This window comes from Lolium perenne, chromosome 2 (assembly GCF_019359855.2).
Source record: "Lolium perenne isolate Kyuss_39 chromosome 2, Kyuss_2.0, whole genome shotgun sequence".
Taxonomy (NCBI): domain Eukaryota; kingdom Viridiplantae; phylum Streptophyta; class Magnoliopsida; order Poales; family Poaceae; genus Lolium; species Lolium perenne.
The window spans coordinates 84,304,604-84,376,144 of NC_067245.2; the positions used below are offsets into that span (position 1 = coordinate 84,304,604).

The 71,541-nt window shown below is 43.6% G+C and overlaps 5 protein-coding genes across 27 annotated transcripts; 1 reads left to right on the forward strand and 4 right to left on the reverse strand.

Moving 5' to 3' along the window:
• Positions 1–272: 272 nt before the first annotated feature.
• On the reverse strand, positions 273–4,243 carry LOC127333139 (mitochondrial pyruvate carrier 4). Its single transcript, XM_051359448.2, has 6 exons — positions 4,090–4,243; positions 2,802–2,925; positions 1,536–1,634; positions 1,243–1,295; positions 655–728; positions 273–563 (listed from the first exon to the last, which is right to left on the reverse strand). The coding sequence occupies exons 2-6, from the start codon at positions 2,854–2,856 to the stop codon at positions 512–514; spliced, it is 333 nt and encodes a 110-aa protein (XP_051215408.1). The 5' UTR covers positions 2,857–2,925; positions 4,090–4,243; the 3' UTR covers positions 273–511.
• Positions 4,244–7,622: 3,379 nt separating this feature from the next.
• LOC127333140 (G-type lectin S-receptor-like serine/threonine-protein kinase At2g19130) lies at positions 7,623–10,406 on the forward strand. Its single transcript, XM_051359449.2, has one exon. It carries the CDS (start codon positions 7,760–7,762, stop codon positions 10,214–10,216), a length of 2,457 nt encoding a protein of 818 aa, XP_051215409.1. The 5' UTR covers positions 7,623–7,759; the 3' UTR covers positions 10,217–10,406.
• Positions 10,407–13,350: 2,944 nt separating this feature from the next.
• On the reverse strand, positions 13,351–14,751 carry LOC127333141 (uncharacterized). Its single transcript, XM_051359450.2, has one exon. The coding sequence runs from the start codon at positions 14,688–14,690 to the stop codon at positions 13,602–13,604; it is 1,089 nt and encodes a 362-aa protein (XP_051215410.1). The 5' UTR covers positions 14,691–14,751; the 3' UTR covers positions 13,351–13,601.
• Positions 14,752–16,778: 2,027 nt separating this feature from the next.
• On the reverse strand, positions 16,779–22,248 carry LOC127333142 (probable mixed-linked glucan synthase 8). Of its 2 annotated transcripts, none has more exons than XM_051359451.2 (3): positions 21,781–22,248; positions 18,726–19,458; positions 16,779–18,603 (listed from the first exon to the last, which is right to left on the reverse strand). In XM_051359451.2, the coding sequence occupies exons 1-3, from the start codon at positions 22,107–22,109 to the stop codon at positions 16,960–16,962; spliced, it is 2,706 nt and encodes a 901-aa protein (XP_051215411.1). In that variant the 5' UTR covers positions 22,110–22,248; the 3' UTR covers positions 16,779–16,959. The 2 variants fall into 2 exon arrangements, with proteins under 2 accessions (XP_051215411.1, XP_051215412.1); XM_051359452.1 differs by lacking the exon at positions 21,781–22,248 and adding an exon at positions 20,132–20,262.
• Positions 22,249–44,581: 22,333 nt separating this feature from the next.
• On the reverse strand, positions 44,582–49,594 carry LOC127333143 (histone deacetylase HDT2). 22 transcript variants are annotated; one of them, XM_051359465.2, is made up of 7 exons: positions 49,130–49,594; positions 48,506–48,576; positions 48,083–48,329; positions 47,954–47,998; positions 47,393–47,852; positions 45,914–45,954; positions 44,582–44,824 (listed from the first exon to the last, which is right to left on the reverse strand). In XM_051359465.2, exons 1-5 carry the CDS (start codon positions 49,140–49,142, stop codon positions 47,710–47,712), a joined length of 519 nt encoding a protein of 172 aa, XP_051215425.1. In that variant the 5' UTR covers positions 49,143–49,594; the 3' UTR covers positions 44,582–44,824; positions 45,914–45,954; positions 47,393–47,709. The 22 variants fall into 22 exon arrangements, with proteins under 22 accessions (XP_051215425.1, XP_051215416.1, XP_051215422.1 ...); XM_051359456.2 differs by having other exon boundaries at positions 45,865–45,954; XM_051359462.2 differs by having other exon boundaries at positions 47,383–47,852.
• Between the last annotated feature and the right edge of the window lie 21,947 nt (positions 49,595–71,541).

Sequence of the window (71,541 nt, forward strand, 5' to 3'; positions counted from 1 at the left end):
CATCTTAAAAAATTGCAGTTGCTGCTGTCTTCCTTTTTAACATATATATTCCCTCTAGAACGCAAAGCATTTATAGATTCAAAATCTTACTCCTTGGTATTGATTGGGCCCTTAATTTCCAGGACCACATTGTGACTTTTCAATGATCATAACAAAATGAAGTAGGTTTAACTTGAAATTATAGAGTAACTAGACTGATTCAACAAAACACTGATCTATAAGAGTTACGCAAGATCCCCAGATATGAGCTGACTGAACAAAACAGCAAGACATAACAGAAGGGATCGGTTGATGTATTTGCACAGCAATGCATAAAGGATTATTTGCATGTCTGTGTAAGAAATTCACATTGCGCTGCTCATGGTTGCAATTGGGCAAAACAAAGAAAGTCTGACATGGAAAGAAACAATTTGTTCCTGTCTCTGATAAAACGACATATCTCTGCAGCACAGACTGAACCTGAGGCCAACTCCAATGCAGCAGGGTTTCCAATCGATTAGTCCAGTCGTCACTATCCTTCCAGTGATGGAACAGGCTCCTTCTCATCTGAAAAGTAGTCTTTCCTGCAAAGGAGATCAACGTAAAACATGTTATCTTGCACCTCTGAGAGATCAAGCAACAAATGGGAGAACATGATTTAGCTTCGTAACAAACCTTATTTTACGGGAAAGCTGATACAAGCCTGTACCGGCCATTGCAACGTTAACAGCAAAAAGGTTCAAGTTTCTCTGAAACATTTATAGAATTGGAAAGAAATGAAATGAGCAATATTAAACTGCAACACAGAATAAGATCAATGGGGTGTTCTGGGGGAGAAACCTCTTTCAACAGAAAAATAGGAGATGCAGAATTAAGATCAAATATGTCACAGTGCAGCTTATTGGCAATTCAGGAACACTCCCAGCGCAAGGTAAATAAGAAAGCAGTATGGTAGTTAATAACAAGAAACTGATTGTTCTTTTCTGAGCTCTGTAGTTCAAGGCTATTCAAAAAATGAAAGCAAAATGCTCAGGAATATTAAGCATTTATTCAAGAAGCATCTGAACATCGATAGCCACTCTGTGGAGTAGTTAAAAGGGTCTAATTTATGAAGATCAATGCAGCTAAGCCAATATCTTTGCATCACGAAGGTTATAATTTTAAAATGTACATTTCAGATAAGATATTATTCACGTCACAATATATGTTCACTGCCTAATGGTGAAACTGAGGGTATGTGCTAGACAATTATCAGTGACTTACAGGTGTAATGACCATGCTGTAGCGTGACCAGATGACTCCAGTGGCAGTAACAGCTGCACACCATACAACAGAATTAGCATGTCAGCAGTACACAAGAATGAATGGTACTCCCTCCGTCCCATCAAAGTTGTCTGAGATTTGTCTAAATTCAGAAGTATCTAAACACTAAATAGCATAAAGATACATCCAAATTTTGACAAATCTCAGACAACTTTGATGGGACGGAGGGAGTATATAAATGAGCATGTTGTCTAAAACAGAGGCACATAATTGCCTGAAGGACATGAACTTACCAACTTGTTGAGGGTACGAGATCTTTTCAGGTGGCTTGGCGAAGTCAGCAATGTTGGCAATGCTGATACCCCATTTAAAAGTTGGAGCCCAAAAGTGAACTGCAATGAAGGTACATTGTCTCAGTTTCCTAGTACGATAACTTATTAAATGCAGCATCCAATAGATAGCCATTACATTTCAGTGCAAAAGAACAAAAAAAATTGGGCCATTCAAATTGGACCATGATTCGCAATACTGACCAAGAACACATTTTTCCAGAGCTATGGAAAAAGAAGGAGGCTATCAAACTCTCCAAGGAGAAGCTTTGAGAAAACAGCAGCATTTAGCACTACACATAAGTTATTATCACGGGAACTAAGATCTTTATAAGTCTAAGATTCCATTAAAAAGTCAAGATATCCTTATGCTAAGTTTACCAGAAGAAAACTCAAATAGGAGAAAAAAAAAGGCACAATTGGCAAGAGGGGGAGATTTTCAGCTCTGTGGTATGGCTAGGGAGACCACAAACACATATCAAACTGAGGAATAAGTTCTTGGCTAACCAACCAAAGTATTGTAACTAATCTCCATGCAGCAATGTAAGTGCTACTGCAGTAAGAACCTCAGTACCTAATCAGTGACTGGGAGGTGGAACTGGCTAGTGCCAGAATCAAACGGGTCATGGAGAATTCATCCGTGAAGCACAGCTGATGTCTGTGGGAGGGGTCTGAATAATTGCCAGCTTCTTTTGATTAAAGGTTTTATATCTGTGATGTCAACAATCTGGCTGTTATTTCATATTCTCGCTGAAGATTTTTTTTCTCCTAATCTTTTCTCGGAAAGAGGGTCATCATCCCAGTGTCATATATTGAAAAGCACAAGACATAGTAACATATTGTACTTTCCGGTTTTAAAAATGTCATGAACCTGGCAATCCCAACCCAAACCAAACTGCCACACGGGCAGAAGCTAAAAGGGGAAAGAGAACAAAAAAAAATCAGAACATCCATTGGTAGGGAGAACAAACATTGGCCTTCTGTAGCAAGTAGCAACCATTTCAGAACCAAGAACTGATCAAATATAACCATTCTCAGGAGAACCGATTTCTCCAGTCTTGATGTTGGTTGTCCCAACAGGGGTTTGGGGCTGACAAAGCTTGGTTGCTAGTGTTCTGTTACTGTATATGAGACTGGGATGACAACCCTCCTATTGAAACAAATGCGACAATTGACAGCCAAAACAGAAATAACAACTGGAAATTAAAGGGAAATATGAATGTCACTAACTGGTTTTGGGGCCAGCAGGGTGGTTCAAAAAAGCTTGAATCTTTGAAGTAGCCATTGAAACCAGCACACGCTCTGCTGTTCTTTTGCACCTGTTTTCACCCACTTAATTTGCTGTGCTGTGCCCCTACAAGCAGAAAATGAAAATAAAAAATCTGTAACTCCAGCATAATCAGCGTAACAGCTAGTAAAACTCAGTTAGAATAAGCCTGCCCAGTAATTTGGATATCATCGGGATAGTATATTTACGAAGGAATCAAGTTCATGCAATACTGTACAACACCAATCCCATTTGTTAGCATATAGGAACCCAGAATAACTCCATAGCAAACACATGATAGCCAATAATCCCCATAAAAAATGGACATAGGCAATAAACTCTCTACATAGATAAATCTTATTATTGTGATTTGTGTGATAAGACTATAAGACAAAGCCAAAGTCTAGGTACGGGCCCGTTCGCCTCTCCAGCGCGTAAAAGAAATATAAGAGCCCGTTTGGGACTGCTCCCAAACTAGAGCAGCAACCAGCTCAGGAACAGATTGTTTGCGAACTTGTTCAAAATTGAGAAACAATGGAAATTATCCTTACTATCCTTTGGCATCACTGACAAATGTACTGTATAATGCAAAAATGGCTCTATCTACAAAATATGTCGATTCGTAAACCACATAATGAATGTTCAAGCCATATATATATTGAGATACATCATTCAACAGAAGGGCGCTGAACTAACACACCATCGTTATCAATTCAGAGTACACACAACCCACAACATGCATGGGTGCTTTTTAAACAGGACAAATAAGGGCTACACCCGATTCAAGAAGCACAAAACAAGAAGTCAAATTATAGGCTCCAATTCCCAATATTGACCACACTCTAAGTCTCCCATCTGTTAAAATAATCACCCTGCAATTGTGGCATATGAACATATGACACAATTATCGCCCGGTGAAGGCGGAGGGCCGAGCAGTCTTCTGGTGGCTGCAGGCTGAGGATCAAAGGGTGAACGGAACCTTGAGGTCGCCAGTGCCCAGCGGTGGCACTCCGCAGGAGTCCTCGTCGCCGTCCCGTGCCCCTCGTGCACCCACACCTCTGCTTGGATCCTACTCGACCCAGACGAATGTGTACGGGAGTAAGAGGGGAAGGGAGGAGGGGTACACGATCGTTCGTTCGGAATCTATGGTCAAACTCAATCTGTGGGTCGCATCTCCCACGCGAGAATCGTCAGACTAACCGCATCCGCCTGCGGGTTCTACGAAGCAGGAAGAGAGGGGAGATCGGTCACCTGAGACGCCCGCCGCCGGTCGCCGGAGCCGAGGAAGTCGACGAGGGAGAGCGGATGGGGAGATACGGCCACAGGTCACGTCAGACGGTAGGTGCGAGCGAGATGACAGGAGCTGCGCTGTATGGCTGCGCTCGAGTCGGGAATTGGGCCTGGGGGAGGCCTGCTCTCGAGAGGCGAATGCGACCTATCTGCACCGTTCGGATTTGGCCCATAGTGGCCTTTTTTCCATTACTGCGCACACTTTTTTCCAGCTATGTTTACATTGAGAAATTGCTCATCTCTAAAATATATATTGCAACCTAAGCAGGCATGAAAATATGAAATAAATAAGTATAAATGTTACAACGAACCCAAAGTCAAGTTTCAACAGTTTTATATGACAATCTTTAGTTCACTACCAAGCATTGACAGGTTTTGAGGAACATCTAGCAAAATACCGAGACGAACGGCTGTCATGTAGGATAAAAGCTGAGGTGGAGAAAAGAGAAAGTAAAAAAATATATATCTTCTTTTAATTAAGAGATGATCTCTTAGCATAATCTCTCTCACGACATATTTAGAATGTCTGGCTAGTATAAGATTAAAAAATAAATAATTATACATCATATTTTATTGTTATATCTAGATTTTGTGGCGGGTTAAGATAAGGTAGATATTATTAACCATTGCACATGCCCTTACTGCTAATTCGGCCAAACTAACAATAAACAACAAAAGAAAGATGCTCTTTATCCACACAAAACTGATGACAAATGTGTTGGTTCTATGGGCAGTTACTAACTGATAATTTCAACTATCAGTTAAATCTTTGAAACGCACACCACTATGCTTAATCAACAATTTCACCCTGTGCAGCGATCGGCTTCCGCGCAGATCCTAGTGTCTCCCAAGATTTTAGGTTCTGTTTTGCTAAGTCGGGGGCTAATAAATAGGCACATGCTTGTGCTGGTGCGGCTCTCTCAATTGATTCCTTAGGCTAGCCATAGTGCTAGTATCATAGCTAGAATCATGCACATTGGTCCCACAAAAATGCTGATGTGGCAGCTAATTAAGGAGGAGAGAGGAGATTAGAGTAACATAGGTAGATACTGTATCATAGCGCATGTCACGAGAAAAGTTAATGCCAAACAAATCTTGTGCACAAATTTGCATTGAGATTCTAAAAAACAATAAATATAGCATGACTATGATACTACTTCATGATACTAACAGAAACTCAATTCGGCTCCCGGGTGCGTATGATCCCTCTACCATAAAAATATATTTCCAAGTGTTAAAAAAATTTGACAAAAAAATTTACATGTACATCTCCATATTATATGTGTATTCGTCAAGTTTCACGAAAAAATGATATTTTTTGTAGTCTAAGCGAAAAAGAGAAAATTTATCTTGTGACAAGTCTTTGTTTCAGCACTGAATTTTGTCTTTTTTACACACGCCACATGACATGTCGATTTTTCATGAAACGACTTTGTGAGCGCGTAGCACATGAAGATGTACGTGCGAAATTTTTGTTTCAATTTTTTTTGACATTTTAAAATGTGTCTAACATGTATTTCAAAATAAAGGGAGCATATGATCATACACAAATATCATATGTATGATACTACTACATGATACTTACCACTATGACCAGCCTTAGGCTGCTCATAGTGGGGAGTAACTTAGACTAGTAACATATGTCATGTTACTAGTCTAGGTTACTACCTTCATAGTGGGTAGTAACTTATATGTGGTGTCATACATTGTGTCATTTATTATGTTGTAGACTCATTTTGCCTTGGGATGTGTGATGTTATGGTAACATAGCTAGTTACCACATCACTCTCTTTCTTCATTTATTCGCATGCCATGTCACCAAAATGCCTTGAGATGTGTGATGTTACTAGCTATGTTACTCCCACTATGTTACTCCCACTATGAGCAGTCTTAGACATTTTGGTGACATGACATGGCAATTAATGAAAAAAAAGAGTGAAGTGGTAACTAGCTATGTTACCATAACATCACACACCCCAAGACAAGTTGAGTCTACACCATAGTAAATGACACAATGCATCACAATGCATGACACCACATATAAGTTACTACCCACTATGGAGGTAGTAACTGAGACTAGTAACATATGTCATGTTACTAGTCTAAGTTACTCCTCACTATGACTACCCTTAGTAGAACTGATTGAGCCTATTCAATCAGATATTTTGTCATCAGTTGACCACCTCAAAAGGCAAACTCATTAGTGGGATTTGTGTCAATCACTAGAGGATTTGTGTCAATCAGACCAGAATGACATGGGATTGACATCAAACTAGTACTACTCATATCAGACTTGTATTAATCGTAACATGCAAGAGATGGACGGCAGAGCACGGAGGCTAGAGAGAGACTCCCCATTCAGTTCATGCCAGCCTCAGGTTATACAGCTGGGCATTTAAACCCCACTTGCACACAGGCCTTTCACATCTACTCCCTCCATTCCAAATTTATTGAGACATATTTATCTAGATAGTATATACATGTAGTATCTAAACACAATTTAGTGTGTAGATAAATGTAAATCTTAAAAAAATATGCAGAGGAAATACGTGTCTGCCCAAGGCGTTGTACACTGAAGTCACGAAATTGACTGGACAGGTCACTACTAAAAGGTGATGGTTTACCTGAGGAATCAGTCAGGCAATAAGAACGAGACTAGTCTCTTGGTCGTCAGACGACAAGGCCAATATCACTTTTGCCCCAAATCTGGCTTCCATATAACCAGATTACCCCTGGATATGTTGAGCGGGTCAAAACATAATCGGTTGGAAAGAAGGAAAAAACAGATCAGAGACGTATCAGTGGGGTCTGTATTTACTAGTAGTATGATTAACACGACCTTGACAGATCGCATCCACGAACTGACACAATAAATCTAACAGATGAGGAGACAATTCTAAAATTCTGGTATTCATCACGAACAGCTCTGTTTACAGCGACTCGTTCTGGAAGCTCTCACGCGAGAAAAGCAGCAGCCACGCTTCAAGGTCTGGTAATCTTCCAGGCGAGACACCATCTGGTCCAGGTTACAGATTGGAATAGTATACAATTACTTGCAAGATGACAAGTACGCCGTAGAAGATTTGCGACGGACGAACGGCCTTGGTTAAACTATTTCAAGTCAACGGCTCAACGCTGCACTTGGAGCTTCTGCCGCCGGAAAACACTTTTCTGGCTTCACACCATTCTTTTTTCCCCCGCAACAGTCATCATCGCAGCAGTCAATCGTTTCTGTTCAGTATGGATCAATGAGCATCAAACAGTAACCATAAAATAAATAAGGGAATTTGCTACCTTCGACTGCAACGTGAGTTATATCGAATAGACATAACACTAATCAATGAAGAAAAAAAAACATCACTAATCATGTGCCTCAATTTTGAACATTAAGATTTTATTTTGTTAATCCATCTGCTATGATTCAGCACCAGAAGGGCGCTGGGCATGTACCTGTCAATCAGTCTACCCGCGGTACCAGGTCAAAGAAGCCTTTTCCATTGAACTAGTCTTATTGCTGCAAGGCCAACTTAAAAGCCTCTGCATCCCACCACCGCCACCACCATGGATTTACTGCACAAATCCAGACTACCATCCTCCTTCTAGCCCTTGCTGCTCTTCCAAGCTCCCATCCATGGCTCCTCTCTTCTTCCTCCTCCTATTCGGCCAAATCCTTCTCTGTGCGGCCGTCGACACCATCAATTCCACCACACCGCTGTCTGGGACACAGAAGATCGTGTCCCCAGGCAACAAATTCATCTTGGGCTTCTACTCCCCAACTCAAAGCAACACCGCCTCTTCCGGCTCCGGCAACTACTACATAGCCATATGGTACAGCAACATACCGATACAGACCACCGTGTGGACGGCAACCACCAACGTGCCGGTGTCAGACCCGACCACAGCCTCCTTCGAAATCGCCACCGACGGCAACCTCGTCCTCCTTGATCAAGCCAAGAACCAGCAGCTATGGTCAACCAACGTAAGTGTAGCCCCCAACTCCACCATGGCCATCATCAGGGACAGCGGTAGCCTCGACCTCATCGATGCATCCAATTCATCGATCATTTACTGGCGAAGCCTCGACCATCCAACAAACACTTGGCTACCGGGGGGCAAGCTTATGCTGAACAAGACCACGGGTGTGACCCAGAGGCTTTTTCCTTGGAAGAACAACGCAGACCCATCTCCTGGGTTGTTCTCTCTGGAGCTAGACCCCAACGGCACAGCACAGTACTTCATCCAGTGGAATAAATCCATAAACTACTGGACCAGTGGCACCTGGAACGGGGTTATCTTTAGTCTCGTGCCGGAGATGACAGCCGGTTACAACTACGACTTCCAGTTCATCAACAACGCCACAGAAAACTACTTCACCTACACTATGAAGGACAATTCAATCCTCTCCCGGTTGATCATGGACACCAATGGACAGATCAAGCAGTGGACTTGGGTTCCTTCCTCACAACAGTGGATCTTGTTCTGGGCGCAGCCAAAGACGCAGTGTGAGGTGTATGCGGTCTGTGGGGTGTATGGCAGCTGCAACGCCAATACCCTGCCCTTCTGCAACTGCATCAAAGGGTACAGCCAGAAGGTTCAGAGTGATTGGGATCTTCAGGATTTCAGTGGTGGGTGCAAGAGGAACGTACCATTGCAGTGCCAGACCAACTCCAGCTCCGGACAGGCTAAGCCTGATAAGTTCTATACCATGGCAGGCGTGAGGCTACCTGATAACGCACAGAGTGCAGCTGGCACGAGCTCTAGAGAGTGTGAGGTGGCTTGTCTGAGCAACTGTTTATGCAATGCTTACACTTACAATTCGAGTGGCTGCTTTGTCTGGCCTGCGGACCTGGTGAACCTCCAAGAAGGATATAGTGGAAATGGAGTAGGCACACTCTTCCTCAGGCTTGCAGCATCCGAGCTGCCAGACCCAAAAAAGAGCAAGACTGCAATCATTGGTGGAGTTATTGGCGGAGTTGCCGCAGTTTTGATAATTCTTGCGATTGTGCTGTTCTTCCTATTTCAGAAGCGTCGCCGAGACAGGACTCTTCGGGTATCCAAGACTGCTGGGGGCGCACTCATTGCCTTCAGGTACAGTGATCTCCAGCATGTCACCAACAACTTCGCAGAGAAGCTCGGGGGAGGTGCCTTCGGCTCAGTGTTCAAAGGGAAGCTCCCGGATTCAACTGCCATTGCTGTGAAGAGGCTCGATGGGTTCCATCAAGGGGAGAAGCAATTCCGTGCCGAGGTAAGCACGATTGGGACAACCCAGCATGTCAATTTGGTCCGCCTTCTTGGGTTCTGTTCCGAAGGATCAAGGAAGCTGCTTGTGTATGAGTTCATGCCAAAGGGATCCCTGGAAGTGCAACTGTTCCCTGGTGAGACAACCACATTGAGCTGGGCCATTAGGTACCAAATTGCACTTGGAACAGCAAGAGGCCTAAACTACCTGCATGAAAAATGTAGGGATTGCATCATACACTGTGATGTCAAGCCAGATAACATACTCTTGGATGAGTCCTTTGTACCAAAAGTGTCAGATTTTGGTTTAGCAAAGCTCTTAGGCCGGGACTTCAGCCGTGTTTTGACGACGATGAGGGGAACAAGGGGTTACCTTGCACCCGAATGGATCAGCGGCGTGCCTATAACAGCCAAGGCAGATGTATTCAGTTATGGCATGATGCTCTTGGAAATCATATCAGGCAGGAGGAATGCTGATCATGGAGATGACGCTTTCTTCCCAACCCTGGCTGCAAGCATGCTACATGAAGGGGATGTGCAGACCTTGTTGGACCCCAGGCTCAAAGGAGATGCAGATCATGATGAGCTCACGAGGGCTTGTAAGGTTGCTTGTTGGTGCATCCAAGATGATGAAAGCACTAGACCCACCACAGGTCAGATCGCCCAAATCCTAGAGGGGTTACTTGATGTGAACATGCCTCCCGTTCCAAGATCATTGGCGGTTCTTGGTGAAAGCCCCAATGCCATAAACTTCTTCTCAGATCTGTCTTCAAGCCAGACTACACAGACGCAAAACAGCACGACATCTTCCCAGACACATAGTGCTACTTCAGGCAGTTCACAGCCTTAAACTTTTAACAAGAGAACCCTGCAGTTTATAAGGGGCAAGGTATTTACATGTTTAAATAGTGCTATGAGTAACCAGAAGTTGTACTCTGTAGAAACTAGCTTTTATGTTGTTCTATGTATCTATTTAAACATTGCAGGCTCACAGCAGAGTTGAATAACCAATATGACAGCAAGACTACTGTTACATTTAATATTCCGAATTTCACCAATTTCTTACTCAAGGCATAGTAAAAAGACTGAGGTCTACCACACACACTAGAATCTGCATCCCATACATTAGAATATGCATGATTTACGTGCTCCAGTTATGTCCAACAGCTACAGCTGCACTGATTTTGTCCCATTAATAGCACAAGATAGCTACGATAATACCAGAGGGCCCTGTGTAGCCTCATGGGTTTGCGCTCTGCCTTCCCGAGTTCCCCCCTTTTACATGCTCATCTCTTAAGAATAGGCTGACTGATATTAATATAGTAGGTCCTTGAACTACTGTTCTTTTAGCTTCTTGGAGACTAACGATGTTGTAACATAAAGAGAAGACACTACTATCTGGGAAGATATGATGGGACCTACTTTATGAAATGAAGCTATATGATGCTAAGAGGAACAAATTATTCAATAGTATTACAAGAATAGCCGTAGAACAGACTTTACCAAGTGCACTTATCATTTTCTACCAACTAGGAGAAGATCTAGGAGTCGAGGGAAAGAATTACTTTGACCAAAATTAGTTAAGTGTTTTTTCATGGGGAGTGTCTGCTTTTTCTTGAGCACAAGTCTGGAAAAAAGGTGACCATGGCATAATTTCGCTTGTGCTATTTGCCAGAAGCACATCCATCGCTTTACAAAGGAAAGTCCAGTCAAATAGCAACAGAGACAACCATTATCTGGGAAGTGTCTTCTTTTTCTCGAGCACGAGTCTAGAAAAAGGCGACCATGCCATAATTTTGCTTGTGCTATTTGGCAGAAGCACATACATCGCTTCACAAAGGAAAGCCCAGTCAGATAGCAGCAGAGACAACCCTTATCTAGGAAGACAAGTCCAGTCAAATGACAAAACTGGCAATGTGGACAAACGATATCTGTGGACGCTTTGTCACTCCATGGGATAATTTTTGAACGAGATCTCTCCAGGAGGTAAATCCCTTGTATATAGACTTACAGAATACTACGCATCTAGCAGTTGCTTGCCAAAAGATGGCTTTCTCAGGAATATATGTTCATCCTTTTCTGCTTACATATTACTTATTTCCACTTGCACAATTGAACTGATGTGACTCATACAATCTCCAGAATCCAAACACTTTCTGAACTGTTACATCACATGGCAGAACTCCTAGCTGGGTTTCTTCTATCCAGATAATAGTGGAAATCTGTAACCAGGTGTTTGGTTCAGAAGCACTTTAAAGAATGATACTGTGTGTGTTAAAAAAAGAATACTTTCGTCTGGGTGGCCAACCAAGGCAATCCTGTCCTAAGTGCCTTACTTCCACAGGTGAAATATCTGAGGATGGGAGTCTGCTCCTCCTTGCGGATATGCTCAGTGCGCATTTGTGTGTGCATGTGGTGGCATGAGCGGGATGTGCATATGTACTGAGTGTCCATGTACTTGAAACAGTTATAACATGCATGGCAAATTACATAGTACTTGTGGACAGCTTAAATTAGGTGAATATATACTAAAGTAATCCTCAGCAAATAGCAAAATGTTGTTCATCTACAGATATATAATTCACTGCTATTAATTCTGTTAGCTGAACTCGCAATTTGTTTGTAATAGTAGAGCAGTAGATACATTCCTAGAAGCAATAACACAACTGCAGTAAAGAAAGAGGCACCCCTCTTCCGAGCAATAACATTACCTGTGCAAAAGAAACCAATACATCAACAAGAATAAAATTCACGTAAAAATCTTAAAACAAAAAGCAAGTAGCAGTTTTCTAAAGAAATAGCAAGATGAATAAAAATTCTGTAATATAATGTTTGATTAGCATGGTACGGGAACCAGAAGATCAAAACTTCGATAGTATTATTAGGAGTCACAACAAACCTCATCCAACTCTTCCAGCTTTGCTTTCTAAGGCAGTGCAAGAAGACTAACAATATTTGCATATTTGTCTGTCACTCTTGCTGTTCCATTTGCCTCTCCTTCTGAGCAATCAAAGCCATAAGGCTGTCTAGCTCTATAACATTCTTTAGTACTCCCTCCATTCACTAATGTAAGACCTTTTACCTCTTTTCGTAAATGCATGTACCTAGACGTGTTTTAGTGTGCTCAATCATTTTGGTCTGTATATAGTCCACTTTGAAATATCTACGAGGTCTTACATTAGTAAACAGAGGAAGCAACTTATTTGTGTGTCTAAAAAAGAGCATCAACAAGGAGTTTAAGAATTACAACGGGTATGTTGATAAGGGAAAATAGAGTGTTAGCTAATGCAAAAGCCAGAAAATAAATGGAAATACCAAGTATGTTTGCTCAGAACAGTGCATATAGCCATTAGCCATATACTCTAATGAGCATTAACTAAAGAAGCTCATATCTTCAACTATTACAAGTGCAAGCAGCACATGTGGAGTGACTAACCTGTTGCACTGACATGTCGATATTTGATCAATCGGAGAAGCTGTTTGCTAGGCTGACATTTTCTTCAAGACCTATGTTATAAGTACAAAAACGAAAATGTGTGGTTCTTCTCTGTAATGTTAGTTTCAGGTAACCAATAACGAATAGAAATAGCGTGATTAACTGCTTGAATGTCTACCATGAGAATCATAGTCATAATTAGGGTAGATAGCAATCAGAACAAACACAAAAGTAATGCACACTTATACTATTTCAAAAACATGATACCTGAAATGTTTAATGTACCACACAAGTAGAATAAATATAACTATCTGAACATGGTTGTATCAAATATTTGCAGATGTACCACGAAGCATAGGAAAAACACGCATCAGAAGCACTTGATCTATTGACATTATAAACATTCCCTATTATCAGGAAACATGTTATTTTGCCATAGAGCGTGATACTAAACGCACCATCAAATTAATGGAGAAATGTGTGGTTGTTTCAACTAACAGTCAGAGTGTAATGCTTGATCACGCTAAACTGGCCATGATTTGCACTCATTAGAGAAAAAACATTCTTATACCACCAAAATTGCCACAATGTGCACTTGGAGCATGCTCTCATCACACAAATTACATTCTTACACCATCAAGATGCCAGACTATGAATGTCTAGCATATGCTGCTCTTATCGACACAAAATATTCTTATACTGCGAGATGACACAATTTGCAGTTCCAGCATTCTGCCGTTCAGCGCCGATTTCAGGTGATAATCCATACTGATCAGGTAACATCATCCCAACAATCCCATCAGTCGACCAGCTCCGTAATCGCCTTGCTCACCTCCTTGGTCAGATCGGTGCGGCGCAGCTCCACCTTCATCTGCGCCACTCTCTGCTTCTTGATCTTCTCGTCCATTGCACGTGCCTTGCCATCGTCCATCTTCCCGAACACCCTCTTGAACATGCCCGGGTGTGCCGCCTCCAGCTTCTTCACCTCCTCCGCTAGGTACGGGTACAGCTCACACATCTCATCAAAGCCCTTCACTTCACGGCCACTCGCTGCTTCCGCAGCAGCAGCAGGGGCAGCCTTGTCACCGCCCCAGACCATTTTGGAGAGGTCCAAGAGTCGGCGGTCGTGCTCTTTGCTCGGGAGCTCGCCCCTGCTGCTGAGAACGACGTACCGTTTCTTCAGGGTTTGGAGCTTGGACTGGAGCTCCTTGCTGCCGTAGGCGCGGTTGTCGAGCTTTCCAGCGAGGGCGCCGATGAGAGCGTCGGGCTGCGGCAGCGCGCCGTGCTGCCTTTGGTGCGCGGCGAGGGCCTCGAGGATCCGGACCTCGTCGTCGGTGGACCAGATGCGGTGGAAGGCCAGGCGCGCCTTCTTGGCCGACGGCGGCTTGATGGCATCCGCCTGTCGCTTCGGAGCCTGCTTCGGCGGCGGCGGCGCCTCCTCGTCGGACTCGGACGACTCGCCGTCTTCGTCGGAGGCGTCCGATTCCTTGCTCTGCTGCGGCGGCGGAGGTTGGTTCTTGGGAGCGGAGGGGGCGGCTAGGTGGGCGGGCTCCTCCTCCTCTTCATCATCCCCCTCTTCCTCGTCGTCAGAGCTCTCGGACTCCTCGCCCTTTTGCGGCGGTGCAGGAGGATTGTTGGGGGCCTCCTCCTCCTCTTCATCATCCCCCTCTTCATCATCGTCAGAGCTATCGGACTCATCGGCCCTTTGCGGCGGCGCAAGCGGCTTGCTTGGGGTGGGGGTGGGGGTATGGGACACGGCTTCGTCCTCCGACTCTTCGGATCGCGACCGAGAGTCTTCCTCCTCAGACGAGCCAGCCGGAGGTGGAGGTGGAGGCGGCGGCGGCGGCGGCGGCTGCGCCGACTTCTTGGTGGCACGCTTTTGGCCCATCGCCGGAGACTCTGATTGAATGTTTGGGAGAGAGGAGAAGAGGAGAGCGGCGGCGCTAGACCTCGGTAGGTTAAATTTGGGGGAAGAAAATCATCCGCGCCTACAAGACCCTTGCTGGGCCAAGTCACAGCCTTCCTCTGTCTGCTCGGTCCAGTTGGCCTATCTTTATTTTTCAACACATGGAAGGTCTCAACATGTTTTTGGGCCAGGCCCATTATTGCAGTTTGGTATCTGTGTTCAGGTTTTTCTATTCCGGTTTTCCTGTTTGTTTTTTTTTTATGGTTTTTGTTTTCCCCGTCCGGTTTTCTGCTTTTCTTCGTTTTCTTTCTTTTTCTGTTTTTTTGGTAAAAAAAAGTTCAGACAAAAAATGTTAATTTTTAAAATTGTTCAAAATATTTCATATTTCAAAAAATGAAAATTCAGAAAAATGTTCAGATTTAAGATTTTTTGTTTAAAATGTTCATAATACTTTTATGCCTTTTGAAAAACATTCATAATACTTTTTATGATTTTCATAATTCATAAAAAAAGTTCAAATTTAAAAATGTTCGGATTTAAATAGTCGGATTTTTAAAACATGTGCCATTGGTCTCCCAGTTCTGCTAGGTGCGGTACCATCACCAGAGTAAGAGGGAGCCGGTTGAAACATGTGCAACTCAACCATCTCAACGTATGACTTTATTTGTTAGATTGCCATTTAGTTGCATTTATGTTTTCTTTCTCCACCTTTCGATTTTTTTCTTGATGGCATGCTGGAGTCCGTTGATGATATCAGCCGACCAACATGTAACTCGTGCTGTAATGCATATTCTAACACGACACCCTCCAACTTTTTTCCATGAAAAGAAAGTAAAACCCGCCGCGACAATGCTCTTTCTGCTCTCAAATTTAGCAGAGTTTACTTTATCTATGGGTCAGCTGATGAAAGGGTAGCCAGAAAGGTAGGCCTGAGAAATTGACAAATCACGGGCAAGCACTATTGCAGCTAGAAGATGGAGTAGAATATTTGATGCGTTGCTGGAACATGCCAGAAATTAGCTACAAGTATTAGTATTACTCCCAGGCAATCCCAACATTATACCGGATCTGCTACAGGTATCACATCTCCTTTTCTTCCAGGCAAATGGCCAATCTACATGTTATAATCGTCCTTTGAAAAATTATTCAAGTAGCAAGAACTTTTATACTACATTGCTTCAAGGAGGGAAGAAGTTTGGCACATCACCTGAATAACCAACGAAAATAAGACTGGTGATTATAAATCATCATGCTGTAGTAACAAATAAATTCGGGACTACAACGAAATCAATTTATCATCAACAAAATGCAAAAAAAACTGTTGATTTTTGAAAGAGTTTTGCACCTCTATACTCTGTGCTTCAGTTCAAATATGATTGGCAATAAGCAAACCTTTTTGAGCAACAACAAGGACATTTTAGAACAGAAAAAAGAATAGTAAAAAATATTAAAAACTTATCATACAAAGAACCCAGTTCCCCAATAATCAGAAATCTTCATGAGCTAATTCAATGGAAATAAACACCGTAAGCTATCTACACGACCCTGCAAGTCTCTGCTGGAGTCTGCAGATCATATCAGCCGACCAGAATGTAAAAGTGTAAAACCAGCCAAGACAATGCTCGTTCTTGTCTCAAATCAAGCAGTGTTTAGCTGCAGGTCAGGTGATGAAGAGTGCCCAGAGCGTCGTCATGAGAAATTTACAAGTTCTATGCAAGCACAGGCCGTTGCAGCTAGAAGATGGAGTAGAAATTTTGGTGCCTTGCTGGAACATGCCAAATTCAGGTAAAGTATTTAGTATTAATCACAGGCAGGCATCATCAACATTATACTGAATCTGCTACAGGTGTTGCTTTGTCACATCTCCTTTTCTTCAAGCATTCTTTAGCTGCAGGTCAGCTGATGAAGAGTGCCCAGAACATCGTCATGAGAAATTTACAAGTTCTCTGCAAGCACAGGACGATATTGCAGCTAGAAGATGGAGTAGAAATCTTGGTACCTTGCTGAAACATGCCAAATTCAGGTAAAGTATTTAGTATTACTCACAGGCAGGCATCATCAACATTATACTGAATCTGCTACAGGTGTTGCTTTGTCACATCTCCTTTTCTTCCAGGCAAATGGCCAATTTACATTGTTTTTCCACAACCTTGTACAACCTATATGATTCACACCCAAATCCCCAGAGAGAAAGAAAAAAACCCAACAACGGGAGGAAATGACAGCACTAAACAATGGAGTCGACATGGCCTTACAAGCCCCAGCTTGTAGGAAAACTGGCGCCACCAGAACTTTTGAAGTGGAACCTAACAAACCCAGAGCGCATGGCCTGGATGGCAATATCCAGCATGGCAATTACAATAAAAGCAATGATAAACATTATGAACAAGACATACGGTTTCTTGCTCCACCGTCCAATCATTCCCAGCGCAAACGGATAGATCAGCACCAGAATCCACGCGTTGAACAGCAGCCCAAGTCCTGCATCTGCCATCTGCATGAGCGACCAACCTCCGACTATCGCCTTGCCTATCGATGCACCAATGGCACATACATTTACCGCTATCACCACCATTGTCGGGATCAGCAACGGAGCCCACTGCACGGCATACAGTTCAGCAAACTTATCACTGGTGCTGCTGGCTACCTGTTTTGCCGTTAGCTTGAACGAAACACCCTTGAAACCAAACAGCTTCAGCACCATGTGCAGCACGGCTGTAGGGTACACAGCCGTTGCACCAACAATGTAGAACTGCTCGTTGCGGATCCAGTCCAGCAGCGTGAGGCCAGCCCACTTGATCTCAATCACACCGATCAATTCGGTCATGACTATGACGATGACGAGGTACAAAACATAAGTGGGAAATGGCTTTTGTATGTAGAATTGTCCACGGAAGATCCATATCACTGGAAAGAGGAGATAGAACAATAGAAAGATCGATGAAACTGGGTAGGCTGTCATGTTGGCATAAGCAATTCTTTGCATAGGGTGGAGACGGCCACCGGCCAGGAGTGGGCAGTATGGTGAGAAGAACATCTCAAGGGAGCCCCCTGACCAGCGCAAGATCTGGTACAGGCGCTCAGTGAGGTTGATGGGTGCGGTGCCGGCGAACGCATCTGGCTCCATGCGGCAGTACATCGACCGCCACCCATTCCGGTGCAGCCGGAAGCCGGTCACCACATCCTCCGTTGCAATGTTGTAGACCCAGCCAACCTCCTTGCCCCATTCAGTCCCGTCCTCATATGAACAGGTCATAACATCAGCTAAATCCGCCATGACAGACTCTTCAAGTGCCGGTGGCGACATGATGGAGTGTTCTTGGTTTGCAGATGGCGGTATTGAGCTCATAAAGGACAGAGATCTGCCAAACTTTTTGGAGCTGTCCACAATCTTGACGTCATCAGATCTCCAGCGAGGTGGGTCAGTACCATAAAGTGCAAAACGGCGGAACATACAACCAGTACCCACAAAAGAGGGCCCTTGGATTCCATTGAGACCGAGCAAGGTGGCGTCGAAGAAGACACGGTTGTGATTGCAGTACCTGTCTGTGGGATCAACATCGTCAAAGCGCTGGGGAAACTGGACAAAGGCAGTGTTGTCACCTTCACGACGGTCGAGCATGAAACATATGCCAGCACGGAAGGCTTTTGAGTTGTTGACGTAGTGGTCGCAGTCGAAGTTGATGATGAAGGGTGCATTGGTCAGGAGGGCAGAGATTCGTAACTGTACATTCATGGCACCTGCCTTCTTTTGATGATCACAGCCTGGACGCTTCTCGCGGGAGATGTAAACGAGCATCGGGAGGCGTGCATCAACAGCACTGAAGTCTAGAGGATTGTTGGTGCTTGCTGGTAGACCAAGTTCTGGTTCATGGCCTGGATGTTTCAACATAACCTATTGAACAGGCGTTTGAAATAAGTAAGCACAAATTCTCAGGTTACTCATGTATGACTCTAATAAGCAATTATCTGGAAAATAAGTTCTGAAAAAAATCTAGAAATTGGTGATATTTATACCTGAACTATTCCATCATGTTGCCCTTTCTTATGGTTCTCAGCTGGCTCAATCCATGTACCTGGCCACTGTGTCCCATCAGCCATCCAAGTTGCCTTTGCACCTTCTTTGGAATCTGCGTGATTATATCCACGCTTGGGAATTACGGTAAAAAGTGCATCTAAGCGCTCCTTGAATTCATCATACTCCCTAGAAATGTGTGTGTGGTCATCGGCAAAATCTTCTGGTGCATTCCCAGTGTATGGGCGTGCCTTCACAGAGAAATAGCTCTCGGGGGCTCTTGGCTCAATGGAATGTTTTCGGCAAAAGGGAACCCATAATGCAGCAAATTTTGCAGTTTCAAGCAACCCATCAAAATGGATTATTGATCCACCATCATCTGAGAAGTAGCAAGCATGCTTGTCAACTGGATAGTCTACGGCAAGAATGGATAAGATGGAGTTCATTGTGTATATCATAGGCTCATTTATGGGATCGACGGTGTTGATGAACACATCAATAACGGGGAGGTTGGAGTTGCCGTCTGGTAGATCAAACTGCTGTTTCAAGAGGGCAAGGTCGGGGACACGCTTGACAGGGCTGAGCTTTGCAACTTGGTTTAGAAGCCAAGTGACGCCAAACCAAAGATCCCCAACCATCGATATCCACCAGAGCCACATGCCATCGGCATGTGGGTGCCGGACACGCCATACGAAAAACATGATGATAGCAACCAATCTGATCAAGCTCAGAAACCTGTTATTAACAAAAGAAGAACAGGAATTAAAAGACCAACTCACAGATATAGGTAGTTTAGCTTTATGAAAAACTACCCGATACAGAGTCTTAACAAACTTAGAATCTTTCGGCATGTAACTGTACGATTAATCAAAGTGTGAATAACGCCAAAATGAAAAGCAAAATCATGAAGAAATATCCACCTTAACAATTAACAGTCACTACAACATGTTGGTAATTAAATAAAGAGGTGTGAAACTATAGTTAAGGAATTATTTCGATGGTAAGCATGCTTTTATAGACTTTCTTGTGGTCAATCTTCCATGAGCAGTGGCTGAATTAGATCTAATATGACACTTGTGGCAGACAGCTGGTAGTAGCTGCTAGTACCTAATTGCACTGTGTCAGAGTACTTAATCTAGCAAGCACCATAACGGTGGACTTCAAACGGAAGCCCTGGATCAGTAGGCTCAGATTTACTCCGATTGCTACAAAAACCTCGTTGACCAAAGATCCCTGACAGCTGACCTTAATAAAAGTTGCTATTTTAAGTAGCCTTGCGCATTACCGTTGCATTTCACATAAACTATTCAACTCCAATAGTTAGAATCTTGGATCTACACCCTCAGATTTCGATGCCATGGTGAGCGTGGCACATTTCAATGTTAATGCAGGGTTTGTTGGCACTCACATTTTGGAGAACCTAGATGGGAGGCGCCGACAGAACAACGGGGCCCGGGAGGCGCCAAGGAGAAAGGGCGGCTGGAAGCCTGTAACTCGTTCCGACGCCATCGGGCCAGCCGTGCAGGGGTTGCCGTGCAGCTACGGGTGGAGAAGTGGCTTCGCCGACCCATGGGAGCGGCAGGGAGGCTACGTTGCCCATCGGCGCAACCGCCGCCGTCGCCGTGTCGTGTGTTTGGACGGAGAGAGTTGGGGTTCCGCCGCCGGCGACATGAACGGCTGTAGGCTTGTTCACACGGGCTTGGGCTTCCAGCTGATGTGTCAGTGTATGGGCTCCCAGACTGTTCGGGCCTTCCTGGGCCGATTGCATGCGAAAAAATATACACATGTGTGCTCCGTTTTTTTTTTTTTTTGAAACTTTCCATTCGCGTTAACAGTGTTGCATTGTATTCACGCCACTAGGGAATTTCTCGAAAAAAAAATGAAAATGGGTTTTCACCTCGCAGGCTTGTGTTAGTGGGCACTGAGCACGCGAGATAAACTGTGCAAGCAATAGGCTAGGCAATCCATGGAACGCACTTGGAAGAGAATGGCCGGCAGGTTAGCACTAGCAACAACCACGCACGATCAACTCCCAAGTGCACAATCCGTTTATGTGTGAGTCTTACTACATTTCAATTTGCTGCTGTTGCATATAGGAGTGCTCTCCGTCAGCAAGCACATCCGCCTTGCTAACAAAATGATTTAAGAAAACCAGCGAGGGAAGGTTCTTCTTTGAAATAAATAGAGCCGGACGATAGAGCGGGCTAACATGTGCTGCGTGAAGGGCTATGTTTTTCTAATTTTAAAGTTTTATACCCTCTGATCCTTTTTAATTGACTTAAATTTAGTAAAAAAAATTATACTAAATTTGAATAAATTAAAAGAGATCGGAGCAAGTACTTGATTTTGTGCATATTTTTTTATGATTTTTATAAATCGGCACAAATAGAATTCTTCTTAATCTTTCAAGGCTGAGCAGACTGCGTGTCAAGACAATACTCGCCTTTCATTGCTGCTACCACCCGCGTCACACCATCTTCCACGCAGATAATAAATTTAGTGACTACTTTCTAAGAGTTCTAGGCACTACCTTGATGCGCACTTTTGAGTTAATAAAAGTTGCCTTCCTCGATGAAAAAGCTAAGATATAGGTTGTTCTACAAACCTCCACTGCCTTGTGAATTAAGCATAGCCTGAGTGGTTAGTAACTAAAAGCATTGGTATATCCAGGGTCTACGCTACCCAAAGTTTAAAACTGAAATTTGACAGCGCGTGTGTGTCTCGACAAAATAGTGTGTTGGTGCGGAATGTGGACGTATGTGTGATTTCCGTGCTACTCTGTTTCTCACAAGAAAACAAACATAAAACGTGGATGTGGCCACAGGCCACATGTAAGTGCCACTTCAGAGTGATCGAGACTGCCCCATGAATATTTCGTATGGCACGATTGTTAATTAGCTGGCTGCCACAAGTAAATCGTGATCCATCAAACCACATTTGGGCGTTCGATCGATCAATGACCATGGTTTATATTTCTGTAAAAATGCTCAATATGCAACTGCAACATTTCAAAGAACAAACCGCACGAAACGCTGGGTGTGTAGAGATATAGCTCACCGATAGGGATGCAGGAGGATGCCCTTGACCTTGAAATTCCGGAAGAGCAGCGGCCGCCGGCCGTCCTCGCCGCCGTCCGCCGTGGCCGCCTCCATCTCTCCATCGTCGGCGGCCACCCAGTACTTGTCCATGGGGCTGACCTTCTTCTTGATCTCGCCGCCGCCGTTCGCCTGCAGGACTGGCGCCGCCCGTTCGACGACGCCCGTCTTGTGCCCGTTGCCGGCGCCGGCGCCGGCGCCGTTGATCTCCAGCGCTAGCGCATGGTCCGCGACGCCGCCTCCGTTGCTTGCATGGCCGGCAGCGCCGTTCCCTGCCGCCAGAGAACCCATGTGTGTTCCAGTTCCTGGCAATGCAGAGCTAGCTACCGGTCGTACTCGTACCTATATACTCTGATAGCTCTAATGAATTGAAGCTATGTATGATCACTAGTCTAACAGTAGATAGCAGAGCGCGCGCGCCACTGTATGGAGTGAGAGTGAGCAGCTTGTTATGTAGACGGGGCTGTCGGCTGCGATCGGCATTCAGGGGGTGATACGGTTCGGTACAGGGTGGATCGGCTGGGCTGCAGCTATCAGCTCAACGTGGGCGGGGACGATAGATTATTGGCACGCGACCCATGCCATTAAGGCACGCAGCTCTAGTTTATTAGCAGCGGCAGTAGGCGATGGGATCGGTCTTCCGCTTCAGGAGCAACGGTGCGAAATCGGCGAGCTCTCTGCGCTCTGTTGACATTCGCAGCAAAGCATAACAATGGTGGAGCTCTCCAATATTCAGTTATTCACCGCATGGCTAGACGGAACTGACGAGAAGCAACCGATCGATCGAGGTGCCCGGCCCTGAACAGTAATCAAAAGCTTAATTTCGTCGGTGAATTCGCGCGTTCAACGTGCCCCCTCCACTAGCCTTCAATGCTCCCAAGTCCCATCATACCGACATTACATAGTCAACATGCTGGGCATTGGGATCCGAGGACGCAGGGTTACTCTCCGAGACAATTTCAATAATATAGTCAACTGCTGGTTATAATAAGATGTCATGTTATTTGTAGTCGTCATATAACTAACATGTATAATAGTTGGCTATAAGAATGAAGTGTACTTTATTAACATATGGTCCACCATTCACTCTCACAAAGTGCCTAGGAGCACATGCAAGAGCTGGCTATTGCATGAGCCCACATCCCTTCTCTCTCTTCTTCTCTCTCCTCCAAATCATCTAAAATATATTCTATTGTACTTGCTCTAAGAGGCTGGTCATGTAGTAATATCATACATATGATACTGGGTAGTATCATAGTTTTAATATATTTATTGCTTTTTAGAATCTCAATGCAAATATGTGTACAAGATTTATTTAGAATTAACTTTTCTCGTGATATGCGGTATGATACAATATTTATTTTGTAGCATGCTAGAATCTCAGTGTAAATAGGAGCAACCTAGGGCGACGCTTGTAGCATTTTCCCCTCCAATCTTCGCAGTTCTTTCTCTATTTTGTGTATTCTTTGTTTCTCGACTGCCACTTTGCAACTCCATGGTATCAAGGGTATGAATAGTCAGTTTAGGTAAAGACTGTTCTTAGTGTGCTGAAACCGAGGCGACAGAGCCACAAGGTAGCTAGGGCCCACCATGGTACGACCCAGGGTGGTGGCCGCGCCATGGGCCTCACTGGCCGGCCCATGCAACTCTAGCTCTATCTTTTCTCTAATCCTCTAGTATTTTCCAAAACTGATGTGGCAATTTTTTTGGCTCCATTTGACACCCGCAATGCCCATGTAATTCAAGAATACGCAAAAATAGGATTCCCTGTTCTACAACATTAGAAACAAATATCACTGTTGTTTGGCCGAACCATTGAGCTATTGCATCCAAGCCTGGATCACTGGGAGATCCCCACACCAGCAAAAGGAACACTAACACTATAGGAATGGCTCGAAACACCGATGGGCGGAAACACTCGGCGACCACATTGGGCCGTCGGCGTAGGCTACGTCGAGGGCATCCCTCGGCATAGCTTCTCTGGAAAGATCCATCTCGGTAGAGCAACGTGTACCGTCGGTGTAGAACCGGCCTTCAGCATAGCCCGTATAGGTCGACGGTGGCCGTCGGCGTCTAGACCCTCGACGCAGGCCAAGCCGCCCCGTCCGTTAACTTCAAGTGTTTTGATTTTTTTTGAATTTTTTTAATGTCACATAAATCTTTTTAACTCTAACTACACTTAATCAAATTACACTGATGGTCAAACTTCCCACTATGGTCACCCATCTTCACACTACTCCACCCTTCCGGTTGAGCTTCCAAGTAAGAACAAAACATTGTTGATAATACTACCATATCAATCCTATTAACCCTTAGACTATGGTATCACAACTCTTTATTATTTTGAATTTAAACAATTATTTAAATAAACATAAATGGTTTAGTAATAATAATATTTATGTAGGATGAAATTATTAATTTATTTTTTTAAAACATAAAAAAAAATCTTGAAATTCTGGCAAAAGAAAAAACTAAAATCTTCCTGCTTTTATATTTCCATTTGGAAATTTGAGAATCTAAAAAAGTAAACCAAGTAAATCTAGGTGAATTCGGATGTAACTTTTTCCCACGATCATTTTGTTATATTATTAAAGATTCCCGACTTCGTATGCAACAAGAAAAGCCGTGTTTTCGAAACATGACACAATTTTGTAAAAGAAAGTCGAAATTCATTTTTGTTACATTCTCTAGCAACTAGATGACACCACACATGGACATCTCGAAGGATTTTATTTTTTAATTTTTTAAATCATTTTTTCCATTCAGTTGAAACTTAAAAGGCGACCCAAGGGGAGTGGGTATGCGTGGAGGGAAAAAAGTTCAAGGCTACCCCGAGGGTGGCCGTCAGTGTAGATAAAAAAGGGGAAAATGATATGCCAAGGGCGGCTGATACCCACAAGTATAGGGGATCGCTAAAATATTCGATGGGAAGTATTATCCAAATTTATAGTTCGACTCAAGGGAACATAAGAATACCAATAAGACTTTAGCAATTGAGTCGTCACTCTCAACCACACATGTATATAAAAAAACTCACAAAGCATGTGATCATTTTATAGCAGCTGATTCAAAACAGTAAAAGAAAACAGTAAACAAAAGCATCATATTTCCAGTTTTCACCGGAATAAGTAATGTGAAACTTGCAGTGGCTAAAAGCGTAGGCATGAGGAACCAATGGGGTGATATATGGATGATATTCATCATGTAATGTAATCCAACTAACATAGCACTCATCTCTAATTCAGTTGTGTGTAGGTGTGTGCTCCAAATATACTTACGCGTACTAACTAAGAGAATTTGCATAACATGTTTTTGTCCAGCTTGCCTATTTCATCGGGGCCAACTTGGAACTACAAGCTATTAAGGTCGAATCTTCCGAATAGACCTGAACAAAGCATTAAGATTCATGAATACACATAACCCTCGAAATTACTACATCTCACCTTTGTTTTTTCCCACTTGTCACCTAGGGATTCACAGGATCAACATAATAACAAGTGATACACCTCGCAGATAAATACCAACTTCATATATATGATAAAGCAATATAAGGTCAATACTGAAATCATGTCACTAGGGCCCTAGTAACAAGCATTAAACATGGCAAAGGTGTACCAACACTCATACAAGAATATCTTCAAGATGAACACCTAAAATCTCGACTCATACGGAGGAATACATGATCAATCTCATCCAAAACCCATCCACCTCTAAACCTACAGAGAACTACTCACTCATGGTGATGGAGAGTGACTCCCATGGTGGTTGGTGATGATATCGGTGGCGGTAATGATGAATAAGACCTTGAAATCCCTGGAGAGCAGGATCAATCTGGCCTCTGAAACTAAGATCGTGGTCTCGGCGGCACTCTGTTTCGCGAAACGTCGTGTGCTTCTAGGGGGTCAGTTTTTAGGGTATATAAGGCACCTCGCGAAGGGAGGCGAGACGACGATCGAGGGCCGAACGGGCACTGGTGGCGGGGCCAAGAAGTTGGGCCGCGCCACCTGGCCTCGTTCGGGCCTCATGGCGCCCCTCTCGTGATCCAAAGCTCGAGATGCCTCCTTTTGGTGAAAAACTACCGTGGTATTTTTCTCCGATTTTATTTCCTACGAAAACTTGATAAAAATGAGACTTTGCTAAAAATAACATCATATTTAGTAGTTTTTATCCAAATATGGTGAGATTTCGAAGTAATTCATTGAGCAAAGTGCTTTAAAAAGTAGATACATTTAGGATGTATCAGCAACTACCCTCCGTCCCGGTTTACAGGGCCTAGGCGTATCCCAATATCGTAAATTTGACCAATATAATATAAGTTTTACAATATAAAAATTATACCATTAGAAAGTATAACATCTGAACTTTCTAATGATATATATTTTTTAGTATATATATTATGTCATGTTGGTTAAATTAATGATCTAGAGATACACGCAAGATGTATAAACCGGGACGGAGGTAGTATCGGTGTAATTGTGACGCCGTGACAGCGCCGTCATGGCCTAACTTTGTTGGGCCGCATGCACGGGCCTACGCCAACGGCCCGCTATGTGCCGAGGGCAGCTGTTGGCGTAGCGTTTCCTACGCCGATGAACCTTTTGGCGGGCTGGTCTGGTCGCTCATACGCCGACGCCCCCAACTTTTGGCCGTCGGCGTATGAGCAGGCTGTCGGCACCTTTCGCCGTTCCTATAGTGTAAGAAAATGAGTATATGTACCTATCATGGAAGCGTTTCTATCACCTTGTTAATTATGATATCGATAAGGCATCTTCGAAGTCGGCAGTCACCACTCGATTATAGTGTGCAATACAGCTTGTACTTTTGGAATATACAAGTCGACCGCCGTTACGTGCGACCACCAAGGCACCAAGACGTTCTTGTGGGCTGGAAGGCACACCATGCACTATTAACATCAGCAAGCCGGTATTGTTAGTACTCATATTCGTTTCTATATTTAGGGATCACAATGGAAACTTTATCCTCTCTTGGATTGAAGGCATGGCTGACCTTCCGGCTCCGGAGTTGGCGGAGGCCCTAGCATAGCTGCTTGGCGAGCCTTGACAGTATCCAGAGAGGCAGAGACCAAGGCTTTGAGATGGTCATGCTGTTGTCAGATTGATTATCTTTGGTACTCTCTGTTCCATAAAAATTATTTTAAATTTATCTAAATTTAAATGTATTTAGATACTAAATAGTATCTAGATACATCTAAACTTTAATAAATCTCAGATAAATTTGATGAGAGAGGGAGTACTTTTCTCTTTGAAACGAGCCTATCTTGGTACAACTTATCTCTAGGGTCACTCCATTTTTGGTGCTGCTGTTGGTGTCATCAAAGCTCTAAAGATGACTTCGAGTTCGTTCGTTCAGATTTTCCAGTGCGAAGACGAATGCAGCTAGCCTATAAGCTGTCTCGTTCAGCTGAGCCTTTATCTTGTAATATTTTTTCATGACCAAGCCCACTACTACACAAGCAACTGCCCAGGAGAAAGTGCAAGACAAGGCCCGGCCCAAGAAGAACGAGGCGTGCGCGTGACGGCGTGGACAGGGAAGATAAGATCGGGAATTCCCTAGGAAGGAGAGTGAATTGATTAGAACTCTGTTCCTTGTGTCGCTCGTGTAATCCCCTTCGGGGAGGAGAAATCCTTGTATCCATGGAGTAAACTGAGAGGAACCCTAGCTGGAACCTTACATATTTCTGTTGGTGTAATCCCCAAACTTATCCGGGAAAAACTATTCATAATAGTGCTAGTTGATCAATAAAATACCACATTCTTTTAGGAGAAAATGTACAGCCCACAACAAGCGGATGGATATAGCGCGGTTGATTTCATACAACACGTGGTGTAATCAAAGTGAACCGTCTTTCTTCTTCCTATTAAGGAAGTCTGGCACATCTTACGGCCAGTCATAGTGGGGAGTAACATAGGGTAATAACATGCATAGCTTACTACTTTATGCTACTACCTTTATAGTGGGTAGTAACTTATATTCCCTTTTGTTGTGTTGTGTGATGGAGGTAAAATGTTATTTCATGCATTGTGTTATTTATTATGTTGTAGACTTATTTTATCTTGTGGTGTGTGATGTTATGGTAACAAACTAGTTATCATCTCACTCTCTTTCTTAACTTATTATCATGCCATGTCACCAAAACATGTTGAGATGTGGAATGTTACAACCTATATTACTTCACTACGAATAGTATAATGCATGTTGACCCTTGTGATTTTCGTGGTGTGGGAGACACAGAAAATATCAAGATAACTATGATTGGAATACCCGTCTTAATGGCTCATTTTGAGTCACAGGCTACTACTATTTCCTCCTGTTCATATTAGCTGACTTAACTTTGACTAGATATACATGCATCTAATCTATAAACGTCTTTAGATACATATGTATCTAGACAAAATTGAGTTAATTAATATAGATCAGAGAGAGTACTACTATTGGTGGAAACAGGGACTTGGATCCGATGAAAACATTGATTCAAATGATGTTGTGTGGACATGGTTTCATGAACTTTTTTCATGTGTTCGAACCACACATGTGAGCATGTTTATTGATCCCGGTGGGACTGGCGACTTTTGGGGACTTTGGCTTTGGTCGTGCTCCTCGAGTACTGATTCTTGCTATATCCAGGGTGAATATCTTAGGTTTTCTTTCACCGGTTACACATTGCAGTGGTAATATCCTTTTAAAATGATTTGTTTGGACTCTTGGGTGTAAACTACCTTTTTTGATTGCGACGATGGTGTTTATGCACTATTCCATCTGGGGAGGCGTCGCTTTTGGGGAACCTATTTTGTAGTCCTAGGTGTTGTATTGGTGGGTTGGGTTCGGACTGATGTGAGTGATTGATCACTCTGAGGGGTCTATTTTTTTTTGATTGTCCGCATCCTTGATATGTGACCAGTTTTTAATATTATGTTGATGCACATGCTAGGTGTAATTGATATCTTTGTAAAAAAATAGATATGCATCCTATTCCTGGATTACTAAGAGATTTCAACCAACAAATGTAACAATAAGGCTGGTCGGAATGGAGAGTAACTCAAACTAGTATGTTATGTTTTAAGTCATTTTTTCTTGGGTGTGTGATATTAAAGTAACATAGCTAGTTACCACATCACCTATCTATTTATTATCATACCATGTCGCCAAAATATCTTGAGCTATGCGATCACACATTCCAAGATATTTTGGTGACATGACATGTCAATAAATGAAAAAAGTGTGTGGTGGTAACTAGCTACTCCCTCTGATCCGGTATTCTAGGCTCATTAGAAATAACAGTGTGACCAAGGTGCAAAACTACTGGTTAAGTTGAATTCTCTTTTCCCGTACGTTTTCACCAACCAGATATCTTCGTAAAATATAGATATGCATCCTAGCCCTCTATTACTAAGAAATTCCGACCAGCAAATTGAACAATAAGGTTGGTCATAGTGGAGAGTAACTTATACTAGTATGTTATGTTTTAGAGTCATCTTGTCTTGGGTGTGTTATAGTAACATAGCTAGTTACCATATCATTTTATTTATTTATTTATTGCCATGCCATGTCACCGAAATATATTGAGATGTGTGACGTTACTCTCATAGTTAACATCACACATCCCAAAATATTTTGATGATATGGTGACATGTCAATAAATAAATAAATAAATAAAGAGGGTGTGCTGGTAACTAGCTACTCCCTCTAATTCAGTATTCTAGGCTCATAGAAATTGCAGCGTGACCAAGGTGCAAAACTACTAGCTAAGTTGGATCCTCTTTTTTCCTTTCACCAATCAACTTGCGAGAACCAACTTATGGTTGATGGTTAGAAGGGCAGTGGTACTCCCAGCCCACTGGGGTTCAAACCCTAGGTTTGACACTTTGGTGTCTCATAAAGGCGTAATATTCTTCAGTGGGAGGCGACGTTCCCGTCGACAGCGAGACGCACGTGGTAACTTCGTCAATTTCAAGACCCGCTAGATCAAGTTCATTAACTAGTCTCTCGGAGGTGCTCATAGGGGTAGGATGTGTGTGCGTGCGTTCATAGGCGTAAGTGTGTGTACGTATTTGTGAGCGGCTGCGTCTCTACTATGTTTCGAAAAAAAAAACAATCAGCTTGCCATTTTGATTTTTCCATCAAATATCTCTATTAAGGAGGGCTATATTAAGGAGGGCAAGTCAAGCGTTGTTTTGGCCCACCTCGTGATAAAAAACCGTTTCACACAACAACCTAGGAAAAAGGAGAGAGAAGCATGCGCTATGGGCAGGAGTAAATCTAGGAAGCAATTGATTCGGCAATTAAATGAAAGCAAGCCTTTCTAAGGTATTTTGGAATAAATATTTTTTCACAAGAAACCCAGAACACCTGACCGGATGTATGTTATCATAACATCATCCAAGATTATACGAGTTTATAACATAATAAATGACATAATGTATTAAACTACATATATATAAATTACTATCCACTATGAAGGTAGCAACTTAGACTAGTAACATATATCTCATGTTAGTAGTGTAAGTTTCTTCTCACTATGAACAGCCTGGAGACCGTATCCTATGAAAGGTAGAACTAATGCACCAGCCGCACATGTCGTATGTGGATCATTGGATGCGAAAGGAAGTGTCATAATCATGGAAAAAGTAGCGCGCTATTTCAACGTTATATCGTTGCTATAGCGTATTTTGAAGGTGAACGCTACACTATGCATAATTTGCTCGCTATGGCGCTAATCTCGCTATTAGCGGCGGTAAGCTTGCTATTTCTTGTGACGTTATAGCACGTTAAAAACATCATGGAACTAGCGGCATCCCACGAGCCCCATATTCCAACCTAACTCAACTCAATCCCAGGTCGGCAATCAACTATTCGCCAGTATTGACTCCCCACACGCCGCGGCGTTGGCAGCTATAGCAGCAACGCCACTCTCCTCCAGATCCGCCTGGCCACCTCTGTGTGGCATGTCCCGACCAGAATCAACAGGAGGACACATGCCTCGACCAGAAGCTCGATCTAACGTTGGTCTTCGCCGTCAGGCCACCACCTCTTGTGCAGCACGCGACAATCATATCTAGTTCCATCCTTGTATGCTCTCTTCCAACTTGACCAGTACCAGAGGTAGTTCGGTAGTGGTATCCGTAGGCCGTAGATACCATGGTTTAGCTCTATAGTTCTTAGTTCAGTTCGGCTTTGTACTTATTAGTCCAGTTCAGTTACATAATTCTTGTCTTCTACGAGAGAAAGAAAAAACGTGTTGATATAATCTAGTTAAAATTGTTTAATTATTTATGTACGTATTATTCTAGATAATCTTTTAGCTGATGAAATCCTTGATAGAAGACAAGAACTATCAATTTTCTATTTTTTTGCGAAACGCTATTTTTCAAAATAGCGTGCTATTAGCACGTTATAACTTGCATAGCGTTTAGAGAAGGACCACGCTATTTTGTTTAGCGCGCTATTTTTTTCCTTGGTCATAATGCTTCCCTTAACGTGGCTGATGGAACATTTGCAAAACAACCCCATATTGTATGTTGATTCGTGTGAATTGTCCCTCCCATACTAAATCTGGAATCCCGTCATCTCTCTCCCATGTTCTGTCCTATAAGGCAGCGCCATGGAAGCTTAGATTTGAAAAACTCTCCCCAATGGTGTCTCTCTCCCTCTCTTGTATGTGAGATTCGCGAGATGTATATGACGAGTGATGCTCCGGGTTCTAGATTCGCGAAAAACCCTGTAGACGCGAGATGTGAAAAACTCTCCCCAATTGTGTTGGCCCTAAATGAAGTTGAAGGGTTCTAGTTGTTTTTTTTTCGTGTGTTAGGTCCGCTGAAACCCATATCCAGTCCATGTATACCTGTCTATATTGATACAATATGTGTATGTCGCGTAGGAAAAAGAAAAGAGGTCACATGAGCAAGATCCTTATAGGGCCTTCCTATTTCGGCACACGCACGTGACCGTAGATATGTACAAAAATAGGTACAACACAATGCGGGCCATATGGGCCTATACAAGGTTGTACGGACGATGGACCTACACCGAAATTATAATCGTGTCCCCGTGAACAAGTATGGAAAGATCTCCACCGTTGTTGTGTTTGATACGCCCAACATTTTTCCAAGGGAGGAGCACCGGAGCAGACATATATGGAGCTCGGGTTGTACAGAAGACTAGGAGAGGGTGTCATGGCTGGTGCTGGTTGTGGACGACACCTTGTGCCATGGAGCTCGGAGGAGGTCGAAGACCATGCCATTAGGACTGAGCATGACGCCGGAGGTGGTGGCTGGTCGGAGAGGACGATGATTAGGCGAGCGATAAGTTTCTGCAGTCGCGGGTGTGACCACCGCCGATGGCGACTAGCGGCTTCCAGGGGTGGCACGGTCAAATATATGGAGAGAGATTGATCGATTCCTTGTGCTCCCAGCCAATTCAGTGACACACTGAGGTTTCTTCGGTAAATGTCCCAGCAGGCCACCCAGTACATGGATCATGCCCCTTTATTTACCATCTGACGGCTCGAGTGTCATGGTGCAGCGGGTGCACCAGTTTGGTGGGTTGATACGTTCTCGAGCAGCCTGAGTTGTTTAAAAATCACGTATAAATTAGTACCCACTAAGATGCAGTAATTTAAACTAGCAACATATCTTTCATGGTAATAGTTTAAGTTACTCTTACTAAGAGCAGCGATAGTAGTCTAAGAAACTATCACCTGCTGTCATGCAATTATTTCTGTCACCTAGTTAATTGCGATATCGATATGCTATCTTCCCAGTTCGCCACTGGATTTGTAATGTGATGTACAGTGTAAACTTTTATACAAGTTGACGGCGTGTATCCTATGCAGGAAGAAACGTGCACATGATTACCTCATTGAGTGCGCAGACCACAGCCACAACGTTCCTTGGGGTATAGTATTCGTGGTATTCAGGTCGATTCAGAAAATAGTTTTGATTAATCATTTCCTTGTTGGAGTACTAATCAGGATCGTCGGTGATTGAATGGATCCACCATTGCGACTTGAAATCCCTTGTACAAGCCACAGCCCACATCAAATGGGTCCACCGTTCGAGTTCCATGCATCACCGGTGTGCACTAAAACTAAAACCATTTTCCTTCTTCCTGTTAAAGAATGCATGGTGGCATACTGGCATGGATGCAGCGTTTTGTAGCCCGAGCTACATGTAACTAAGCTTTCTAATTTATTTTAAAAAATGACATTTTAAAGTTTCAAATAACTACCGAATTTGGTCACTCTTTCATGTCGCTAAAACAGAAGGTGTTTCAGCTTGAGATCTTCCAAAAGTTGTTAGAGTACATCATTATCAACATTTAAGATTACTTTTTTAGAATTTATTGAAACTTCAAAATGTCGTTTTCATTTATTTTTTCAAAAAGAGAGGGTACACATGTAGCTAGACCAGGGCTACATTTGCTGTTCCCTACGGTGGCACGCCTTAATGCTTGAAATAGACGGCGCATCTGCACATCATTTTTTTAAACATTATGGAGCCGCATCGCATCGATCGATCTTAGCTTGTCTTATCCTTCTTATTGTTCTCCATTATACGCTATAGCACTCCGTATGATGGCTGGCTCTTGTCCTGATTAGAGTGGCACGAGCGGATGGCACGTCACATCACACCTGGTCCTTACGTCGGAGGTTGGGTGTGCACGACGAATAGTGCGGCACTATAGCAACTGTTTTTTGTAGCACGCGAGATGAGAATGAGATAATCGCGCGTGCCGCTCGTTCTCTCTGGTGCGCCCACCTCAATGAGTTTGTTCGATCGGCCGGAATTTGGATTTATTGGTTGGTCGCGTTTGTTGGTACAGGTACAGCCAGGTGATCGCGATGACCCGTCACGACGACGTACTACGTAGCGTACCAGCCCATGTGGCATGCAGCGCGCTGATCGTGGCCTCTTGCAAATGTCGATGGCAATGGATCGTCACGTAGCGTACCCTAAGCTACCAGCGCATCGATGTCGCTCCCGGCATGGCAGGCTGGCCGCCGTCGCTTTTGCATCGCGTGCCTCCGGCGACCGGGGACGGGGGAACGGCCAGACATTGGCGGCAGGAATATGGGGCGGGCCGGGTGTCCGTGCAATAAAGTTATCCGGTTATCCGGGTCTTCCGAACCGTTTCTTGGAACAATAAGGGACACGCTAGATGTTTGACCTCCGTGGTTCCAAATCCTATTTTCTACGGTGTGTGATGCTTTGAGATCGTTCCCGCTACACAGGGGACGTTGCGGAGACGTCGGATAGAACGAAAACCAGCGTGGGTTCCTACCTGCCAGCGACAATAGCAGATACCGTTGCTTCGCGCCTTTCTTTCGCGCCGCGTGTTTTCTCCTTCGCCTCTCAGATCTCCACCACCGCTCAAATCGCCGGCCACCGCCGACGCAATACTTCGACCACGTTGGACTTCGCCGCCGGTGGTTCGCCTACTCTATCCGGAACGCGGCAACCACTCCCCCTTCTTCGCGTGCAGGCGTTCGATCGTTTGTCTAGTAGGCGCCGCTCGTCGCTGTTCATTGTCCCATTGCCGCCGCTGATTTCTAACTATTTGATTTGTCCCATAGACATGGAAAACGATGAAGAGATGATCCAACAAATGCTTCGACGCATCCCGCGACGATGATGTTCGCGAGAACTTGGCGATCATCGCTCGCCTTCAAAAAAATGCTTGATGAAGCCGAAGAGAAGAATAAGAGGCCGCCCCGTGGAGGTTCAAGGCCGTGAAGAAAAAAGTCGAAGCCCCGACAGATGTTGGAGGGTCATACTATGTTGTACAACGACTACTCTGACACTGCAACACAGATAATTTTCGGCGACACCATAGGATGGGCAAGGACTTGTTCATGTAAATCCTTCATGGCATGAGAGAATTCGACCCCCACTTCAGGCTGAAGCACGACGCTGTTGGCACAACTGGCTTATCATCGATCCAGAAATACACCGCCACCAAGAGGATGCTTGCATATGGAGCACCTGCCGATGCACAGGACAACTACGTTCGCATGAGTGAGTCCACTGACATTGGGTGCATGTACAAATTATGTCGAGCCGTGGTGGGAAAGTTTGGCTCGTACTATTTGAGAGGGCCAACTGAAGCAGAGACTCCTAGGATCATGGCATAAAATGTAGCGAGAGGATTTCCTGAAATCCTTCGAAGCATCGATTGTATGCATTGGTCATGAAAGAACCGCCCATTCACTTGGCAAGGTTTGTACAAAGGACGTCATGAATATTACATCGTGGTGCTTGAAGTTGTGGCGGATTATGACCTATGGATTTGGTATTCTTTCTTTGACATGGCGGGATCGCACAATGACATCAATGTGATGCATCGCTCTCCATTGTTTTCGAAGCTTGTGGAAGGTCTTTCTCCACCATGCAACCATGAGGTCAATGAAAACCAATATACCAAAGGATACTATCTAGCCGATGATATCTATCCAATATGAGCGACATTTGTCAAGACAATCCCCCGCGCCAACAAGTCAGAAGAATTGCCACTTTGCTGAGCGCCAGGAGAGCTGCCGAAAGGATGTCGAGCGAGCATTTCGTATGCTTCAAGCTCAATTTGCTATCGTTCAGTATCATGCTCTTTCTTGGTCTCACAACCAACTATGGGAGGTGATGGAAGTTTGTGTAATCATGCACAACATGATCATTAAGAAAGACCGCAAGACTTGCGCCAGGTATGTTGGTCCCCACGAGTGTCAGGGATCTCTTCCGAAGGTTGATCACCAGGTGCCTGCAGAGTTTGCTTATTCCATCGCCATGCATACAGAAATCCGTGACAACGATGTTCATGCTCAGCTGCAACATGATCTCGTAGATCATCTATGGAAGCTCAAAGGAGATGCATCAATTGCGCTAGCGCATTGATCTGGCCCAACTTCTATTTGTTTGCTTTGTTGTTTGTTAAATGTTTAGTTTATTTGATGGTTAAATAAAATCATAAAAAATGGGGGACACAACTAGAAGCAGACGCGCCCCAAAAGCGGCAACTAGCTGTGGTGTCCCCCAAATGCTCAATCCAAATGAGGTTTGGGGGACGTGACTGGAGGTGCTCTAAACCCAACGAAAATGGTGGGAGATGGCAAGGGACTTTTCAATACGGAAAAACACAAAGTGGTATTTTTAAATCTCTAGAGTCCCAAAACCCTATAAGGGCGTCCTCATAGGTGCCAAATCTAAAAAAAAGCCGACCTTTGTAAAATTTCGAACACTCTCCATGCACAACATGTGGCGTGCTACAACACATATGAGGAACTATTTTTCCCTGCTCTTATCTCCCAGGCGACGGGCGGCCAGATCACATATCCACCAATGTGAGCGTTGGGACCCCTATCCCTTCCGCTCCAGCTACATGAGTGGGATGGGACCTTGTTCTTCCGTTTTGTAGTTAGGGTTTGTCTTCTGTGGTGCGTTGTTGGGGTGGTGGGAGCGGCGCTTGGGCAAATAAATCTGCCTCAACTCCATTCCCACACTGGAGGCGACCTTCTTGTCGACCTTTTAGGTCGGCAGCTTGGTTTTCTCGCCGTTCTCCATTGTTTCGCGACATGTCGCTGGCGTTTGTCGTTGTCCACGACGATGCTGGCGGCCAGGGCGAGGTGGATGCTATGGATAAAGGATGCTGGTCCGGGGGTGGTGGATTTGTCGTTATTCCTCCACTTCATCGATGGGATGCGTCGAGTCATGGTCCAAGATAGCACGGGGACGTCCCCAATCGACGTGCCACAACGACACGTGTCTCGCTGCTTGCAGCGAGCCTGTTCATTGACTCACAAAACCTTGTTGGTGATGGTTCTCTTTTGGATCTGAACATGGTGGATGCTTGGTGTGCGTCCGCTGACTTCGGGGAGTGCATGAAACCATAGAGATAGTTTTGTATATTTCTATCCTTTAGGATTTTTTGCAGCAAAGTTTTCAGGACACTGTTTTTCTCCTGGTCTGTCTGGTAGGTTTCCACGTTTGTTTACTGATGTAACTTGAAATTATATTAATATAAAATATGTGGTTGCTCTAAATAAAACAGGTGACGTATTGTGGTGCCAATTTTTTTTTTCCTGATAAGTGGTTTTCTCTACTTGTTGCAAGGGAAAGTAAGGTGAGGATGAGGGATGAGAGACACCCACGGGAGAGGGGAGTTTGTCTCAGTTTTTCCCTTTTCTTTTTAAATCTATTTTTTTCTAAAATCAAACATCTAATGAACCGTTCATCAAACCTTTTGCACTTTTGAGATCCCACGCCGAGATCTTCAAACTAGATCCCATAGGTTTCAAGAAATTTTTTTCTAGCAAATTTCGGCACCGCTCCAAACAAGGCCGTACACCGGCCCGATCCATGATCCAAAGAGTCCAACTATATCGTGTCGCTCGAAAAAGAAAATGTTCTAACCCTCCTTTTCCATCTCTGTTGGGGCCTGCAGGATTAACCGGATTTTGGTAGTTGTCTTCATTAGATTATGTTAGGATTTTGGTAGGATTTTGCTATCTCCATTGTTTTCATTAGATTATGTTAGGATTTTGGTAGTTGTCTTCTTGTTGGTTTCGCCTCAATGGAGATAGCATCGCCTACAATAAGTGATCTTCGGCCTTTTGTTCGATGACGAGATCTTCTTCCCGGTGTCAATGGTGGTGTTGAACGATCACAATTTTCTAGGTATGGGCCTTCAGATCTTGCTTCGCCAGATCGATTTTGGATCTTTTGTCGTTGTTGCCGCGAGGAGGATTACCCTCGCAGTTTTTGTCTCGGCTGCTACGTCCTCGACAATGGTGATTCGTACTATCGGCTCTCCATCGACGACGACAAAGCTAGTCGGTTATTATTCCCTGATATACTTGTGTTGGTACTCTTGCCGATGTTGTATGACTGCTTTAATGGTTGCGTGCGTGCACGCAGCCTTGACATTGCGGCTCAGAAAATTATGGGAGTACTTTCGTCGGTATTTACAGGTCTATGGTTCGTTATCTATCTTTGGCTGCCTTCAGAAGAGTACAAGATTATGTTGTGGAAGTAGAAAGAAATTGAAGACCTCGAAGATTTGTTACTATCTTTTAGACTTTATTTTGTAATCGTTGGAGTCAGTTCATGTATCTCTACCATGTACTATCTATCTATACCTAATAATAAAGAAAATAAGGCTTCTTGTTCGTCCAACACTTTTTTGGACTGATTTACCCTTTCACCAAAATACAAGTACAAAAACAGTTGTTAATAATAAAGAAAAAATAACGGTTCGATACAGGGAGGTGTCCGTCCAGCTCTAGGCTTCCGCGCGCGATCGCCGCTTGCCGCTCCGATACAAACTCTGGTCGGATACCGCGCTCCCCTGGGATTTCCGCTTTGTCTGATCGGCGAGCCTATAAAAATTCCGATGTCCCACAGCCAAAGCCACCTAATCAATAGCAAGTTCTGACATCCCACGACCAAAGCCACCTAATAAATAGCAAGTGCGCCGGAACTAAATCCGCCAAGCCGGAACTCTGTCCACGCGTCCTCCACTCAAGGTACTAGATGTATCTGTGCTTCTTTTTTCGAATTCCTGATCGTTGAACCAGATTGTAAACAATGCCCTATCACTACTGTACTGTCAGCAACCTGGTAACCCAAGGGGGCAGCCACACCGTTGCTGGGCCTCCAGATGACAAGGAGAAAACCAAGACCAGGCCCACGAGGACGCGCAAACTACCAGGGTGGCTGCTTGGGCCGCAGTGGGCCAAGTGAGCATGTAACGTGTGTGTGAGTGGAGTCTCCTGTACTTAAGGCCTGAGCGCCGGCGGCTGTACTCGGCTTGGATCTTACGAAAACGATGAACACGACTCAGTGAGTCCGTGCGGTAGAAGGAGAGAATAGGCTGGATCTTAGATCGGCTTGATTCAAACCTCTTCCTGTATCTGTGGATCGAGAGATGAAATAGAAACTTCCCTAGTACCTTACATCTGGTATCAGAGACCAATTCGATCCCCACCCTGGAGATTCCCACCCACAACCACCCCACGAGGTTCGCTGTTCGTCGCCGCGCCGCGGCCATGGAGAGCTTGTCGCCGGAGTCGCGGGCTCTCTACGATCTGCTCAAGACGGAGTCCGCGGAGGTCTACGAGTCCAAGTTCATCGCCTACAAAAAGGAGATCCTAGATGCGGTGTGGGCGTCTCTCGACGACACGAACAACCAAATCAAGGACCTCAGCGACACCGTCGCCACCGCGCAGTACCAGATGGGCGCCGATCTCGAGGCCGCGCATCATCGATTCGGCTCGGAGCTCGCCGCCGTCAAGGGTTCGCTCAGCGCGGAGATCGCGGCGCTGTCGAGCAACGTGGACCGCGCCATCCGTTCGTTTCCAAGCACTTCAGCGGGACGGACGCCGACGCCAACCTCTTGGCGGTCGGGGGATGGAGCTGTCGGCCAAGGGCACGGCGATGATCCGCTACACCGGGGGAAGGCCAGTGCATCGCACCAGCCTCCTCCGGTCGGAGGTATGCACTCCGGCCAGATCTCATCGCTCTGTACGATTCCCAGTACTGGACTTCTCCATTCTGATGCCGCTGCATCGGCCCCGCGCGTCGAATTGCCACAATTCGACGGAGCGAACTCCAAATTGTGGCAACGGCGTTGCGAGGAGTATTTCCACAGATGGGGAACTCCGGAGACGATGTGGATTTCTTACTCGTCGTCGTCATTTCTTTGGAGAGCTGCTGCAACATGGTTGGAGGCCTTCCTGAACAAATGTCCTGATGCGGGTTGGTCGGAGTTTGTACAAGCAGTTCATGCCCGTTTCCAGAGGAATCAACACCAACTCCTCCTTCGCCGATTGTTCCATGTCTCTCAGACCAGCAGCGTTGAAGAGTATGTGCAGAAATTCTCTGACCTGGTGGATCAAATCTCGGCATATGAGGTACAGCCAAATACGTTGCATTACATCACTCGTTTCCTGGATGGATTGCAACCTGCTGTGCGCGTGTTGGTGGCGATACAACAGCCTGTTGATTTGGATACTGCTTATACCTTGGCCTTGTTGTATGAGGAGTTAGCTGATGGTATTACCCCGGCCAGCAGTCATTTTGGTACTCATGGACATTCCAGCAGGCGACCGCAAGCTCATCCATTACCTCCTCCTCCACCCGTACCGCCAGCTAAATGGATTACCAAGCCGGTTGAAGAAAAACGTGTTTCTGATAGTGGCCGAACGGGTGCTGAGGACAAGTGGGCTAGTTTGAAGGCTTATCGTCGCTCCAAGGGCCTCTGTTTTGTTTGTGGTGAGAAATGGGGAAGAGACCACCAGTGTAAGGCAGCTATCCAACTTCATGTTGTCCAGGAGATGATAGATTATATGAGGTTAGCTGAGAATGACTCGCAGTCAGAAAATTCTGAAGGGCAATCATCTGAACAGCTGATGATGCTATCTGCTGCCGCAGCATCTTCTGGTTCAGCGGGCAAGTCAATGAAAATCATGGTCGAAATCCAAGGTCACAGTTTCTCATTCTTGATTGATTCTGGCAGTTCTTCGTGCTTCATTGATCAGCACGCGGCCCAGTTACTCTCTGGAAAGAAACAGCTCGATGTCTGATCCAAGTCCAGTAGCTGGTGGAAAGATTTTACGCTGTGATGAAGGGTTCTCTGAATTGCAGTGGTCCTCGCAAGGGTACCAGTTTTGTGACTCCTTCCGTATCCTTAACCTGCAGAACTATGATGGCATCTTGGGTCTTGACTGGTTAGCAAAGTATAGTCCTATGTTATCTCATTGGGCTCAACAGTGGATAGCGTTCCAAGCTGCGGATCAGTTAGTTGTGTTACATGGTGAGGATATTCCTGGACAGACTTATGCTATGTTGGAATTGCATATCGTTCGTGAAGCTCCTGATGAGGCAGTACCGAAGCTTCGACCAGATTTGCAATCTCTACTGGATCAGTTTGCTTCGGTGTTTGACGCTCCTACTGGCCTTCCTCCTCGAAGACAATATGATCACCAGATTCCTCTCATTCCAGGAGCTCGTCCTGTGTCTATGCGGCCCTATCGAGTAGCTCCTGAGTTGAAATCTGAAATTGAGCAACAGATCCAGGAACTGCTGCGTTTAGGGGTTATCACCCACAGCAACTCACCTTTTGCGTCTCCGGTCCTTCTTGTCAGGAAACAGGACAAAACCTGGCGATTGGTTGTCGACTATCGCCATCTGAATGCTCTTACTGTCAAGGGAAAGTATCCTCTGCCTGTTATCGATGAATTGCTTGATGAGTTGGCTGGTGCACGATGGTTCTCAAAACTAGACCTACGAGCTGGCTATCATCAAATCCGTTTAGCTCCGGGGGAGGAATTTAAAACTGCCTTTCAAACGCATAACGGTCACTATGAGTTCAAGGTTATGGCGTTTGGTTTGACTGGAGCCCCTGCTACTTTTCAGTTTGCTATGAATGCATCTTTGGCTCCTGTACTCCGTAAATTTGCCTTAGTGTTCTTCGATGATATACTCATTTACAGTGTGACATATGAGGATCATCTCAAGCATGTGGAGCAAGTATTGAGCATTCTCAGTAAGGATCAATGGCAGGTGAAGCTTTCTAAATGTGCTTTTGCTCAAGAGAAGATTTCTTACCTTGGGCATGTGATATCAGCTTGTGGTGTTGCGACTGATGATTCCAAAATTGAATCCATTCGTACCTGGCCAGTACCAACCAATCTCAAAGAGCTGCGAGGGTTCTTAGGCATTACCGGCTATTACCGTAAGTTTATTCGCCATTATGCAATCATCAGCCAGCCGCTCACTGCATTATTGAAGAAAGGGTCGCTGTATGTCTGGACTGACAGTACTGAAACTGCCTTCCAAACCCTGAAATCAGCACTTATGACAGCTCCCGTCCTTGCCTTGCCAGACTATAAGCTCCAGTTCGTCGTGGAAACTGATGCTTGTGACATAGGAATTGGAGCAGTCCTGTCTCAAAATGGACACCCTCTTGCTTATGTGAGCAAATCCTTGGGACCCAGAAATCGTACACTGTCTGTCTATGAAAAGGAATATTTGGCAATCTTGCTTGCGGTGGAACAGTGGCGTTCATATTTGCAAATGGGGGAATTTGTGATTCGCACAGATCACAAAAGCCTCACTCATCTCGATGATCAGCGTCTCCATACTGATTGGCAGCAAAAAGCTTTGACCAAATTGATGGGCTTGCGATGCGAGGTCGTGTACAAGAAGGGCAACCTGAATGGTGCTGCAGATGCCCTGTCGCGCAAGCCAGTGCATTCTTCAGAAGTTTATGCCGCTATGACAGTCCAGCCGACTTGGCTTGATAAGGTTGTTGACAGCTATAGTCAGGATCCGTTTGTTCAAGAAAAACTGCAGCAATTAGCCGTTGACCCGTCTTCTGCCACGGATTATTCTTTTTCAGATGGCTTGCTTCGTTATCAAAAGAGAATCTGGGTGGGTCGTAATACATCGTTACGGCAGCAAATTGTTTTGGCATTCCACAGCAGCCCCTTGGGTGGCCACTCAGGCTTTCCAGTTACTTATCGCCGCTTGATTTCTCTCTTCAAATGGCCAGGCATGAAACAGGATGTTAAGACCTTTGTCAGCAATTGTCACATCTGTCAGCAAGCTAAGCCTGAGCGCACCTTGCCTGCTGGGCTGTTACAACCCCTGCCTGTGCCTTCGGGTCCGTGGGCGATGGCAACAATGGACTTCATTGATGGGTTGCCAACGTCTCGCCAATTCAACTGCATCATGGTTGTCGTCGACAAATTCTCTAAGTATGCACATTTTATACCTTTGAAGCACCCATACACTGCTGCTACCGTGGCTGACCTCTTTGTCGATTCTGTCTACCGTCTTCATGGCATGCCCAAAATGTTAGTCTCTGACCGTGATCCAGTCTTTACTAGCAAATTCTGGCAGGGAGTTCTCAAGGCTACTGGTACAGAACTGAACATGAGTACTGCCTACCACCCCCAGACAGATGGTCAAACAGAGCGTGTCAATCAATCTATTGAATGTTATCTTCGCTGCTTCATCAGTGCTCATCCCAACCAATGGTCTAAATGGTTGAGCCTCTGTGAATTCTGGTACAACAACAATTGGCATTCTTCTGTGGGAAAAACTCCCTTCGAGGTAATATATGGACGACAGCCTCGTTTCTTTGGCGTGACAGCTTCTGACAGTATTGCCGAGGAAGATGTGCAGTCTTGGCTGTCTGACAGGCAATTGGTGATTGCTTCTGTTCGGCAACATTTGTTTCGTATGCAGCAACGTATGAAACACCAAGCTGACAAGCACAGATCTGAGCGTTCCTTCTCTGTTGGTGACGAAGTATTCTTGAAACTTCAGCCGTATGTTCAGTCATCTGTCGCACGTCGAGCTAACCACAAGCTCGCGTTCAAGTTCTTTGGTCCGTTTCCAGTGATTCAGCGCATTGGTGAAGTTGCCTACAAACTGAAGCTTCCTGATTCGAAGCGAGAATTCATCCTGTCTTCCATGTTTCACGGTGAAACCTTGTATTGGACCCAAGCATCGAGTGCGCCACAACTTCCCGATGCCGATTCTGTCTTCCAGGTTCCAATTCAAGTCTTTGCGGCGTCGTGTGCGTCAAGGCTGGTCTTCGCACGGTCGTCCAAGTCCTCGTACAATGGAGTGGAGCTCCGACTTCGTCCGCTACATGGGAAGATATGGAAGAGCTTCGACGGCGTTTTTCCGCATGCACAGCAGGGACAAGCGAGGGTGAACAAGAGGGGAATGTCGAACCTTTGGTAACCCAAGGGGCAGCCACACCGTTCTTTGGGCCTCCGGATGACAAGGAGAAAACCAAGACCAGGCCCACGAGGACGCGCAAACTACCGGGGTGGGCTGCTTGGGCGCGATGGGCCAAGTGAGCATGTAACGTGTGTGTGAGTGGAGTCTCCTGTACTTAAGGCACTGAGCGCGGCTAACTCGGCTTGGATCTTACGAAAACGATGAACACGACTCAGTGAGTCCGTGCGGTAGAAGGAGAGAATAGGCTGGATCTTAGATCGGCTTGATTCAAACCTCTTCCTGTATCTGTGGATCGAGAGATGAAATAGAAACTTCCCTAGTACCTTACATGTACGGTCCATATTTAGGGGCACTTCAAAGTGCCCCAATAGGTAGCCAAAGTACCCCTAATTACTTTTAGAGGCACTATGAAAAGTACCCCGGATGCTTGTGTCCCTAAATGTATTTGGGGTACTTTGAATGAAATGCCCCAAATACATTTAGGGGCAGTTTGGAAAGTGCCTCTAAATGTTTTTAGGGGCAGTTTGAAAAGTGCCTCTAAAGGTTTTTAGGGGCAGTTTGAAAAGTGATTCTAAAGGTTTTTAGAGGCAGTTTGAAAAGTGCCTCTAAAGGTTTTTAGGGGCAGTTTAAATTTTGCCTCTAAAGGTTTTTAGGGGCAGTTTAAATTTTGCCTCTAAAGGATTTTAGGGGCAGTTTAAAAAGTGCCTCTAAATGTTTTTAGAGGCAGTTTGAATTTTGCCTCTAAAGGGTTTTAGGAGCAGTTTGAGATTTGCCTCTAAAGATTTTCAGGGGCACTTCGAGTTTTGTCTCTAAATGTTTTTAGGAGCATTTTGAGATTTGCCTCAGAAAGTCTTTAGGGCCAGTTTCAGAACTGCCCAAAAAAGCTTTTAGGGGCACTTTGAGATATGCCCCAAAACACAATTAGAGACAACTCTAAGAATTGTCCCAAAACACAATTAGAGGCAAATCTAGGAAAATTCTTCAATATAACAATAAAGGCAGATATAAACAACAATGAATGCACATAATCCAAATACATATACATAATCCAGAATTCTATATATCACGTCATAACAAATCATAATACATGTAACTTCACATCATTCCAAATATCAAGTTTTCAACTAAAAGTTGAAGTAAAAACTGCAACCTTCCAATCATGACATAAACAATGCCACCGGTAAGGCCTAGAGCGAACTGAATTGCTTCCGGGTATGTGCCACGACCACAACATGATGAACATTTGAACTAGAAAAGAAACAACAAATCAGTAGTTTACTCAAAATACAGTACATCCCAATTTTTATTGGCAAATACATGACTTGCATATCATAAGAACATATTTTACAAAACAACAAACTTGTGACTGGTCAAAACAGATTTCATAGAATAGTTTATTTACAACTTCACTTCACATAGTAGAATATTGCTCTGAGAAAAATGAGACCAAACAACCTGGTCTTTGTTCAAGCAAGTGTCATCGTCAAGAACTGTAGATCCACAAAACAAATCAAACAACTAATATTCCCATCGAAATGCAGAGGAGCAATTATATATCGGTCATTGTATTCACAGCAGATGAAAACATCGAGTGATTTTACAGTAATGCAATGAAATCTGCCGAGACAGTTTAACCTATAACCAAAACGGTAGTAAGATAGAGCAGTAAAACTGAAGCAATTATACTCCAATTATAGTCCCCTAAAAGATTGTCAACTATCTACAATAAAAATCAGAAAATAAGTTACAAATCTGAAGGTTCTAGTCATTTCTGGTATACCATTTCAAATTGTTGTTTGATCACGTCATGCTTTTTTGAGAAGATTTTTTAGCAGCAAACTTTGATCAGCTACACTAAAAACACAAGCAACGTTTGTAACACACCATCATGCACATATTCCAATTTTTTGTTGATGGAATTAGTACAACACATTAATCACTGGGATATAATTTCAACTCTAAGAGCATGCAAAGAACAGTAATCACTGGGATATAATCTCAACTCTATGAGCATGCAAAGAGTAGATGGACCAGAGAAAAAGATATTCAGATATTACTAAAGAGCAGGTAATTATAAATCTCACACATATACAAGTAGAATTAGTAGGCACATGTACAGTCTCACAGCATATTCTTCCTATCACGCTTTGTTGTTCAGACATTAATTTCTTTTCCCATGTTTCCCAAAGAAAGGCAAAGCACGACCTAATTAACATGCTTCCAAAAATATAAATAATCGCAGTTGGTTGTATGCACAGGAACAACCAAAGACACACTGCCATATTTACCTCCAGAAACAACAAGCAATGCGCCAACAGAACTGCATGTAGCAAATACCTTATTTGTACCCAAGATATCAAGTCCAGCTATCACCATAACTGTAGGACGTCAAGAATAAATGTGCCAATTAATATCAAGTACTGAAGGATGATTCCAATAATAGATAATCATTTGACACAAGCTGTTATTGGTCTAATGTGTGCACAAACAATTATTCAGATTATTTAACATTTGAGTTTATGTAGAGTGATATCTTGCACCACGAAAATGAATGTGACACTCATTAAGATGGATCTTTCGAGCCAGTGACTCAGCCGCTACTTTTAACTTTGACAGCAGAGGCTACATCTCTATCTCTATCTCTACTATATAAAAAAGAGGAACTTGTTCTGTTTCCTCCGGTCGAATGTTTCGTCCTACATATTTTTCATATGACCATTTTACCCTCCCACCGCACCCCTCCAAATCAAAACGAATCCCATCAAGCCGAAACCAAATCAACGAATCCCATGTCAACAGACCCTAGCGCAGTGGCAGCCATCGCGATGGAGACGGAATCCTCCGCCGCGGCGCACCTCCTCCTTAGCCCTCCCGTGATCTGCGACGCGCCTCCCTTCGCCAGATGCCGCCGCTGACGGCGCACCGGCGTCGTACTTGCCTGCACTCCACCGGGTTTTTTTCCTCCTCCACTCCACCTACAGGTTTTTCTGGGTTTTTTTCCTTTCGTGAAAGGCGCTGAAACCACGCTCGGATATTTCCCTCCTCCGTCGCCTTTCTTCCGCCACCACCGCCGCATCCATCACTGGCCGCCGCCATCGATTGGCGCTGCCACGGCGCTGATGAACTCCCCCTAGTCCCCTAAACTGGAGTATCCCTCAAAAATTAGATCGTAGACAAGAGCCATAATATATGTACCATCACCACCGAAGAGAGTTCTGTCTTTTCTTTCCGTCGCCATGAGGAACAAGTAAACCTTCAGATTTGGATACCTTTGCTTTTCGGTGACTCCAATGAAATACTCAATTCTACTTAACACACTTATATTCATCACGTTTATTTTGGTTTACATATCTCAACATGTATTCTTGATTTACCAGGGCTTGCATTCTGCACGGACTATCCAGTGTTGGAACTTTATGAGGATGACATATCTTATCATGCGCATGGTCTAGACTTTATGGCCTGAGATCAGGTATCTATACTATTAACGTTGCCATTTATGAAATACAGGTAAATCAAGTAAGTTTGTATTATTATATGTGCGAACCGATAGTATTCTCCCTATTCATTTTTATTTTTATTTTCATGGAACTTGATGTACATCAAGCACGTTATTGGATAGAATATATAACCATGAAGGGCATATGGTTTTCCCTTTTATGACTTCTTTTGTTATTCAAATAGTTAACATTTTACATTTGTACTTATAACTAACTGAAGTAGAGTTCGTATTTATAGGAACAGTTCAGGTATATGCAGATGTCTTAGTAACATAAGTTGTGCTGCCAAATTAGCAGAGTGCTTACCAGAACTAACCTCGACTATTTGTGGCTTGTAGTGCCACTGTCACACCGTCCTTATCTCTCCTTATGTCGTTGCAGCCAGCAGGACACTGTCGCCGCAGTCAGCAGTACCATGCCATCGAACCGTTGGTCGACTCGGGCCCGTCTTCTACTGGCCTCCTGTCTGGCAAGTTCAAATATAGATAAATAACCCCTTCTTTTGTTAACTGGGTTGGCTTTACAAGTTAAGATTTAACTAAAATATTTTCTCACAAGAGCAAGGAAAATAAATTAACAATGACTTTGTTATCTAAACATGTAGAATAATGTTCTGTCTTTGAGTGTATTCACTTATCTATAAATAGGTTTCATGTCTTGGTCATCATCACTCTCATCATCATCACTGTCTTCATCCTTCTTACTATTTCCAAAGATTGGTTTCGCAGGCTCAATCTTGACTTGTTTTGGCTTCTTGTCCTTTGCTTCAGCTTTGGCTTCATATGCAATGGAAATGGTTACAGCCCAAAGTTCGAAGACATGTGTGCAAAAGAAATGCCAATGAATAAAAATAGAAACAAGGGAGAAGTCTGAATACCATTTTCCTTGGTGGCTGGAACAATTTTCTCCTCCACCTGTTCATCTGAAACTAAAACAGACCACTTGTTAAGTCATCGCACACAGGACATACACTGAACACAATAGCACTACTATGATATATGCATACCTTCAGATTCTTCTTCAGAGTCAAAATCCATCTCGTCTCCTTCGGCCGGCTGGAAAACCATGTACCCAGAGAAGAAGACACTGGAGGACTTGGAGGTGTGCGAGAGCTCAAACTCCTTCTCGAAGACCAGGTCGAACGGGACCTGGGGGAACTTGTCAGTAGACAGGGTCCCGATGGAAAGCTTCTGGTCGTCCACCTTCACGAAAATGGTCGCCTTGTCGTCTTTCTTGACCTCACCAAAGGCACCCTACCAAGAGAAACAGAACGGAGAGGAACATCTCAATGACCAGCTAAGATAAGGCACAATTAAAACTCATGTACACAGCTTGGCAGTTGCAAGAAGAAACTAGCGATGTGCATCTCAGTGACCCAATAAATTGCATTCTCGTCACAGAGAGAAGAAATGAGGGATGTTGAGCAAACCTGAGAGATGTGCAGGAAGTGGTCATCTTCAGGTGAGACCTTGACCGACTGTCCAGGCTTAACCTCGATGCCTGCACAGAAATTAGTTAGGAGGCCCAGCTATATACACATTTCAGCTTTTATACAAATATAAAAATTGCAGAAATGGAACATAGTCAGGTCTCAGATGATTATGTTTGACCAGAGAGGATTTCATGGAAAATATTTTAGGGGTGAACGACATGTACAGATGAAAGGGGAAAATTGAAATAAAAGGGAAAATAGATCGAAAATATAAGTCATGGGGTATGTTTGGGCTTGTTGGGGGCAGTAATAAAAAGGTTTGTTATAGATTCGCACAGAAAACTAGAGGATTAACATGAACGGTAGCCGCACAGAGAAGAACAATATCAGGGAGATTAGAACGGAACCACAGCTACGAACGACGAGTTGAATCTAGCGGTCTGCTGGTTAGATCGCAGGCAGAACAGTTGAAGGCATGCAATTTTATCATCATACACAACAGCGGTAGCCTAGGATTTGACGATTCCGCCGTGATCCCATAAACTAAACACGGACGGGGTCGTAAATCGAAAACGAAACGGGTCATGCGAGATAAATGGGGGAGAGATGTGTGAGCGTTACCCCAGAACTCCATTGGAACGGCGGCGGCGGGTGGCGGCGACCTGGGAGGAGGAGAGGCGGCCCTGGTAGGGTCAGACAACAGCGGCGCCGAAGGCGGCCATCAACGGCCGGGAGAAGATGGCGGCGGAGCCACGCCAGGGAGCGCCGGGCGTGAGCAGGAGCAGGGCGGCGCCCGCGCGTAGGGCGGCATCGAGGCGGCGGGTGAGGGCGAAGCCTCACCGGGCAGCAGCAGCGACGAGCGGCGGCGCGGGGGTTGGCCGGCGATGGCCAAACCGACCAGCGACCGCTAGGGTTTCTAGGTTCGGGGGCGGACGAGGTAGAGCTGGAAAACCAAATCGAATTGGGGAAGGATACAGAGCTCATCGAGGCGGACGAAAGCCCCATCTCGCCGGCGCTGGAGAGGGCCGGAGGCGGCCAGGAGAGAGCGGCGGCGCGGCCAGGCCATGGAGAGCTCAACGAGAGGAGGAGAAGACGGCGAGAGTGAGGCCGTGAGGGGGTGGGTCGACTCGGGGTTGACCCGACCGAGCCGGATCGACTCGGTCGAACCAGGTTGGGCCGGGCCTGGTTGGCCAGGCCATTGGGCCAACCCAACGGACAATTTGGTCTATTTTTTAGGAAAAACCTTTTAAACATTTAAGTTGTTTTAAAAAAACACAACCAATAAATAAAAGTGAGTATCAGCAAATGAACTCTATAATAAAAAGTAATTTAAAACAAATAATTTAAAATCAAAAGAACGATAGTATGAATTTTCCTCTAAATTTTAGAAGACCAATTTTAAATCTTAAACTATTAAGACCTAAATTCTAAAAATATAATTTTCTTGTTTCTATTTTTCACATCAGGAAGTAAATATTGCTTTGTATAAAAATTTCATATAATACAACAATTGTTTCTTTGTGGTTATGTTTAATCATATGAAAACCCTAATTGATCATTATTCTACATATAATTTCAAAACCTAGAAAAGAATTAAAAGATATACCCTTATTTCAACTACTATTTAAAACCCTTAATTGCATTTACCTTATTTATCATTTCTTTTAAATGATAAAAAATGATATAAATGCCTGACTCAATAATAACTTGAACTTAGGATTTACTGAATTCAATTTGCTAATCAATTTATTATATGACAAATAGGAAATCATAATTCCATAATTCCAAATGCAACCCTAATTCTATCGCTGAACCAGAGCATAGCTCTCCATTATCTACCGTGCAACCGTAGCGCTCCATTATACAATCCGATTTGAGCAGGACTACATACTGTAAACAGACATGTCCATGCATAAATTAATTACCTGGATAAACAAACATTGTAATTTTTTTACATCATCTCCTGAATCTCTCCAATTCTATTGTTTTTAGGTGATAGCCGAAATGACTTGTGTTAGCTGTGAGAAACCTTCTGAAAGTTGTGGTCGTGCAGAGAGGAAAACAACAAGTTTCAATGTTGTCGTCGTTCCTGCATTCCTACACGGTGTGGTAAGAATCTAATGAATTAATAGACATGAATGTTGAAACTGTGGTTTGCATTCATTGTGACACAGTAGCCAATCATATTATTTACAACTGAACACTATTTGTTTACCTACAGAATGTACCTTACTCATTCAGAGAGAGATTGAACAAGTTCACGAAGAATTAGCTAGTTTACGGGACACCCAATTTCCGCAAATATGATTTGGTCCTGAGAAAGGATAGGTTGAGGACATATATTTGTGGTCCTTACTGGACATCTTTAATTAGGGCTTATGATATAGAAGTGGGAATGTTGTGCATTTCGAATACAATGAAGATTCTCTTGATGGATTGTCCAACTTATTCAATGTTACTATTTACAAGAACAATATTGAGAAAGATTTAGTTGAAGAAACTGGTATATTCTTGCTCAACTTCATGGTTTTAAATTTAGTATGGTTGCTCCTGTAGCCATTCATTTATGTTACTGAACTTGTATTACACCGATTTCTGCAGTGGTTGGAGATATGTCTAGTTCCATACGAAGCATCATGTACAAAATTGTATTCTCAGACATCAATTCAGTTACTGAGCAGGAGATGGCTGCCATTCTTTTTGGAATCTACAAAGATGTTTATGTCACCGAACATGAATTCTATGAACTAAATGATCAGAATAAATTTTGAGTGCACAAGATGGATGAGGATAATCAGGAATTTGAAGCCTTGGTAAGTTTTTCTGGTTTGGTTTGTGCTATTAGCTAATTATTCTCATGTTTTCATGCATTTGAATGCAGTAATTAGATGCTGACAACTTAGTCGTTGCTCTCATGTTAGTACATGCCTAGTGAGGATGTGGATGGCTACATGTACCCAGTTTTTGGAAAAGCACATCTTTCAAGAAATGGACAACCCCTAGAAGGAGAAGAAGACTTCATTGACTGCATCTATAAAATTGAATGGGACCTTGGACATATATGCTTTCACCATGGTTGGACAGACTTTGCTTCTGCTACTCACATTGGAGTGGATTCAACTGTTTTGATCAAGATATATACAATGCATGAGTACATAGGTCTCAACTTTGTTGAGATTATCAACTAGTGGGGGCAACTAGCTAGTTCACATTATCAAGTAAACTTGTTCTAGTTTAATGTTCTACAGTAAACTTGTTCAAATTATCAAGTAGTTTGAATTATCACCTAGTTTAGCTTCAAATTATCAAGTAGTTTGGATTATCACCTAGTTTAGCTTTCAAGTTCTATGTGATGGTTTGTAGGAATTTAAGTGTTTGAATTATCTGTTTCTATTACCAGATGTTTATGTCTGTTGTTTACACATAATTTGTTGTTTTTAACTTTGTTTGAATTTGTAACTAAGCACTTGAATTTGGCGGTGGAGGCCGTGTGTGCGTTGCTGGGCTGACTGCCTGCGCGGCTGTGCTTTGGTCAGTAGGACTTGTCCCTTTTGGATGACCTGGAAGGCTGGAAGCCGTGGCATCCCCATCTTGTCTCTACTTTGTTTCATGAAAGCTATTGTGCCTATCGTCCACTCTGCTCTGTAGCTTGTACGATTGCAGAGTAATTGTATCCACGGAAATGAGCCAACAACTGGCTGCCGGATTTCGTCCCGTCCGTAGCGCTTCGGAAGTCACTCTGGCGTGGCGCTGCTGGATACTTCTGATCAATAGGAATAGGAGGAAAAAAAGCTTATGATGAGCATCTATTGGATGTTAAACTCAGAAACATCCTTTTCAAAATTTTAAAATGCCGAAGAAACCGAACTTGGGTACATGAGAGTGAGCAGGAGAGGTGATAACCCACAAGTATAGGGGATCGCAGCAGTCTTCGAGGATAGTATAACCCAAATTTATTGATTCGACACAAGGGGAGGTAAAGAATACTTATAAGCCTTAACAACTGAGTTGTCAATTCAAATTTACTGGAAAAGCACTAGCAACAGGGTGATGTGAAAGTAGCGATAATATGAGAGCAGTAGTAACGATAACACAGCGATAATAGCAATATGAGAGCAATGGCAGGAAAATAGTTGATACTACGTCCAATGCCCTGTAGAACAAGTATATGATGATGAGATATGGACCGGGGTTCCCAGCGATCTACACTAGTGGTAACTCTCCAATAAGTGACAAGTGTTGGGTGAACAAATTACAGTTGGGCAATTGATAGGAATCAAAGGCATTAAGAAAGAACATCAGGCTTATTAATTATGTAGGCATGTTTTCCGTATATAGTCGTACGTGCTCGCAATGAGAAACTTGCACAACATCTTTTGTCCTACCAGCCGGTGGCAGCCGGGCCTCAAGGGAAACTACTGGATATTAAGGTACTCCTTTTAATAGAGCACCGGAGCAAAGCATTAACACACCGTGAAAACATGTGATCCTCACATCACTACCATCCCCTCCGGTTGTCCCGATTTCTGTCACTTCGGGGCCATTGGTTCCGGACAGTGACATGTGCATACAACTTGTAGATACAATCTAAGCAACAATATAGAGCTCAAATCTAAGATCATGCCACTCGGGCCCTAGTGACAAGCATTAAGCATAACAAGATTGCAGCAACAATAACTTCACAAACTTTATAGATAGACTAATCATAATGTATCATCCATCGGATCCCAACAAACACAACACCGATTACATCAGATGAATCTCAATCATGTAAGGCAGCTCATGAGACCATTGTATTGAAGTACATGGGGGAGAGTATACCGACATAGCTACTGCTAGAACCCGTAGTCCATGGGGGAACTACTCATGGAGCATGATGGAGGCGGTGGCGTCGATGGAGATGGCTTCCGGGGCACTTCCCCGTTCGGCGAGGTGCCGGAACGAGTTGTCCCCGAATTGGAGTTTCGCGACGGTGGCGGCGCCCCTGGAGTCTTTCTGGAGTTTCGTCAATTGGTGCGGCGTTTTTAGGTCGAAAGGGATTTTATAGGCGAAGAGGCGGCGCAGGGGGGCACCTGGGGGCGCCACACCCTAGGCCGGCGCGGCCTAGGCCTGGCCCGCGCCGCCATGTGGTGTGGTGGCCCCCTGGCCCCTCTCCGAGCTCTTCTTCGGTGTTCGAGCCTTCCGGAGAAAATAGGAGGTTTGGCGTTGATTTCGTCCAATTCGAGAATATTGCCCGAACAGCCTTTACGGAACCAAAAATAGCGAGAAAACAGAACTGCACTGTGGCATCTTGTTAATAGGTTAGTTAGGAAAATGCATGAAATCATCATAAAGTGCAAGCAAAACATGTAAGTATTGTCATAAAACAAGCATGGAACAACGAAATTATGGATACGTCGGGGACGTATCGGCATCCCCAAGCTTAGTTCTGCTCGTCCAGCGAGTAAACGATAAAAAGAATAATTTCTGTAGTGACATGCTACTTACATAACCTTGATCATACTATTACAAAGCATATGAAATGAATGAAGTGACTCAAGGCAATGATCTATAGTTGCTAACAAATAGATAACATATAGCAAAACTTTTCGTGAATAGTACTTTCAAGACAAGCATCAAAAGATTGCACAAGAGTTAACTCATAAAGCAATAGATTCAAAGTAAAGGCATCGAAACAACACAAAGGAAGATATAAGTTTCAGCGGTTGCTTTCAACTTCCAACATGCATATCTCATGGATAATTGTCAACACAAAGTAATATGATGAATGCAAATATGCAAGTATGTAAGAATCAATGCACAGTTAACACAAGTGTTTGCTTCTAAGATGGAAGGAAGTAGGTAAACTGACTCAACATAAAGTAAAAGAATGGTCCTTCAAAGAGGAAAGCATCGATTGCTATATTTGTGCTAGAGCTTTGGTTTTGAAAACATATAGAGGGCATAAAAAGTAAAATTTTGAGAGATGTTTGTTGTTGTCAACGAATGGTAATGGGTACACTAACTACCTCGCCAACCGGACTTTCAAGAGCGGCTCCCATTTTATTTAATTTTTGTGTGGCACTCCTTCCAACCTTTCTTTCACAAACCATGGCTAACCGAATCCTCGGGTGCCTGCCAACAATCTCATACCATGAAGGAGTGCCTTTTTATTTTAGTTTTATTATGATGATGACACTCCCCCCAACCTTTGCTTACACAAGCCATGGCTAACCGAATCCTTCGGGTGCCGTCCAACAATCACATACCATGGAGGAGTGTCTATTTAGTTTGATTAATTTGAGACTGGGAATCCCATTGCCAGCTCTTTTTGCAAAATTATTGGATAAGCGGATGTGCCACTAGTCCATATGAGAGTCCGTCAAAAGTAAATGACAAGGTTGAAAGCTAAACACCACATACTTCCTCATGAGCTATAAAACATTAACACAAATCAGAGGTAATAAATTTTGAATTGTTTAAAGGTAGCACTCAAGCAATTTACTTTGGAATGGCAGGAAATACCACATAGTAGGTAGGTATGGTGGACACAAATGGCATAGTGGTTGGCTCAAGTATTTTGGATGCATGAGAAGTATTCCCTCTCAATACAAGGTTTAGGCTAGCAAGGTTGTTTGAAGCAAACACAAGTATGAACCGGTACAGCAAAACTTACATAAGAACATATTGCAAGCATTATAATACTCTACACTGTCTTCCTTGTTGCTCAAACACTTTTACCAGAAAATATCTAGACCTTAAGAGAGATCAATTATGCAAACCAATTTTAACAAGCTCTACAGTAGTTCTCCACTAATAGGTTTAAACTACATGCAAAAACTTATGATCTACTTGAGAGCTCAAAACAATTGCCAAGTATCAAATTATCCAAGACATATGAGGCATTTTCTTTTTCCAACCAAACAATAAGTATTGTAGCTTCCAACTTTTATCATTGAACATTAAAAGTAAAACGAAGAACAAGTGTTCATATGAAAAAGCGGAGCGTGTATCTCTCCCAATCAAGGATTGCTAGGATCCGATCTTATTCAAACAAACAAAACGAAAATAAACACACAGACGCTCCAAGTAAAGCACATATGATGTGACCGAATAAAAATATAGTTTCAGGGGAGGAACCTGATAAGTTGATGAAGAAGGGGATGCCTTGGGCATCCCCAAGCTTAGACGCTTGAGTCTTCTTGAAATATGCAGGGATGAACCACGGGGGCATCCCCAAGCTTAGACTTTTCACTCTTCTTGATCATATATCATCCTCCTCTCTTGACCCTTGAAAACTTCCTTCACAACAAACTTCTCATAAACTTCATTAGAGGGGTTAGTACTCAAAAAATTTGAATCCACCTTGGTCCTGTAGTGGCACATTGCAAGAACTCAATAAAACATTAGCTACGGCCCTCTACGTCTAGAAAACCTCGCTTAAAGTCCACAAGAGACAATGCAAAAAAACAGAGACAGAATCTGCCAAAACAGAACAGCCAGTAAAGACGAATTTTAATAAAATATTTCCGTTGCTCAAATCAGAAAACTCAAAACTAATGAAAGTTGCGTACATATCTGGGGAACACGCACGTAAATTGGCATAATTTTCTGAGTTTCCTACAGAGAATTGGACCAAGATTCGTGACAGATAGAAATCTGTTTCTGCGCAGAAATCCAAATCTAGTATCAACCTTCGATTAGAGGCTTCACTTGGCACAACAAAACACAAAACTAAGATAAGGAGAGGTTGCTACAGTAGTAAACAACTTCCAAGACACAAATATAAAATAAAGTACTGTAGCAAAATAACACATGGGTTATCTCCCAAGAAGTTGCTTTCTTTATAGCCATTAAGATGGGCTCAGCAGTTTTAATGATGCACTCGCAAGAAATAGTATTTGAAGCAAAAGAGAGCATCAAGAGGCAAATCCAAAACACATTTAAGCCTAACATGCTTCCTATGCAAAGGAATCTTGTAAATAAACAAGTTCATGAAAAGCAAAGTAACAAGCATAGGAAGATAGAACAAGTGTAACTTCGAAATTTTAAGTATATAGAGAGGTGTTTTAGTACCATGAAAATTTCTACAACCATATTTTCCTCTCTCATAATAATTTTCAGTAGCTTCATGAATAAACTCAACAATATAACTATCACATGAAGCATACTTTTCATGATTTCCAAACACATAATTTTTATCAAGTTCAAGAATAGTGCGATTAAAACTTTCAAACTTACTTTTATTAATAATATAACAAGGTAGTTGATCAATCTTAAGAGATATGGGACACATAGATAAAGTCAAGAACTCTCCAATCCCATTTTCATTAGTAGTACAATTAATAGTATCAAGTAACATAGGACCATCATCTAGAGATTTATCATAAACATTTGCTAAACAAAATTCTTTAGTACCATGCATTTCGACATCAGGCACAAACAAAGCATTATCATAAGATTTATCAAAGTAGCATGGATTATCATAAATAACAGTAGCGTAATTATTCTCACAAGTTTTACTCATAGGGAATATTTCAAGAGAATCCATAGGAACATAACATTCAACCTCTTTCGGTAAGCATGGAGGACAATCAAATAGTGTAAGAGATAAAGAGTTACTCTTATTAGGAGGTTGGCATGGGTAGCTAATCCATTCTTCCTCCTTTTGTTCGTCGCTCTCCTCTTCCTTTTCATCCAATGAGCTTTCAATTTCATCAATTTCCTCCTCTTTTTCATCCAATGAGCTTTCAGGTTCATCAGTTTCTTCTTCCACCGGTTCCTGCAAATTGTGAGTGTGCATTAATGTGTCTCTCTTTATAATCAATGATATAAGGATTATTACCGAAGCATTCTATGCAACAATTAAGGATAGAAGAGACATAATCTTTAAGGTCCTTACAAACAACACAAGTTTCATAATTCTCAACCATGAAGGATTCGATCTCAGAGGCTCCCATAAACACGACAAATTGTTCTACCTCTTCGAACCCATAATGAATATAGCAATTCCGATTATAGTTCTTAATTAAAAATTCCTCACTAAAGCCACATTGAAATTTAAGATGTTTAGTATCCTATTGAGAGCAACAGTTTATATCATGGCGTTTAAGCAAGATTTTAGCAATTGTATTCACTTTTTCTATCATAGCACTCATTACTTCACCAGCTCTTGATTTCCTATAATTATTATAACATTCTATGAGCTCCAAGTAGGTTGTAGGTTCTCTCATAACAGCAGTTTTTAATTTTTTTGTTTTTCAAATTTTTATGGATTTTTGGGTATATGAGACAAATAAAACAAGACAAAAATAAACTAAGCAAAAGTAAACTACGCAAAATAATACTAGACAGAAATAAACTAAGCACAAATAAACTAGACAAAAATAAACTAAGCAAAACAAAATAAAATAAAACAGAGAGAGAGGTAGAGTGTACTCCCCAGGTGAACTTATGAGTAGAGCTATGCCTCCCCGGCAACGGCGCCAGAAAACAGTCTTGATAACCCACAAGTATAGGGGATCGCAGCAGTCTTCGAGGGTAGTATAACCCAAATTTATTGATTCGACACAAGGGGAGGTAAAGAATACTTATAAGCCTTAACAACCGAGTTGTCAATTCACCGCACTGGAAAAGCACTAGCAACGGGGGTGATGTGAAAGTAGCGATAATATGAGAGCAAAGAGTAACAGAATACAGCAGTAATAGCAATATGAGAGCAATGGCACCGGAAAATAGTTGATACTACTTCCAATGACATGTAGAACAAGTATATGATGATGAGATATGGACCGGGGTTCCCAGCGATCTACACTAGTGGTAACTCTCCAATAAGTGACAAGTGTTGGGTGAACAAATTACAGTTGGGCAATTGATAGGAATCAAAGGCATTAAGAAAGAACATCAGGCTTATTAATTATGTAGGCATGTTTTCCGTATATAGTCGTACGTGCTCGCAATGAGAAACTTGCACAACATCTTTTGTCCTACCAGGTGGCAGTAGGGCCTCAAGGGAAACTACTGGATATTAAGGTACTCCTTTTAATAGAGCACCGGAGCAAAGCATTAACACACCGTGAAAACATGTGATCCTCACATCACTACCATCCCCTCCGGTTGTCCCGATTTCTGTCACTTCGGGGCCATTGGTTCCGGACAGTGACATGTGCATACAACTTGTAGATACAATCTAAGCAACAATATAGAGCTCAAATCTAAGATCATGCCACTCGGGCCCTAGTGACAAGCATTAAGCATAACAAGATTGCAGCAACAATAACTTCACAAACTTTATAGATAGACTAATCATAATGTATCATCCATCGGATCCCAACAAACACAACACCGATTACATCAGATGAATCTCAATCATGTAAGGCAGCTCATGAGACCATTGTATTGAAGTACATGGGGGAGAGTATACCGACATAGCTACTGCTAGAACCCGTAGTCCATGGGGGAACTACTCACGGAGCATGATGGAGGCGGTGGCGTCGATGGAGATGGCTTCCGGGGGCACTTCCCCGTTCCGGCAGGGTGCCGAGCAGTTGTCCCCCGAATTGGAGTTTCGCGACGGTGGCGGCGCCCCTGGAGTCTTTCTGGAGTTTCGTCAATTGGTGCGGCGTTTTTAGGTCGAAAGGGATTTTATAGGCGAAGAGGCGGCGCAGGGGGGCACCTGGGGGCGCCACACCCTAGGCCGGCGCGGCCTAGGCCTGGCCCGCGCCGCCATGTGGTGTGGTGGCCCCCTGGCCCCTCTCCGACTCTTCTTCGGTGTTCTGGAGCCTTCCGGAGAAAATAGGAGGTTTGGCGTTGATTTCGTCCAATTCCGAGAATATTGCCCGAACAGCCTTTCTGGAACCAAAAACAGCAGAAAACAGGAACTGGCACTGTGGCATCTTGTTAATAGGTTAGTTCCGGAAAATGCATGAAATCATCATAAAGTGCAAGCAAAACATGTAAGTATTGTCATAAAACAAGCATGGAACAACAGAAATTATGGATACGTCGGGGACGTATCAAGAGGCGGCAGCCAGAACACATCTACGGTTCCGTTCTCCTCGGTGGCGACGCCGTCAACGCTTGGGGCCTTGGGGAAGAGTGGCACACCGCGGCACCTCACCGGCGGGGAATTTGGGGCATTTGTGAAACTGCCCCAATAGGTATATAGCAATTGGGGCACTTTTTGAAACTGCCCCAATAGGTGTATACCAATTGGGGCACTTCTCCAAACTGCCCCAATAGGTGTATACCAATTGGGGCACTTCACGAAACTGCCCCAATAGGTGTATACCAATTGGGGCACTTCTCGAAACTGCCCCAATAGGTGTATACCTATTGGGGCACTTCTAAAAACTGCCCCAATAGGTAGGGCATTAGAGGCATTTTGGCCAAAGTGCCTCTAAAAGGGGGTATTTAGGGGCACTTTGAAAAGTGCCCCAGGGCAAAGTGCCCCTAAATCCCTACCGTGTAGTAGTGTATGGGGCCGACAGTGCAATAACCAGAGTACTGCAGCATCAGTTCAGGTTTCGGTATAAGAAGTTGACACTGAATCTTGCATCGTTTGTTTCTTTTTTTCGTCTTCTAATACCATAGTTAGTCAGCACACGTTTTTGCTATCTAGATGTTTATTTGCTTGCAATCAGACACTAAATCGGGCATTGTTTGTTTCATGCACAGAAGTGAGGTAGGAGCAGGCAGGAGATGGGAGGACGCAAGAAGGCCAAGCCATCTGTTTCTATTGATGAGGATGTAATTTGGTAAAGCCCGTATTGTGTTGTGATGTGTTTCACATGATGTCTCTCCTACCACTTTGACATTATCCTGGCAAATGCACGGGAGGAACAAGAGCGATGACCGGTCACTGATACGCGTACAACACGCGTCCGTTGGGAACCCCAAGAGGAAGGTGTGATGCGTACAGCGGCAAGTTTTCCCTCAGTATGAAACCAAGGTTTATCGAACCAGTAGGAGCCAAGAAGCACGTTGAAGGTTGATGGCGGCGGGATGTAGTGCGGCGCAACACCAGGGATTCCGGCGCCAACGTGGAACCTGCACAACACAACCAAAGTACTTTGCCCCAACGAAACAGTGAGGTTGTCAATCTCACCGGCTTGCTGTAACAAAGGATTAGATGTATAGTGTGGATGATGATTGTTTGCAGAAAACAGTAGAACAAGTATTGCAGTAGATTGTATTTCAGTATAGAGAATTGGACCGGGGTCCACAGTTCACTAGAGGTGTCTCTCCCATAAGATAAGCAGCATGTTGGGTGAATAAATTACAGTTGGGCAATTGACAAATAAAGAGGGCATGACCATGCACATACATATTATGATGAGTATTGTGAGATTTAATTGGGCATTACGACAAAGTACATAGACCGCTATCCAGCATGCATCTATGCCTAAAAAGTGCACCTTCAGGTTATCATCCGAACCCCCTCCAGTATTAAGTTGCTAACAACAGACAATTGCATTAAGTATTGCGCGTAATGTAATCAGTGACTATATCCTCGAACATAGCACTAATGTTTTATCCCTAGTGGCAACAGCACATCCATAATCTTAGAGATTTCTGTCACTTCCCCAGATTCACGGAGACATGAACCCACTATCGAGCATAAATACTCCCTCTTGGAGTTACAAGCATCTACTTGGCCAGAGCATCTACTAGTAACGGAGAGCATGCAAGATCATAAACAACACATAGACATAACTTTGATAATCAACATAACAAGTATTCTCTATTCATCGGATCCCAACAAACGCAACATATAGAATTACAGATAGATGATCTTGATCATGTTAGGCAGCTCACAAGATCCGACAATGAAGCACAATGGGGAGAAGACAACCATCTAGCTACTGCTATGGACCCATAGTCCAGGGGTAGACTACTCACACATCACTCCGGAGGCGACCATGGTGGCGTAGAGTCCTCCGGGAGATGATTCCCCTCTCCGGCAGGGTGCCGGAGGCGATCTCCTGAATCCCCCGAGATGGGATTGGCGGCGGCGACGTCTCTGGAAGGTTTTCCGTATCGTGGCTCTCGGTACTGGGGGTTTCGCGACGGAGGCTTTAAGTAGGCGGAACGGCAGGTCAGGAGGCGGCACGAGGGGCCCACACCACAGGGCCGCGCGGCCAAGGGCCAGGCCGCGCCGCCCTAGGGTGTGGCCACCTCGTGGCCCCACTTCGTCTCCTCTTCGGTCTTCTGGAAGCTTCGTGGCAAAATAGGACCCTGGGCGTTGATTTCGTCCAATTCCGAGAATATTTCGTTACTAGGATTTCTGAAACCAAAAACAGCAGAAAAAACGTACAGCGACACTTCGGCATCTTGTTAATAGGTTAGTTCCAGAAAATGCACGAATATGACATAAAGTGTGCATAAAACATGTAGATATCATCAATAATGTGGCATGGAACATAAGAAATTATCGATACGTCGGAGACGTATCAGCATCCCCAAGCTTAGTTCTACTCGTCCCGAGCAGGTAAAACGATAACAAAGATAATTTCTGGAGTGACATGCCATCATAACCTTGATCATACTATTTGTAAAGCATATGTAGTGAATGCAGTGATCAAAACAATGTATATGACATGAGTAAACAAGTGAATCATATAGCAAAGACTTTTCATGAATAGTAATTCAAGACAAGCATCAATAAGTCTTGCATAAGAGTTAACTCATAAAGCAATAATTCAAAGTAAAGGTATTGAAGCAACACAAAGGAAGATTAAGTTTCAGCGGTTGCTTTCAACTTGTAACATGTATATCTCATGGATATTGTCAACATAGAGTAATATAATAAGTGTAATATGCAAATATGTAGGAATCAATGCACAGTTCACACAAGTGTTTGCTTCTTGAGGTGGAGAGAAATAGGTGAACTGACTCAACAATGAAAGTAAAAGAATGGTCCTCCATAGAGGAAAAGCACCGATTGCTATATTTGTGCTAGAGCTTTGATTTTGAAAACATGAAACAATTTTGTCAACGGTAGTAATAAAGCATATGTATCATGTAAATTATATCTTACAAGTTGCAAGCCTCATGCATAGTATGCTAATAGTGCCCGCACCTTGTCCTAATTAGCTTGGACTACCGGATCATCACAATGCACATGTTTTAACCAAGTGTCACAAAGGGGTACCTCTATGCCGCCTGTACAAAGGTCTAAGGAGAAAGCTCGCATTGGATTTCTCGCTATTGATTATTCTCAACTTAGACATCCATACCGGGACAACATAGACGACAGATAATGGACTCCTCTTTTATGCATAAGCATGTAATCAACAATTAATAATTTTCTCATATGAGATTGAGGATATATGTCCATAACTGAAACTTCCACCATGGATCATGGCTTTAGTTAGCGGCCCAATGTTCTTCTCTAACAATATGCATGCTTAACCATAAGGTGGTAGATCTCTCTTACTTCAGACAAGACGAACATGCATAGCAACTCACATGAAATTCAACAAAGAGTAGTTGATGGCGTCCCCAGTTAACATGGTTATCGCACAACAAGCAACTTAATAAGAGATAAAGTGCATAAGTACATATTCAATACCACAATAGTTTTTAAGCTATTTGTCCCATGAGCTATATATTGCAAAGGTGAATGATGGAATTTTAAAGGTAGCACTCAAGCAATTTACTTTGGAATGGCGGAAAATACCATGTAGTAGGTAGGTATGGTGGACACAAATGGCATAGTGGTTGGCTCAAGTATTTTGGATGCATGAGAGGTGTTCCCTCTCGATACAAGGTTTAGGCTAGCAAGGCTTATTTTGAAACAAACACAAGGATGAACCGGTGCAGCAAAACTCACATAAAAGACACATTGTAAACATTATAAGACTCTACACCGTCTTCCTTGTTGTTCAAACTCAATACTAGAAATTATCTAGACCTTAGAGAAACCAAATATGCAAACCAAATTTTAGCATGCTCTATGTATTTCTTCATTAATGGGTGCAAAGTATATGATGCAAGAGCTTAAACATGAGCACAACAATTGCCAAGTATCACATTATCCAAGACATTATAGCAATTTACTACATGTATCATTTTCCAATTCCAACCATATAACAATTTAACGAAGAAGAAACTTTCGCCATGAATATTATGAGTAGAGCCTAAGGACATACTTGTCCATATGCAACAGCGGAGCGTGTCTCTCTCCCACACAAAGAATGCTAGGATCCATTTTATTCAAACAAAACAAAAACAAACCGACGCTCCAAGAAAAGCACATAAGATGTGATGGAATAAAAATATAGTTTCAGGGGAGGAACCTGATAATGTTGTCGATGAAGAAGGGGATGCCTTGGGCATCCCCAAGCTTAGACGCTTGAGTCTTCTTGATATATGCAGGGGTGAACCACCGGGGCATCCCCAAGCTTAGAGCTTTCACTCTCCTTGATCATGTTGCATCATACTCCTCTCTTGATCCTTGAAAACTTCCTCCACACCAAACTTAGAACAACTCATTAGAGGGTTAGTGGACAATAAAAATTAACATGTTCAGAGGTGACACAATCATTCTTAACACTTCTGGACATTGCATAAAGCTACTGGACATTAATGGATCAAAGAAATTCATCCAACATAGTAAAAGAGGCAATGCGAAATAAAAGGCAGAATCTGTCAAAACAGAACAGTTCATATTGACGAATTTTATCGAGGCACCAGACTTGCTCAAATGAAAATGCTCAAATTGAATGAAAGTTGCGTACATATCTGAGGATCACGCACGTAAATTGGCATAATTTTCTGAGTTACCTACAGAGAAAACAGCCCAGACTCGTGACAGCAAAGAAATCTGTTTCTGCGCAGTAATCCAAATCTAGTATGAACTTTTCTATCAACGACTTTACTTGGCACAACAAAACACTAAACTAAGATAAGGAGAGGTTGCTACAGTAGTAAACAACTTCCAAGACACAAAATAAAAACAAAGTGCTGTAGTAAAAACCATGGGTTGTCTCCCATAAGCGCTTTTCTTTAACGCCTTTCAGCTAGGCGCAGAAAGTGTGTATCAAGTATTATCGGAGGGTGGTGCATCATCCTTACCTTGGGCTTTACCCTTACCTTTCTTGTTGTTTTTATTTCTCTTTGATTTAGGAAATGTATGATTCCCCCCCGGTATAGAGGTGAAATCCAGGATGCCTTCTCCCACATCTATGACTGCTCCCAATAGTTTTAGCAGGGATCTTCCGAGTGTGATTTTTCCTGTCCCTACACATTCAATAACAAGATAATCAATGGATATTGTTCTTCCAAGAATGGTTGTATGCACACCTGCGGCTATTCCCTTAGGAATTATAACAGAGTTATCAATGAGAGTTATTTCTTCTCCTCCTTCATCAACTCCCCAAAGTTTCAAAGATTTATAAATGCTCTCAGGTATAAGGCAAAATTCAGACATAATATCACAGTTGGCACGAAGAGTTTGATCACCGATAACAATTTTAACAGTAGGATCCCATAATGAAGGTTTAGAGTTCTCTAAAACTTGTTCAAGACGATTACGAACATGGTGATAGTTGTCATCCAGGCGAGATGTACTTATCTCGAGATTGTTTAATCTATTATAAATGCTAATAAGGGCTGAATCAAAGTTATTAGCTGAATCATGTGATGCAACCAACTTCTTGATGTCATTAAAAGCTTGATCCCCATTGCAATGAAGGAAATCTCCTCCCACTAAAGTATCCAAAGCATATCTATAGCGAATCATAAGACCAAAATAAAAATTACTAAGGAGCAAACTTAGAGTCATTTGAGGTTCAGTTTTACGATAAGAAGTAAAAATTCTAGACCAAGCATCCTTAAAACTCTCCTCATCCCCTTGTTTAAAAGTGAAGACTAATTCTTCAGGCGAAGAAGTAACAGGTTCAGAGCTAGACATGGTAACAAAAGTAGCTAATTTTTTTGTATTTTTAATATAGAGTGCAAGACAGTAAATAAAGCAAACTAGATAAAGTAAATGCAAGTAACTAATTTTTTGTGTTTTTGATATAGCAAACAAGATAGCAAATAAAGTAAAACTAGCAACTAATTTTTTTGTATTTTGATTTAGTGCAGCAAACAAAGTAGTAAATAAAACTAAGCAAGACAAAAACAAAGTAAAGAGATTGGGATGTGGAGACTCCCCTTGCAGCGTGTCTTGATCTCCCCGGCGACGGCGCCAGAAAAAGAGCTTGATACGCGTACAACACGCGTCCGTTGGGAACCCCAAGAGGAAGGTGTGATGCGTACAGCGGCAAGTTTTCCCTCAGTATGAAACCAAGGTTTATCGAACCAGTAGGAGCCAAGAAGCACGTTGAAGGTTGATGGCGGCGGGATGTAGTGCGGCGCAACACCAGGGATTCTGGCGCCAACGTGGAACCTGCACAACACAACCAAAGTACTTTGCCCCAACGAAACAGTGAGGTTGTCAATCTCACCGGCTTGCTGTAACAAAGGATTAGATGTATAGTGTGGATGATGATTGTTTGCAGAAAACAGTAGAACAAGTATTGCAGTAGATTGTATTTCAGTATAGAGAATTGGACCGGGGTCCACAGTTCACTAGAGGTGTCTCTCCCATAAGATAAGCAGCATGTTGGGTGAACAAATTACAGTTGGGCAATTGACAAATAAAGAGGGCATGACCATGCACATACATATTATGATGAGTATTGTGAGATTTAATTGGGCATTACGACAAAGTACATAGACCGCTATCCAGCATGCATCTATGCCTAAAAAGTCCACCTTCAGGTTATCATCCGAACCCCTTCCAGTATTAAGTTGCTAACAACAGACAATTGCATTAAGTATTGCGCGTAATGTAATTAGTGACTATATCCTCGAACATAGCACTAATGTTTTATCCCTAGTGGCAACAGCACATCCATAATCTTAGAGATTTCTGTCACTTCCCCAGATTCACGGAGACATGAACCCACTATCGAGCATAAATACTCTCTCTTGGAGTTACAAGCATCTACTTGGCCAGAGCATCTACTAGTAACGGAGAGCATGCAAGATCATAAACAACACATAGACATAACTTTGATAATCAACATAACAAGTATTCTCTATTCATCGGATCCCAACAAACGCAACATATAGAATTACAGATAGATGATCTTGATCATGTTAGGCAGCTCACAAGATCCGACAATGAAGCACAATGGGGAGAAGACAACCATCTAGCTACTGCTATGGACCCATAGTCCAGGGGTAGACTACTCACACATCACTCCGGAGGCGACCATGGTGGCGTAGAGTCCTCCGGGAGATGATTCCCCTCTCCGGCAGGGTGCCGGAGGCGATCTCCTGAATCCCCCGAGATGGGATTGGCGGCGGCGGCGTCTCTGGAAGGTTTTCCGTATCGTGGCTCTCGGTACTGGGGGTTTCGCGACGGAGGCTTTAAGTAGGCGGAAGGGCAGGTCAGGAGGCGGCACGAGGGGCCCACACCACAGGGCCGCGCGGCCAAGGGCCAGGCCGCGCCGCCCTAGGGTGTGGCCACCTCGTGGCCCCACTTCGTCTCCTCTTCGGTCTTCTAGAAGCTTCGTGGCAAAATAGGATCCTGGGCGTTGATTTCGTCCAATTCCGAGAATATTTCGTTACTAGGATTTCTGAAACCAAAAACAGCAGAAAACAGCAACTGGCACTTCGGCATCTTGTTAATAGGTTAGTTCCAGAAAATGCACGAATATGACATAAAGTGTGCATAAAACATGTAGATATCATCAATAATGTGGCATGGAACATAAGAAATTATCGATACGTCGGAGACGTATCAGTCACCCCAACGGCCCACAACGGACCTGGTAAAGTTTCGCATGATGTCTCTCTTGCCACATTGACATTATCCTGGAAAATGAACATGATTAACGAGAGCGGCGATGGCGTCATCCCAACGGCCGATGATGGACCTGAAAACATCCGCCGGTGATTTCACGGCCGTATCAGTAGAATTCGCGGGAGCACGGGCGTAGAGGGCTCAGTGTATGTTTTTTCTTCTGCCGATGCAACGCACGGACAAATTTCCTATACCTAATAATAAAGGGAGAAGTGTTTCCCTGGTTTGGTCCGTACGGTTTCTCTTGTCCATTTCGTCCGTGGCTTCAGTGCTCCCCCTTTCGATCGTTTGCCGCACGTTTCCTTTGTTCGATCTTTGCTTGGTTTGGTCCCGCACGAGTCGTTGATTGGAGGAGTCCTTTCCGGTTTCAGTTTCAGCGTCTCAACATATATACATAGGGATCGAACGAGGCCAGGCTGCCTCCTCTCAAAAGCAGATCGAATCGAATCCCATCGAAAACAATCTGCCCAAGTCACCTCCTCTCGAAAATAGATCAAATCCCATCAAAACAATCTGTCCCACACACCGGAAGGACATGCACCTACGCGATAGGCTGCGCAGCAGGAAGCGCGCCCGCGAGATGGCTTCTGCATCGACCAAGGGCACCTTCAGCGCCTTCTCTACCCCGCGCCTCGCCGGGACCTGACACCAGGGTGGATTTATGAAAGAGCGCAGGGACCTGACACTCTGGTTTTATGAGGCGATTTCCGCCGTGCCTACGAGAGCAGCAGCCAGCAGATGAAGGTTGCCTACCAAACAATCGCAAAAATCAGGAGCAATATACGAAGCGGCGCCGCGGTAATTGGCGTGGCGGGAAGGGCTAGGGCGTGAGGTGACTAGGCGAGCAGGACAAGAGATCGACATACTGACACTTCGGCGGGCGATGCGGCTCCTAGAGACTGGCGAGCGCCGAATTGTGATGGTTGGGCCGATGGCCAGTGGCTGAGAAACCGCTAGGGCGAGGAAGGGCGCCCACACCTACCATGAATTTTGCCCCCAAAACATCAACTATACGTATGCGTCTTTAGCATTGGCAGCAGATCGTGTTCGTTTTAGTACGTCTCTTCCATCCTTCCAGGGAGTTTTGTAGAGAATAATGGGGAAAGGAATAGGTGGCAGATGAGCACTTTCCCAGGCAGTGCGTATCTCCGGCAAGCTCCGCCACTCGCAAGCTCGCGTAGGCGCTGGCCGTGTGTCAACAGAAAATGAAAAGGAAGGGAACAGGTCAACAGGAAAGGAGAAAGGTAATTCGTTTATAAAATTTTGCATGTGTGTGCTCGGTGGCTAGCGGCAGTGACAAAGGAATTGTCTAAACTAGATGATACCCCGCACGTTGCTGCGGGACGTTTGTTTAAATTCATGTGTAGATATGTGGATAATTTAAAAATTGTAATAAATCATTTCTTGTTTTCAAATATGTATGCTATTATCAATTTGTACAAACGAATGGTTTGACAACGATGTGAAAATCAAACACCTAAATATGTTACATATCCTTGAGCAGTGATAAAAGATAATTCTAGTACATTTCTCAAAAGAAAAAAAAATAGTACACTCGACTGGCTTATGCAGATTTCAAAAGATGCACTGTTTGCATGTACGTGAATATTCACATTCCCGCATCTAAGTCTTAACCACCGAAAAAAGAACATGATAAAACATGCAGCCAACACTTTCAGTATTTAACTGAAGCATGACACAACTACCTATTGCTTTCCTGGTTCGTTCTCGACAGTCCTTGAAAGAAGGTGAAAGATTATACTCTGAAACAAATAGCCGGGAAAAATTAAGGAATTTACTCTTCATATTTTCCCTGAATATTTTGATTCATAACTACTCCATCAAGATAGCCCGTTGGTGGGAGGAGGGTTGCAAGGTCTCCTTGTAAAACCGAGGCGTCCATGTAGAATCTGCAGTGCTCAAGAATGTCAATCTGATGTAATCCTTATTCATGTTTTGATGTTGTGTGTGTCAAAATAAATTATGTAACCCCAACCCTCCATGTACAGATGTACTCCACCAGTCCAGCCCTCCATAAACATGCATCGTTGAGATGACAAATGATATAGTACTACTAACAGTTATTCATTTATAAATTTAATTACAGCATGCTTAGAAAAAGAAAAAGTAAACAACAAATGGTGCAGTACGGTCAGTGGCAAAAATAGTGGAAGGACGATTATGAATGGAGCCATGTGGTACTCCTGATTATACTGAGGAAGGTACGTGATGGCTGATGGGGACTCCAAATTTCGCCAGAACTGTTAGCTTTTATAAGCGGAAACGGGCACGATGAAGCAAACTTAACAACACAATATTTATCTAAGAGGTAATCGAGGATAAACATGAAGGATGAGTTTTACCTACTCACAGGCGAGGCCGGTCCTCGACGCCGTCGAGGGAAGATATGAGTAGGTGCACTTGCACATGACGCAGCCGGCAAAATTAATGGTGGCGATGCTGTGTAGGTCGTCGGACGCGTAGCCTGTGCAGAACTATCTGGAAGCACCGTGTTGGTGAGCTTGCCGTCAAAGCCTTATCGCACCATGCCATCAACCGTGTAGCGCATCCAAAACTACCTGGAGGTATCATGTTGGTGAGCTTGTCGTTGATGTCTCATCCTAATTTGCCGGTGAAATAGGATGAAAAAGATGTGCAGGCATGACCACCAGGCGACTGGTGTCGACAACGGGGTTCAAATTCGTCGCCTCCCCGGCACATTGATTTCCGAGGGCGATACCTCATTTCGTTGCTAATCCCCTCGAGGAGGGGTGCTAGCTGTGGTCAAAATGAAAGAGATCCCTTGCTTAAATAGGAGAACAAATACCATCCGTAATTCCTGCATTTATTTATATTTAGTGGAGAAGAGGAAGAGGAAAATCTGGTGCAGAAGATAAAGAAAGGGATGAGAAGCTCTGAATACGTGAGGTTGGCCAGGTGCGGCATCAATGCCAGTAGCCCAAATCTCAGTTTCCTAATAATTTATTTTCATGTTCTGACCGTGAGGAGAAGAAATGATGAGACCCTAATTTATTGAGAGAGAGAAAAGCAACACAGGGAGGCGAATGGTTTCTTGCTCTTTTATCGCTCAGGAAGAAGAATCGTTGTGTGTCTAGGTTGGCTGAATTGAGTCCATTTCCAAAGTAAGTACCGCATGTAATTCTACATTTTTCGATAAAGGATGCTTTATTACTTTTGAACATGCAATTCTACTACAGAAATTGATACATTGCTAATAAAAATAAATGTAATGACATGGAATAGCTGCATGCGAGTGGGGATCATCTATTTGATTTGCTTAGGTGGCAAACTATGATTACTTAGGGATGCTTGATGAGGTGGACACCTTGCATGTTGAGAGAATTCAACTTAGTGGGTTGCTCCTATTTAGATATTATAGATTAACTATGTGCTTTCTTTGCAAATTGGTGATATGGCTAGGGGCTGTTGTAAAGAATCGCCTAATTCAGTAATTTGCTAATTGTGAATTAGTAATGAACACGATTGTTAGTGATATTTTGATCTTGCTACGTGATACGTCCAAAACGTATCTACTTTCCCGAACACTTTTGCTATTGTTTTGCCTCTAATTTGTGTATTTTGGATGCAACTAACACGGACTAACGCTGTTTTCAGCAGAACTGCTCTGGTGTCTCGTTTTTGTGCAGAAATCCAACTTTCGGGAAAATCCTCGGAATTTATGCAGAAGGCCCTATTTTCCCAGAATAATGACGGAGCCAGAAGGACAATTAAGGTGGAGGCCCGAGGGCCCCACACCATAGGGCGGCGCGGCCCGGGGGGGCCCGCGCGGCCCTGTGGTGTGGCCCCCTCGGCCGGCCTCCGACGCCCTCCTTCGGACTATTTATCGGCCTCGACCTAAAAACGCACAAAAAGAAGTCGAAGTCGCCAGAAACCCTCCAGAACGCCGCCACATCGCGAAACTCCGTCGCGGGAGCCAGAAGTCTCCGTTCTGGCACTCCGCCGGGATGGGGAATTGAAGGAGATCATCGCCGCCATCACCGCCAACGCCTCTACATCAACCAGCCATGTTTCCCCCATCCATGTGTGAGTAATTCCCCTGCTGTAGGCCGAAGGGGATGGTAGGGATTGGATGAGATTGGTCATGTAATAGCATAAGATTGTTAGGGCATAGTGCCTAGTGTCCGTAATTGGTACTTTGATGATATTGTTGCAA

Bases quoted from the DNA above. Each gene is read 5' to 3' on its own strand.
- LOC127333139 (XM_051359448.2), bottom strand. From the start codon at position 2,856: ATGGCTACTTCAAAGATTCAAGCTTTTTTGAACCACCCTGCTGGCCCC. The intron at 1,635-2,801 runs GTTAGTGACATT...CCTTCATTGCAG, and splicing joins CCCTGCTGGCCCCAAAACCA to TTCACTTTTGGGCTCCAACT. The intron at 564-654 runs GTTTGTTACGAA...TCTCCTTTGCAG, and splicing joins CAGCTTTCCCGTAAAATAAG to GAAAGACTACTTTTCAGATG.
- LOC127333140 (XM_051359449.2), top strand. From the start codon at position 7,760: ATGGCTCCTCTCTTCTTCCTCCTCCTATTCGGCCAAATCCTTCTCTGT.
- LOC127333141 (XM_051359450.2), bottom strand. From the start codon at position 14,690: ATGGGCCAAAAGCGTGCCACCAAGAAGTCGGCGCAGCCGCCGCCGCCG.
- LOC127333142 (XM_051359451.2), bottom strand. From the start codon at position 22,109: ATGGGTTCTCTGGCGGCAGGGAACGGCGCTGCCGGCCATGCAAGCAAC. The intron at 19,459-21,780 runs GTGAGCTATATC...TGTTAATAACAG, and splicing joins ATCCTCCTGCATCCCTATCG to GTTTCTGAGCTTGATCAGAT. The intron at 18,604-18,725 runs GTATAAATATCA...CCTGTTCAATAG, and splicing joins AACATGATGGAATAGTTCAG to GTTATGTTGAAACATCCAGG.
- LOC127333143 (XM_051359470.2), bottom strand. The intron at 47,999-48,082 runs GTATGCATATAT...TTTTAGTTTCAG, and splicing joins CTCTGAAGAAGAATCTGAAG to ATGAACAGGTGGAGGAGAAA. The intron at 47,853-47,953 runs GTATTCAGACTT...TTGCATATGAAG, and splicing joins TCCAGCCACCAAGGAAAATG to CCAAAGCTGAAGCAAAGGAC.